Source organism: Leptosomus discolor, chromosome 24 (genome assembly GCF_034619465.1).
Source record: "Leptosomus discolor isolate bLepDis1 chromosome 24, bLepDis1.hap2, whole genome shotgun sequence".
Classification (NCBI taxonomy): Eukaryota; Metazoa; Chordata; class Aves; order Leptosomiformes; family Leptosomidae; genus Leptosomus; species Leptosomus discolor.
The window spans coordinates 2,711,588-2,773,096 of NC_141414.1; the positions used below are offsets into that span (position 1 = coordinate 2,711,588).

Below are 61,509 nucleotides of genomic sequence, written 5' to 3' on the forward strand. Positions count from 1 at the left end.
AACGTGCTCTACTCTGCGGCCGGGAACAATGGTTTGTCCTGGAGCCTTTGGCAGAAGGTGCCTGGAGAGACTCGTGGCCGACCACTGGGATTCTGGAGTCGAAGTTATAGAGGGTCTGAGGTCAACTACACTCCCACAGAGAAGGAAATCCTAGCAGCCTATGAAGGAGTCCAAGCTGCCTCGGAAGTGATTGGCACCGAAGCACAACTCCTCCTGGCACCCCGACTACCGGTGCTGGGGTGGATGTTTAAAGGAAAGGTTCCCTCCACCCACCACGCCACTGACGCCACATGGAGCAAATGGATTGCCCTCATCACACAACGCGCCCGTATTGGAAACCCAAATCGCCCTGGGATTTTGGAAATAATTACGAACTGGCCGGAAGGTGAAGACTTTGGCCTCACTGACGAAGAGGAGCAGGAACAAGTGACGCGGGCTGAAGAAGCTCCACCGTACAACCAACTACCAGCAGAGGAAACACGATATGCTCTTTTCACTGACGGTTCCTGTCGCATCGTAGGGATGAACCGGAAGTGGAAAGCAGCCGTATGGAGCCCCACACGACAGGTCGCACAAGCTACTGAAGGAGAAGGTGGATCAAGTCAACTTGCTGAACTCAAAGCCGTTCAACTGGCCCTGGACATTGCTGAAAGAGAGAAGTGGCCAAAGCTCTACCTTTATACTGATTCATGGATGGTAGCCAATGCTCTGTGGGGCTGGCTGGAAAGGTGGAAAAAGGCCAACTGGCAGCGTAGGGGAAAACCAGTCTGGGCTGCTGATGAGTGGAAAGATATTGCCACTCGGGTAGAGAAGCTACCTGTGAGGGTCCGTCATGTAGATGCTCATGTCCCCAGGAGTCGGGCTAACGAAGAACATCGTAACAATGAACAGGTAGATCAGGCTGCAAAAATAGAGGTGTCCCAGATAGACTTAGATTGGCAACATAAAGGAGAGTTGTTCTTAGCTCGATGGGCCCATGATGCCTCAGGCCATCAAGGCAGAGAGGCCACTTATAAATGGGCACGGGACCGAGGGGTGGATCTAACCATGAACAGTATCTCCCAGGTTATCCAAGACTGTGAGACCTGCGCTGCAATCAAGCAGGCCAAGCGGGTGAAGCCTCTGTGGTACGGTGGACGATGGTCGAAGTACAGGTATGGGGAAGCCTGGCAAATTGACTACATCACTCTTCCCCAAACCCGTCAAGGCAAGCGCTACGTGCTGACCATGGTGGAAGCAACCACTGGGTGGCTGGAGACCTACCCTGTGCCTCATGCTACCGCCCGGAACACCATCTTGGGCCTGGAAAAGCAAGTTCTTTGGAGACATGGCACCCCTGAGAGAATCGAGTCAGACAACGGGACACATTTCAAGAACAGCCTCATAAGCACTTGGGCCAGAGAACATGGAATCGAATGGATATATCATATCCCTTATCATGCACCAGCTGCCGGGAAAGTTGAACGGTGCAACGGGCTACTTAAGACTACCCTAAAAGCACTTGGAGGGGGGACTTTCAAAAATTGGGAACTGAACTTAGCAAAGGCCACCTGGATGGTCAATACCCGAGGGTCCATCAATCGAGCTGGTCCTGCCCAGTCTGGACCCTTGCACACAGTGGACGGAGATAAAGTCCCTGTGGTACACACGAGAGGTATGTTAGGAAAGACTGTTTGGATTAATCCCACATCAGGCAAAGGCACACCCCTCCGTGGGGTTGTTTTTGCTCAAGGACCTGGTTACACTTGGTGGGTAATGCAGAAAAATGGGGAAACCCGTTGTGTACCACAAGGAGACCTAATTTTAAGTGAGAACTCTGTGTAAGGTTTCATTGTGTATATATGTATATATGTATCTGTAAGGGGGCATTGGGTTGGGTATGGTGCAGATGGTAATAGAATAAGGGGTGGATTATGTCCTGGGTTACAGTGTAAAATGTGCCAAAAGAAAAAAATATATTCTATTACCATCTTCAGGAGCTGTTGAGACCAGGTGGGGCGGTGCTCCCTGCCTCCCCCCCCTCTGGACTATCTCCTGTTCATGGGCACAACAATGCCTTATCGCCTGACCCATCGGTAACTCGCTCCTGGGCTATCTCCTGTTAATGGCCCATCAAGGAACTGCCTCACGACTCCCCATCCCATTGTGAGATGCTCCGCCCGGGGAGGGGGGGGGGAAGGAGCCAAGCAGTCCATGCCAAATAAAAACGGAGATTTTGAACACCCTAGCCGCCTTTCTTCCACTGGATTCCCAGAGGAGCTTTCCCCCCCCCACCTGAGTTCCAGAGGATAAGAGCTACCTGCCGACCACTGGACCTTCGGAGGAAGACCAGACTCTTTTACCTGATTGCTGCTTCCACAGAACTACACCCATCACTTCAGGAGGACTGCAGCCAGCATCTTATCGGACTGCTACTGCCACCCTAACAGGGTGTCAGGTTGTATTCCTGACTCTGTCAGTGTAAACCAGTGGGTTGTTTGTTTTTTCCCTGCCTTGTGTTATATATATATATATATATTAGTAAAGAACTGTTATTCCTATTCCCCATATCTTTGCCTGAAGGCCCGTTAATTTCAAAATTATAATAGTTTGGAGGGAAGGGGGTTGCACTCTCCATTTCAAGGGAGGCTCCTGCCTTCCTCCACAGACACCTGTCTTTTTCAAACCAAGACATTCCCAGAGGAGTTTTTTCCCCCACTGGAGTTCCAGAGGGCAAGAGCTACCTACCTACCACTGGACCCTCCGAGGAAGATCAGACCCTTTTACAAGATCGCTGCTTCAACAGAACTACATCCATCGCTTCAGGAGGATTGCAGCCGCCATCTTATCAGACTGCTACTGCCACCCTAACAGGGTGTCAGGTTGTATTTCTGACTCTGCCAGTGTAAACCAGAGGGTTGTTTGTTTTTCCCTGCCTTGTGTTATATATATATATATATATATTAGTAAAGAACTGTTACTCCTATTCCCCATATCTTTGCCTGAACGCCCGTTAATTTCAAAATTATAATAATTTGGAGGGAAGAGGGTTGCATTTTCTATTTCAAGGGAGGCTCCTGACTTCCTCCGCAGGCACCTGTCTTTCAAACCAAGACAGATTTTGGTGCCCAACGTGAGGCCCGAGGGCATTGAGAGGAAAAGGAATAACAGTTCTTGTGCGTTGGATATAGATTCCTCGTCAGGTGGCATCATGTGGGCTAGCTTATCCTGGTTCGTGTGGCATGTGGTGGTGGCTGTATTTCTCCCATTTGCAGGCCTTTATCTAAACATGGGTCCTATAACTAAGGCTACAGTGACTGTTATCCAGTTTATTTTATGGATTAATAAGGTGAGGAATTCATGGCTTATTAACTTCCTCTGGAAGGCAGGCACATGGCTTCGGAGCTATCAAACACTAACTGTATGCTTTTGGGGTTACTTTAATAATGGTACCTACTGTGAGGAAATGACACTGGGAGAAACTTTCTCCCAACCCCTAACCCAGCTCTTTGGGTCTACACCACCAGTTTTTGAAGGATTCAGATCTTCCCTAAGTGCTAATGATATCATACAGTGGCTGGTGTTGCTGATAGTCGTATTTTATTCAGTATTCAGAGATCAGGGGAGATTGACTTGGATAACCACCCTGACTAGGAATGCTGCTCCAGAACCTGACCCTGCCTCACAGCTCACATCAGAAATGAACCACCCGGATTGGGTGAAGGAGATACGTGAGATGGGCCAGATGCTGAAGGAGTGCATTTCCTCAGCTGCTGGGAAACCCTCCTCCTGCCTCGAAGAGGGAGAGTCTAATGGTGCAGCAGTAGAACCCACAGACGTTACAACCGTCCAGGTTCCAGCTGAACCGCAAGGGCAGTCACAGCCAGCAGCAGTCGCCCCTGTGGAAACGAGGAAATCTAAGATGAAATCAGGGCGCCCAGTTTAGAAGGGAGGGCCCTCAGAACCTGCAGGCGAGCCAGTGGTTGAGATAATCACCGAGTCCCTGACGTACGACAGTCTCCGTAATCTGCACAAAGACATTGTACGGTGGGGGCGTGAGGCTTTTACAACCTGGTTACTTCGGGTCTGGGATCTTATGGGTACGGGTGTGCAACTGGATGGCAGTGAGGCAAGGAATTTGGGACCTTTGACTCAGGACTCAGGTGTCAATCAGGTATTTGTAAGGGAGCCAGGGATCCTTTCCCTCTGGGAGCACCTTTTAATGAGTGTGAGAGAGAGGTTTGTCCACAGAGAGAGAATGCAGAAGCACCATCACAGAATGTGCTGGAAGACCCTTGAGGAAGGGATCCAACAGCTGAGAGAAGTGGCAGTATCGGAGGTACTCTTTGGGAGGAATGGACAGCATGGTAATGACTCTGACAAAGTCAGGTGCACAGGGCAAATGTTGTGGAATCTGGCAAATCTCGGGCCATCTCAATACTCCACCTTCATTGCAATGATTAATGCAGATAACGACCGAGAGACAGTGGGTTCTGTCACGAACAAGCTTAGAAATTTTGAAAGCATAATCCATGGCCCAATGCACCTGCAGAGCCTTAACATCTCTGCTGTGATTAAGAGCCTACAAGAGGAGATGAGGGAAATAAAGGAGGAGGTGAGGAGGAGCAGTTCCCTTTTGGCACCGGTACAAGTCACAGGCCCCAAAGTCGGAGTCCAACGTCCCCCAGCTAGAGGGAGAGGGTACACCCCACGAGCTGAGCTATGGTACTTCCTGCGCGACCATGGGGAAGACATGGGAAGGTGGGATGGGAAACCCACTTCTGCCCTTGCAGCACGGGTGCGTCAACTCAAGGAGGGAAACACTAACCGGGGGAGTAACACTAAAGTGAAGGTAGCCTCAACCTCCCAGGACCAGATATTACAGAAGGGAGGATGATCCGACAGATCCCCTTGAAGGAACCTCTAGTATGTATGTCCAGGAAGGAAATGATAACCAGTGCTAGAGGGGCCCTGCCTCTAGCCAGGGAGAGGCATGGGAAAACCGGGTATTTTGGATGGTGTGGATCCAATGGCCTGGCACGTCAGAGCCACAAAAATACAAAGCATTAGTTGACACTGGTGCGCAGTGTACCCTAATGCCATCAGGACATGTGAGGGCAGAACCTGTTTCCATTGCCGGGGTAACAGGGGGATCGCAGCAATTGACTCTGTTGGAAGCCGAGGTGAGCCTTACTGGGAAGGAGTGGCAGAAACATCCGATTGTGACTGGCCCAGAGGCCCCGTGTATTCTGGGCATAGACTTCCTCCGGAACGGCTATTACAAGGACCCAAAAGGTCTCAGGTGGGCATTTGGGATAGCTGCTGTGGAGGCAGAGGGCATTAGGCAATCGAACACCTTGCCTGGACTATCAGAAAACCCATCTGCAGTAGGACTCTCGAAGGTGGAAGAGCAACAAGTGCCAATTGCCACCTCGACAGTGCACCGCCGGCAGTATTGGACGAATCGAGATGCCGTGATCCCCATCCACAAAATGATCCGCGAGCTGGAGAGTCAAGGGGTGGTCAGCAAGACCCACTCACCCTTCAACAGCCCCATTTGGCCTGTGCGCAAGTCTGACGGAGAATGGAGACTGACTGTGGACTATCGTGGCTTGAATGAAGTGACTCCACCATTGAGTGCTGCCGTGCCGGACATGCTGGAACTCCAGTATGAGCTGGAGTCCAAGGCAGCAAAGTGGTATGCCACTATTGACATTGCCAATGCTTTTTTCTCCATTCCTCTGGCAGCAGAATGCAGGCATCAGTTTGCCTTCACTTGGAGGGGCGTACAGTACACCTGGAACCGACTGCCCCAGGGGTGGAAGCACAGTCCCACCATCTGCCATGGACTGATCCAGGCTGCACTGGAAAAGGGTGAAGCTCCGGAACATCTGCAGTACATCGATGACATCATTGTGTGGGGGAACACGGCAAGGGAAGTATTTGGGAAAGGAGAGAAGATCATCCAGATTCTCCTGGAAGCTGGTTTTGCCATCAAGAAGAGCAAAGTCAAGGGACCTGCTGTCTTGGTTTGAAAATACAGGTGTCTGTGGAGGAAGGCAGGAGCCTCCCTTGAAATGGAAAGTGCAACCCCCTTCCCTCCAAATTATTATAATTTTGAAATTAACGGGCCTTCAGGCAAAGATATGGGGAATAGGAATAACAGTTCTTTACTAATATATATATATATATATATAACACAAGGCAGGGAGAAAACAAGCAACCCACTGGTTTACACTGACAGAGTCAGAAAATACAACCTGACACCCTGTTAGGGTGGCAGTAGCAGTCCGATAAGATGATGGCTGCAGTCCTCCTGAAGCGATGGATGTAGTTCTGTTGAAGTAGCTATCAGGGAAAAAGAGTCTGGTCTTCCTCCAAAGGTCCAGTGGTAGGTAGGTAGCTCTTGTCCTCTGGAACTCCAGTGGGGGGAAAAGCTCCTCTGGGAATCCACTGGAAGAAAGGCTGCTAGGGTGTTCAAAATCTCCGTTTTTATTTGGCATGGACTGCTTGGCTCCTTCCCCGACCCCTCCCCGGGCGGAGCATCTCACAATGTGATGGGGAGTCATGAGGCAGTTCCTTGATGGACCATTAACAGGAGATAGCCCAGGAGCGAGTTATCGATGGGTCAGGCGATAAGGCATTGTTGTGCCCAGTAACAGGAGATAGTCCAGAGGGGGGAGGCAGGGAGCACCGCCCCACCTGGTCTCAACAGCTCCTGAAGATGGTAATAGAATTATTTTTTTTTTTCCTTTTGGCACATTTTACACTGTAACCCAGGACACAAACCAAGACAGATGGCTAGTTTGGAAGCATAGGCAGGAGCAGAAACAGAAGGAAAAACAATGAAAACGCAAGAAGCAACAACAGGTCTATCAAAGATGAGGATCTTAAAGTTTGTAATACGGGCATTTTAGGAGTAGTTGGTAGCGCAGCCATTCATCAGATTAATCCCAGGCGTACTTGTCTGGTTGGTGCACGTATGGAAGGAGCTATTCCCCGTGCCGCAATAAAGAATACCTGCTTAATAACACTGAGTTGTTATTGAGTTTTCTTAGATTCAGTTGACAACCCAGATGCAACAATCTCTGTCCGGCTGCAGAAGCTGCTGAGGACAGGGACTCCCTAGGCATGCCCCAGGACCTTTTCTCGGAGGGACTCCCTGACTCATCTGGCTTGCTGCAGGGGCAGACAAGGACCATCTATGGAAAAAGTTATTCTTTCTGGTTCTGGTTCAGGTATACCCTTTGGAAGGTGTCCATAAAACGTAGGAGACGTCCTATGATGGGCACCATACATCTGGCAAGATAGTGCATAGCACTTGATCTGGAACGTACTCTGGTCTGGTTCTGTAATTTGCTCAGTGCTCGCACTGTGAACCGGGTCAGCATTGATGTTAACATGTACTTTGATCACTGACATTGATATTTGACTACGTGAATTGGAACTTGTCTGATACATGTATGATACTGAATTTTAGTCTGCTTAATGCTATAGTTGCTATTGTAGCAATCATAGTTGCAAGTGTCCCCTTATGTCCTTTGTGTGAATGGTGTAAAGGAGCTCCTTGTGTGATAGTGTAAAAACCGGTTATCTGTATTCGAATGTGTGAGTGAGTGAGACGCAGTGTTACTGTGAAGCAAGTGTGGAGTCCCGATCCGTGGTTCCGTAACCCTACGAGGGGTCCAGCCGAAGACGGGCGAAGCAACTGGGAACTGTTCCAAGTGTATGTCTGTGAAACAGCGGACAATCAACATGGTGGGACGAAATATTGGGCAAATGGGGAATAAATCTTCCGGGTTGGCTTAAAGGGTTACTAGTGCGAGGGCTTGTTCTATTAACCGTTGTACTTTTAATATTATCATTAATACCTGTGATTTTAAGCTGTGTAGCAAAAGCGCTCAAGCGTGCTGTAACTTCTGTATTTGCTTTACAAACAAAAGAAGGGGGAATTGTAGGAGACTATCTAGCAGAGAGAGAGCATACCTAATATGGTCATAGAAGAAATAAGGGGTGAATAGTAGTTACTAACAGACACTGTCGCATAGAACTTGTAACCAATCGCATAAGTAAGGTAACTGCATGCTGGGCGGGTGGACAAAGCGGGATAGTCAATCTGAAAATGCATGATCACATGTATGGAAATAAAACAGTATATTAGACACAGCCAAACGTTCAATAAACGGCTTTTGCTTGAAATCATATTGGTTGGTATGCAGAGTCCATCCTTGTGCGACCACACCCTCAAAAGGGAGCTGTTATTCCAGGAAATTCATAGAAGACACTGCTTTTACAAGAATAGTCATTGGTGGATGGAGAGAAAGGGACCCAGAAGGTTTGAAAAATGTATATCATCTCTTCCTAATCAAGACATTCTTTAAATCCCACTAGCTATTCTACATTTCTAGGTAACTAAGATGGCAGAGACCCCCTCAAAGCACTCAGAGTGCATTATGTTTAGGAGGGTATATGAAAGTTTTTCTCGATCTGTTCATGTTGCTTGTTATACTTTGTGAGAATTTAAAAATAAGTCAAGGATCCAGGTATAAGCTGCTGAAGCAAAGGTTTTTCAGTGTAACCACAACACATGGTATATGTAAGCCAGTGCTTCGGGTGTAAGACAGCATGGTGAACATCCAGCAGCTGGTGAAACCAACTGCACTGTCAGAACAACCTGTGTGTTGTCATTTGTAAAGGTGCTGTAAGACTAAGCTCTTGCTGTTGTAATGTGTAGGCTCTAGTGGCTTTCAGAGAAACAGGATCTGAGACGTATACATGTGCAGTGCACTATATTAATTGTTTTATATTTTGTTGAACTGCAACATGGACCTGGACTCCTTTTGCTACACCTTGAACGTGTAAATGCCCATTACCCTACCGACCCCAGCCAATGCCGAAACTGTGACAAGTCAGGTGTAGCCAGCAGGCAGATGTGGAGGCATCCAAGTGGAGCTAGAATTCATAGGCTCTAAAGAAGGCGTGGCAAGCTGACATGGAACAGTTATCTGCTTTCTGTGAAGACACATGAGGATTTATTTTGAATGACCTAGCTTAGCCAATGACATAAAGACTTTAAACTCCTAGCCTGTTAGGGTTAGGAGAGTTGGCATGAGTAATGTCACCAATTTAGAACAAGAGCATTTCTAGGAGAAAGGGAGGTTTGGTGCAATTAATAATGGTTTGGCCCCCTCTTGAGAAGCATAAATGAAGTGTTAGCCACAGCATCTACCCACTGTCACCCTCATTGTCTAACCATAATCTACAGGAAAGTAGATTTGTGAGTTTGTCTGCTACTGATGACTCCTTCCAAATTCCTAGCTTACTCTGCTTTGAGAAAGAGACGCAAAGTGATAATCAGAAAGGCATATTCAGAACAGTCATGTTAGCAACAGCATTTGTCAGATTTCAGGTGTAAATAATTGCATCCTCTTCCTTGAATTACTTATGCAGTTCCAGTGAGACACTGTCTCCCAGCATCCTCTCTTAAGATCTGAAGAATTGCAATATTTACTGAAGAAAGCCTCACTCCTTCTTCATAAACAGGATATATTTCAGGAGCAGATGAACTAATCCCATGGATATGCTGTGTCCTGGTATTGAATTACAATGGCTTTGGGATCCTTAGGATTGAGAAGTGCATGAAGGAACAGTCACGCACCTCTCAGCGGGTAAGGAATTGGCTGGACACTCAAAGAATCATGGTAAACAGCTTGATGTCCGAGTGGAGACCAGTGATGAGTGGCATTCCTCAGGGGTCAATATTAGGACCAGTGCTGTTTAACATCTTTGTTGGTGACCTGGACAGTGGGATTGAGGGCAGCTTGAGCAAGTTTGCTGATGACACCAAGCTGCCTGGTGCAGTCACCATGCTGGAAGGAAGGGAGGCCATCCCAGAGAGACCTTGACAGGCTGGAGAGGTGGGCCTGTGCAAACCTCATGAAGTTCAACAAGGCCAAGTGCAAGGTCCTGCACCTGGGTTGGGGAAATCCCAAGCACAAACACAGGCTGGGCGATGGGTGGATCAAGAGCAGCCCCCGGGAGAAGGGCTTGGAGGAGTTGGTGGATGAAAAACTGAATCTGAGCCAGCAATGTGCGCTCGCAGCCCAGAAAGCAAATCGCATCCTGGGCTGCATCGAGAAGTGTGGCCAGCAGGTTGACAGAGGTGATTCTCCTCCTCTACTCCACTCTCATGAGACCCCACCTGCAGTGCTGTGTCCAGCTCCGGGGCTCTCAACATAGGAAAGACGTGGACCTGCTCGAGTGGTTCCAGAGGAAGCCATGAAGATGCTTGGGGGGCTGAAGCACCTCCTCTGTGAGGACAGGCTGAGAGAGTTGGGGGTGTTCAGCCTGGAGAAGAGAAGGCTCTGGGGAGACCTTCTCGCGCCCTTCCAGTGCTTCAAGGGGGCCTACAGGCAAGGTGGGGAGGGACTCTTTATTAGGGAGTGTAGTGATAGGAAGAGGGCTAACCGTTTCAAAGTCAAGTAGGGGAGATTTAGATTAGAAGTTGGAAAAAATTCTTCACTGTGAGGGTGGTGAGGCACTGAAACAGGTTGCCAGGAGGGACTGTGGCTGCCCCCTCCCTGGCAGTGCTCAAGGCCAGGCTGGATGGGGCTGGGAGTAACCTGGTCTAGTGGAAGGTGTACCTGCCCATGGCAGGGGGGTTGGAACTAGACAATCTTCAAGGTCCCTTCCAACCCAAACCATTTTGTGATTCTATGATTCTATGAAGAAGACGGTAAGATGGTGTCATGAGAGTCATGACTCAGAGCGACTTGAACTTAAATGTAAGAATCCAACTATTTTCCACACTATAACCAAGGCGAGATTTGGCAGTAGAAAGATGCACTAGTAAGGCTGCAACCTCCAGCAGCTCTGTCCAACACGGTGTGCCACACCACACAGGAACACTCACCTCGCCATCACCGACCCTGGTGCACACCCAGCTGTATGCGTATCAGCATCCATTTATGTTTAGAGTTTGATTATACCAAGCCAGGCTGGGTGTGCAGGGACTTTGGTTTTCCACACGAGGGTGCTGGCCACATTGGCAAAGGCCACATCTCAGGTTTTCCATTACAGCACATAATAACGCAGCATAACACCAGAGACATCATTGCCAAACTGGCCATCAGGCCCGGTCAGAGCTTTATTTGGACTTGTTGAACAGGATTTCAGAGGGTGACTCTTTCATTAAAGGACTAGAGGACTTGTTTGACACCTGAACAGCTCACAATGAGCAGCTTGTGGATAAATGATTGCATTTTAAAAGACCTGTTTTTCTTACTCATAAATATACTGAAATATAAATACTAACCTGTCAGGGGTTCAGCAGCCTTTGTTCTAAAATAAGTGTTTTGTAGTACCTCAGATTCTAATTGTTTCGTGAAACAGCTTGAAGAAGCCTGATATTTAGAGACTATATGTCCATCTTTTTGTTTCAGACACCTTTGGATGTCTCAGGATACATATGCCCAAAAGACTGGTACCTTTTACAGCTTCAAGGGAGCACTCTCTACAGTGGGAGTGAGGGGCAGTGCTCAGCACTCATAGTGATAGTTCAAAATTCACCATTATTTATACAGCCGATAAGGCGTGCATGGGTCAGGGCTGCTCACCAAGGCTTTGTGTTCTGAGTTTGCTGTGTGGAGCCTTGCAGGTTTGTGCTGTGCTTTGACAATGCTTCAAGTCTGTGTGCTAGTGACCCTCTGGTGATTACACAGAGACTGCTCCTCCTGAGTGGCAGGACTCATATTACACCCCTGTAACTGAGGGAGTCACAGTCAATCCAAGAAAAAAAAAAACAACAAACAAATAACACGCCGAAAACAGCCCCTTCCTTTGCTCCAGTGGCCTTAGATGTTTTCGTTTCACCCTCTGCACACACTGAAATGAGCAGATTTTTGTGCATGGAAGGCCCAACCCCAATCCTTTGGAAGTCAGTGGGAGTTTTTCATTGACGTCAGTGGGCTTTGGATCAGACCCAGAAAAGCTGGCTTTATAAATACAGATGCTGCAGGGTCAAGCACTATTTTAAGGTGATTTCAGTGATGCCACCCGATGAGCTACAGGATGACGACCTGCATGTAGGAGCACCGGGTTTCCCCCAAGGGGCTATGATACGGCCAGAGATCCCTGACATGATTATAACTCCAGGGCCCTACTACCTTGTGCAAATATATTCACTGATACATTTGCCCAGATACTGACCTGTTTGTGGCAACCTGGCCACTGGAGCAGAAACCATTTTCAAGCCATCAGCCTGCTTATGTATCACTTGATTGGAACGGAGCATGTGGATGAAAATGTGTAAGCAAGAAAACTCTAACAAGTCACTGTATTTAAAATTGTCAGCGTTTCTATCTGCACAGGTATTTATAACCATGCTCATCATAACTGTGCTGAATACAGCTTTAGAAAAGTCTGGAAACAAAGAGCTGATAGGCAGCATTTTAGTAAGATGAGAGAACAGTCTTAAGTGCTCCAAGAATGCATTATAGCTCACTGGCAAACAATAGTAGTACACATGATCTGTACTCCCAAGACTTGAAAGCAAGAATGATGGGGTGGAATTTTTTTTTGGCTTATGTAACACAGGAGGACAGAAAAGACCATCTTAAGGATGTTTTTTTCTGGCCTTAAAATCTACACAGCTGTACTGCAGTGATTCCAAAGCTGCGGTCCACAGCATTAGCTCTTTCTCCTTGTTTTGATTCAAATAATATGTAGTACTCTAGCCACTGTTTTTCCAAAGAGCAGCTGCAAATTGATGAAGGATTTTTTTTTTTCTTTTTTTCTTCACTTGTGAAGAAAATGCTGAATTAAACCAAACACATTCATTGTTGGCAACAGATGAAATGTGGGGCTGCAGAAATAGGTTCCAGCATTATCCACTGAGGTGTTCATAGGCTGCTGTATGTTCTGCTTGATGCATGATGTTTGGAGTATAGTTGCATATGCATGCATTCATATACGTGTTTAAAATGTGGTTTTATACAAGTCATAGAGCAGGTGCTTGGGCATTAAATTGGCAGATTTGTTGTAAAGAGCTTTCGGAGTGTAATGGAAGTAAAAGAAGAGGTTACAGCCAAAAGAAGCAGGGGGAAGCATGTACAAGAGGAGAAGCAGAAGCTGGTTCAGTGGTGCAGCGGCAGGATGGCTGAAGGCCATCTCTTCCATCAGATTGCAACATGACCAAAGGCCTCATGAAGAAGATTCACCATTATCTTTTCATTTGTACTCATGAAAGATACATATAAAATAACCGTCAGGCTACTTCTTTAGCATTTCATTCTCACTCTGGCAGCTATAAGTGGCACCGTGCAAATGGCAGCACTACCTTGCAGTGACCTTTGACAGAAAATCAGGTCTTTGGTGACATTGTTCTGCTGGGACTCCATCTGTATTTGGGCTGCTGTGTCATTTATACCACCTCCGAGCAGGGCTGTCCTTTCCAGCCCTTCTCTTCCCGGAGCTGCCCGTACCCTTCGGGGAAGGGAACAGGCCCAGTTCTTCACCGCAGTGACACACCCAGGTCTTCCTGCAACGGCCCGCCGCCTCCCAGGTGCGCCGCTCCTCCAACGGGGTGAGGCACGCCGGGGTCACCAGCACCTGCCCGCCCTCCCAAACCCCCTCCGTGCCCCCGCCCCAGGAGGCCTTGAGCCCCTGCGGGCTCTGCGCGCCCACTGCAGCCCTTCCGCCCGAAAGAGACCCCGCCCCGGCGGGCCCCGGGGCCCTCAGGTCAGTCTTCTCCCACTCGCGCCGAGACCTCCCTGCGGCGGCCAGCGGGTGGGGCTGAGCAAGGGGAAGCCCGGCCGGCGCCGGGGGGGGGAGCGGAGCAGCGCCCGGGCCGGCCCCGCCCCGCACCCGCCGCCTCCTCGCTCCGCCCGGGGCTGGCAGAGGCCGGGCGCGGCGCGGGTCTCCGCGGAGACCGGGTTGACGCAGCCCAGGCGGGGGAGGCTGGAGCTGAGCGGGCAGCAGGCGGCGGGTGAGGGAGCGGCGGGAGCCCGTGGGGCTGGCGGTACCGGGGGGGGGGTGTCCAGGGGCTGCCTGGAAGTGTAACGGGGGAGGCGGGAGTACCCGAGGAGGGAGGGGGGACCCGGGGCCGGGGCCTTGTGTCGCCTGGGCTGCGAGCGCTGCCGAGGGGCGCGGACTCCCGCTCGGTCTGCAGAAACCACGGTGGAAAGGAGGGGGATGGGGGCGGGGGGGGGGTGTGTTTGGGGACCGGCTCCTGATGCCGATCCCGCCCCGGCGAAGCCGTGTTCTGAGGGGAGGGCTGCAAGGAGCCGCCTCCTCCCTGCTGAGGGCCCCCCGGCGGGTGGGGAAGGGGCTGGGAGGACTCTTGGCGGCGGGGCGGAGGAGGGGGAGACCCTTCGCGCAGCGCCCTCGGGAGAGTTTCTGCGGCGCTGGCACAGCGCGACCGGAGCGTGTGAAATCGATCCCGAAATGAAGGGTCCTGCGGAGCTGGCTTTGCCGTGAGGAAGGTCAGAGCAGGCGGCCACAGCTGTACTTCGGGAGAAGCCGTTTTGTCCCTCTGTAGGTGGCTCTTACTTGAGTCTTCAGTACTTGGCTCTTTGCATGAAAACTGATGAAACTGAGGGGAGATTTTCTTGCTGGCCATGAAAACTGTTCCCAGAGAAAAAGGTGGCAAAGCTGGCCACGAGGCTGAAAGAATGTTTGTGATTGTGAGTGTTTTGAAAAAGGTTTGTATAGTCACAATTCAAATAGTATTAGGACAAAAAAAATAATCTGAGGTTAAAGTTGCCAAAAAACCCAAACCAAATGCTTGATGGTGAATTCCACTTCTAGAAGCATGTAAAACTGGATGAGATGGTGGGTTTTAGGAAGCACTGGCAATTGAGTAAGACTAAAGTCAGGTATCAGAGCATGAGGTGAGTGTTTCCAGGATAGGTAATGATGCTTAAAATGAAGTCACATCTGAATTTTGGCTAGCCAGACTTGAAAGTGCTTACCTTTTTATCTACATCAATTAGCATCTGAAGATAATTCTGTGTTTTGCAAGTGTAATGTGAAGTTTTATGAGAGAAGTTTTGCAAAAGCCAGGTGTAAAGTGTGTTTGAGAGGACAAACGTGGTGATCTTTGTCTTCCAAAGGAGCCAGTCTCTACTTTGGCCAACAGGAACGACTAGTTGTGAGATGTGAGACTCTGCTGGTGATGTATGTACAAGTTCAGGTTTATCAAGATAGTCAGGAAAGTGAAAAATGCAGAGGAGCTTTTTCCCCATTTCTCTTTTTTTCTTTTTTTTTTAAAAAAAAAAAAGAAAAAAGCTTTTATGTTGTTAACCTATGGTTGTGGGTTGGAAGATAAGGACTTGGTGAGACGCTGTCTTCAGAGCAGCAAAGAAGCTGGCAAAAGTGAAAAGTGCGTCTGATGTGAAGCCAAAAGTGCTTTTTACCTAGAATCAATGCTGCTGAGCGAGGAATACCTGTTCTGGGTTATTAGCTGTTACAAACCAGTGAAATTAATAGAAAATATTAATTTCTTAATCTAATTCCCTTCTTGTATTAGAGTTACATTAAGGAGATAAAGCAGAAAGTAGAGTTTTTTCAGCTTGATAGCTGATTCCAGGCAGGAAGGAGAGCAAATACACACAGTGAAAAGTGATTATCACATTGTCCTTCTGTTATAGTCCACCTAAATCCACAGAATGTGGAATTGTTTTTGCGGATTGTCACACAGGTAATTCAGAGAGGCTCAGCTTCTTGTTCATGTGTGGCGAAGATTAGATTCCAGCTGCCAGCTCTGCAGGCTATGCTTGAGGAGCTAATGCTGTATTTCAGCTCTAATCAAAATAAAAATGTCTCTTCTGAGTTGGTGCCCTTTTCCCATGTCCTTAGTGTCTGGGGAGACCCTACTCTACCAAGAGAGACAAATGGTAGTGCTCAGGGATGTCTAAATTATCTGCTCTTACCTCCCAAGTCTGCCTGGGGACACCGCCCTGCCTGAATTCTGAAGCCCTGAGGTTGTGTACTCAGGCAGACATCATCACAGACTTAAAAGTTCCCTTTTCTAGTATGCACTTTTTTGGCAGAAATAGAGCTAAAGGCAGCTTCTTTTTAAAACTTATCCACTTGAGGGAGTTCTTTTTCTTCTGTTCATGAGGCCACTAGCTTCATGGCAGGCGTTTGTATTGTGGTCTTGAAGGCTACTTAAGGTTTCCTGACATCCTTTTGAGTGCGGAACTTAAAATGGTATCTGATCTGAAGGAGAGCACAAGCTCTGAAGAGTCGATATCACAACAACAGCAAATTTTTTATAGACCTAGCAGTGTCCAGTAAACACAAAACCAACTGTATCAGTCATTCCTGCAACTGAGAATTTTTCTGAAAGGCAGCTGATGAGGATCTTTGATTATATTCACGAGCCAGAGAAGGCTCAAGAAGCAAAAAGGTGTCAGGGAAGTCTGATTGCTTTCTGTCCTTCGAGATATTTATCAAGAAAATTAATACTGTTTTTCTGAATTTTTATTCTGTGTTAGAACACCAGCTCCTATAATATTCTAAACTTTTCCCTGAAGACCTTTTGGGGAAAAAAATTGCTTTTGGGGTCATAGATTTAGGCAATTTTTTCTTTTCTGTCATGTTTATGGCAGAGAACAATACCTCACAGGCCAGGGAAGGAACTGAAAGCTCTGTAGATCGTTCATTTTAGCATACTCTGATTCTAGGAAGCAGCGGATATGGGCTCGATACACCAAAATCAAACTGCAAACCAGTTATTTCTACTTGGGATTCGCGATTATGGTAAATGAGTGTTTAATCAATACAGCTGCAGGTGGTCAGGCTATAGCCACCCAGACATACTTCTGAGCTTTACCTCATTTTCTTCCAAGGTAGTTAAAACCGTGGACTTCTCTTTCTGGAGAGCACTGCACATGGAACTGTTACAAAGGAGTTTGGTTTGTGAGTGCTGCTTGCAAGCAGATCAAGTGATCTAACATCTGTTGTGTAGCAGCTGGGTTACCACGTATCCAGCTTGTGATAATTTGTCAAGACTTTGGAAGCAGTTGTTTTAAATGAAAGATCTCTCAGGGAATCTTCAGATCTTAATTCATAGACGATTCCTCTGCAAGAGAGTAAAACACAGCTAGAATGTTATCATACGCTACTTTTTCAGGTCTAAGATGAGCAGGGGAAAGTTTTATAAGCTTGCTATTCACCTTTAAGAGAAATATGGAAGAAACGCAGGCACAGAGTGTTTTATGTGACATGATGCTGAGGGTCCTTGCAAGTTAGTTGCCTGTGTACACTCAGAAATTGGTTTGGGCTGCACATATAATATATTTAGGCTTAATTTTGTGGTTTAGGTGGGGTTTTTTAGGTTCCTTTTGCAGAGGCCAGTTAAGGAGTTGATGACATGAATCCAGATGTTTCCAGGTGTGGTGTAGCAGTTGGACATTTGGAGCTCAATGGAGGTGTTTTCTGCAACAGTACAGTCTGATCAGCTTGAGCTGCATTTCTGTGGAGAGAAGAAGTAACACCACGTTTGCCTGCCCCAAGCCACTTGTGCTTTGCTCTTGTACCTTGCCTTGAGCCTGCACAAATGATTTTGAAGACAGGTAGTGAATTGCACTGAGGAACCAGTGTGGAGTAAAATCAGCCCTGAGTAAAAAGAAAAAAAAAGCTTAAGTTTTAATCCGAATCTTTTTTTCAGCCAGGTTCTCTGCGAAGCCTCACAAATTATTGTATTGAGTCCAGGGAGTTAGTGGCAGTGAAATGGGAGTGCTGGCCAGGAACAGGTGGAGGCCAGGGTCTAGTCTTTGATGACAGTGTTGGTTTACACTGGCTCTAAGTTATAAGGAACCTGTCTCAGCAGGGGATTCTCTTCACACTGGAAAGAACAGCAGTTTCATTTTAAGGATTGTAGTGGATCTCTCCACCCGTTGATGTAACCTTAAATGAAACACATCTGTTTCTTCCCTAGCTGTGGTTATCTGTGCTCCAGTCTTTGGCTTTGTTCAGGTGGCAGCAAATTTACAAGAAATAAGATTGTAGAATCTCAAAGGACTAACATCACAAGTCAAAACAAATAGTCTGTCTTGATTTTCTGTACTGTGGGTTGTAACCAACATGTACTTATTCTCTGAAATGCTGAAAATTGAGTCTGTATCTCACAGCACTATCTGGAAAATAACATTTTTCTTAAAATTTGGGCTCTTTGGATGCATCCAGACATTGCCATGACATAACAAGTACACACTAAAATCCGGTGTAGAGAGGGGAGTGAAGTTCTGAACTGACTCTACTTAAGCTGTGAATTTAGAGCCTGTTGATAAGAACAAAAGTGTAATAAGATTTCCAGGGTCAGGATTGCTTATTATGCTCTGTGTTTTATCTCCTGCTTGTATTTCTAATACCTATTCCAGATAGCTTCCCTGTAGGAGAAAACCCATGCTTTGACCTAAAGGGAAAGGGGAAGCCAAGAGTCTTTATCTGATACAAGAACTTACTTAAGAATAGATTGCTCTTTAGAAAGCCAAAAGCATGTCATTATTTCCTACTAGTAAAATTAATTATCCTCATTCTAGTTAATAGAGTAATTGAACAGTTCAGTGGAATATGTCACAGGTTTAGAATTTATACTACTGTTTTCATTGCAGTGCAACACACTGCAGGTTGCGTTGTAAAAGCTCCAGCTAACAGAGGCTCTGGTTCTGGAGTACATCTGATAAAGAAGTGCTTAAGAAACTCTGCCATGAGCGGGGCACTGCATCCTTGCCCAGCAGGGTGTAAAGCCCCAGTGTACACAGTGCAGGTTCTTGCTCCTTTAGGTTGGGAGATCAGTTCCAGGAGCCATTACCCGGCCCAGGCTGATGTCTGGTGCAAAGCTACCGTAAAGGGCTGAAGTGTGCAAAAGCATTGCTCTCCACCAGTTGCACCCTTGCCATCAAAGCAGTAAGACAGAACTACTCTCCTTAGTCCAGCTATGCAGTCATGATGTGACTCAGCAGTGGTCCTGGTCTCACACACTGGCCTTCCAGCTATAGGCTGTTTTCCACGGGTTGCTGAAATATGTTGCAGGTCCTTGTTCCATGTCCTTGACCGCACTCCTCTTTCATTGTATTGTGGGTCTCTATCAGATGCATCTATTAAACTTTGGTATCTCTGTATTGAAGGTTTAGTATTTAATTCCACTGGCATTCCATGAGAGGTTCTTCTTAAGGAAAGAGAAATTAAATGATGTCGTTCTCCCAGATTTGAAAATCCACTGAAGGCTATTTCTTCTATTAGGAGTAATTTTTGTGGTGTATTCATGTTTACTGAGGAGTACACCTCAACATGTTTGTCCATAATTACACAAAAATCCAGTGCCTATTCCCTACTCCTTTTTCCAATATGCTTTAGTTTTAATTAATTCAATATTAGCTTTTATTTGAAAAGATGGGAAATATGCTCGAAGAGGACAAACTACAGTAATTCCATTAAGTTCAGGATTGATTCAGCTTTTACCAAAATTAGTTTTGATAACAACTAGTTTCTTTGTTTTAAAAATCAAGAAATTCTTCAAATATTTTGCCTTGTGAGATTGGTGCACAGATGGCCACAGACACAGGTATGCCATATGCCTTCCAACCCAAGTGCCAAGGCTTTTTATCAAAATAGATAAGGCAAAAAAAAAAAAATCTTGAAAGAGGTAAACTACAGGCTGTGTTCAGGTTATTTTTTTGTAATAAGCAGTGTTACTTTTACCCCTGGGGTACTAGCAGAGCATTTTTGGCAACTGCTTCCTTATTGTTCATCTGTCTTCGTACATATATGAAAGATAGCCTCCTCTGAAGGATTTGAAAGATTTTGTGTCAGTGTTTGTCTTCAATGTTTTCAAAGAAAAGACCAGAGGATTTTCTTCTGTTTAGAGGTGATGCTGAAGTAAAAGCATGAAGGCAGGGTTCCTGAAATAATAATTTCAATGTGATTTTTCTTGTAAAATTATTTGTGGTGAATTGAAGCAAGGAGAAAGTGACCCTTAGTATCTGTATTTTAAAAATAAACCCTGAGCTCAGCCAGCATGAATCAGGGCTGTGCTTCAAGAGCCAAAGGTGCTGACTTTGTACAGGGGGATCCAAATGGCTGTGACTGTCACTCTAGCCTGTGCTCAGGCCTGGCATATTCCCCCTCTGCAGCTGGTGTAGGCATGGTTGTCTCGGCTCAGGTGGAGCAGAACAACTGGCTGCAGTGAACATAAATTAATAGATGTATTGTAGATAGATTGGACCAGTGTGGAATAAACGCAGCGTCTGAGATATTTGTCACAGTCCCCTCATGCCTGCAGCGTAACACAGGGACTCCTCGTTATCAGAGCAGGAGGCGGAATCTGCAGCTCAAGGAGTGACCATGTTAATAAGGAGAAGACTGAGAAGATCACCTAGGCTAAGCGATCTGAAATAAATGCTCTGTTCGCTTTCAGCAGGTTCGCTTATTAAAATGGTTTCATTGTATGTTAGATTCAACAAGGCCAAGTGCAAGGTCCTGCACCTGGGTCGGGGAAATCCCAAGCACAAACACAGGCTGGGCGATGGGTGGATCAAGAGCAGCTCCCGGGAGAAGGGCTTGGAGGAGTTGGTGGACGAAAAACTGAATCTGAGCCAGCGATGTGCGCTCGCAGCCCAGAAAGCCAGTCGCATCCTGGGCCACATCAAGAGAAGTGTGGCCAGCAGGTGGAGAGGGGTGATTCTCCTCCTCTACTCTGCCCTGGTGAGACCCCACCTGCAGTGCTGTGTCCAGCTCTGGGCCCCTCAACATAGGAAAGACGTGGACCTGCTTGAGTGGGTCTAGAGGAGGCCATGAAGATTCTCAGGGGGCTGGAGCAGCTCCCCTGTGAGGACAGGCTGAGAGAGTTGGGGGTGTTCAGCCTGGAGAAGAGAAGGCTCTGGGGGCACCTTCTAGCAGCCTTCCAGTGCTTCAAGGGGGCCTACAGGAAAGGTGAGGAGGGACTCTTGATCAGGGGGTGTAGTGATAGGACGAGGGGTAATGGTTTCAGACTGAAAGAGGGGACATTTAGATTAGATGTCAGGAAGAAATTCTTTACTGTGAGGATGGTGAGGCACTGGAACAGGTTTCCAGAGAAGCTGTGGCTGCCCCCTCCCTGGCAGTGCTCAAGGCCAGGCTGGATGGGGCTGGGAGCAACCTGATCTGGTGGAAGTGTCCCTGCCCATGGCAGGGGGGTTGGAACTAGACAATCTTCAAGGTCCCTTCCAACCCAAACCATTCTATGATTCTATGAAATTTAGAAACCGTCCTGTAATGCCAAAATTGCTGGATAAATAACACTGTGGTTTCAGCCTTCAGTATCATGACAAATAATCTACTGTCCTCTAATGATTTGTTTATGTAATAGGTAAAGCTCAATTGGAGGCAGGTTCTCTTGATGTTAGATACTAAGAACAGAGAAGGACAGTGCTTTTAAAAGATGTTGATTTTTACATTCTGCTTTATAAGCTATCCATATCCCAGGGATTCTAAGTCATCTGAGCTAATCCAGAGTAATTCATGCTCAAATGTTTTTTTTATAAATAACCATCATATGATAGGTTGCATTACTTATTAAGCAGTAATGATAGTGAAAAGTGAGTCATAATTGTTTTAATCTTGGAGAAAGGGAAATCTTCCTGTAGGTTACCTTTTCTTTCAGTGCTTTTAAAGTTTTGCTTTTGCGGGAATGTTGGGAATGTAGATGTTCTCAGATAAGGTTTTAAGTTTTGTGTTTTGAAATGAAAAATAATGAAAACACGTACTAGTTTTAGAGGTGTAAGAGTACTGTTTAAAAAAAAATCTTAATTTTAGACTAATTTTTTTTTTTTTTCCTCTAAGCTTGGGAGCAGCCTGGGGAGTTTGTAGGAACAAATACCTGGGAAACTGATGGAACTGTTGATACTGAAATTCAAAGCCAGCTCATAGAGACTATTTAAAGCCTGTTCCTGTTTCCTGCACGAGGGAGGAGAACAAGGATTGTGTGAAAAGTACATCTTGTAGGTGTACTAGGCTGTAATATAGGATGCCTCCATCAAGGTTATGTAAATTCATCCCTGATAGATAAGGGCTTTTCTGATCTGTGTTGGTATTCAAGATGATCCAATTCCATTTTGATGTTTTATCTTTGCTAGATCTATGACAGAGAAGTCCCACAGAGAAGTCTATCCCTTTGTCTTACTGATTTATCTCAACTGATTCTCTCATTTTGACCTAAGATTAGCAGTTCAGGAGTTCAGTGCTTCACTTAGCTGAATGCTCGAATTTGGGGAAATGGCCAATTTGTAGGAGAGAAGGGTGTAAACACAGTGCTTGCCTCACTATAGGGGTTGACTGCAAATAAGGACCAACGGAGAAGCATTGGACTGCAGGGAAGTAGGAACTCTAGATGAAACTAGGGATGAAGAGACTCTGAGGGCTGCTACAAACTGTAGAATTAATTGCACGCCCAGAGGTGGCAGGGCAGGGAACAGAAGGGCTTGCCAAGGGTGATTCTTAGAGGACATATAGATTCTGGCCATCAGGCCAGAAAATTACAACTATTTAGGAATATTTATGCTTTGAAATGGCTGAAGAATCAGGTAAAGAGTTGAACAAACATTGCACTGTCCCATGAGCTTATATGAAAGAGGCTTTATTGAGAGCTGTGCAGTATTTTAATGTGACTTGAGTATGGCTTGGAAACTTGAACCTACTACCTGCTCTTTTTTTTCCAGTTTTTAAGTTAGAATTAAACTTTTTGAGGCCTGATACGTGGTGGTTGAGTAACAGGAATAATGATAATCAGTTGGAAAATTTCAGTTGGTGGTAGAAAAGATGTCTGGGGTATGTATCATATAGAAAGGTCTGGGCAAGTATTTTCTCTTTATTCAGCATCTGAACCTCCATGCACAGGACCAGGGTTGTAAGGCCAGAAGTTGCCTTTGGAAGAGTTTTGAAGATCTCACAAAGTTATTGCTGCTTATGCTTAAAGTTTTGATCTTTATTCAGTGTGTATTCTCACAGTATGTGATTCCTTTTTGTCCCTTTCTCCTTCCAAAATCTGTGAAAATGCTTTTGTTGATGTCTGAACTCCTTGTTGGTACAGTCTTCAGGGATAAATAGCATTTCTGCTTAGAGGGCTTTTAAGCAGTTTTTACTGTCTCTTAACTCGGTTTGAAGGAGAAGGTCTCACTAAGACTGCCTGACTTGCTTGCTTTGGTGCTGATTAATTCAGAGAAAGGAGAGATGAGCAGTTCAGGTGGAAGTAAGCTCCCTCTTGATATCTTTGTGTGATCTTCCAACCTGAATTCTTAGCTCACTGTGGCCTAAGGCAAATAACTTTATTTTCTTCCTCAGTTCTATCAAGTTATGTCGGCCAGTGACTGTTATTTCTGCAGCAAGACTGGAGGAAATACGAGGCTTTAGAAGACAGAATGAAGGAAAAAATCCAAAGAAATTGCTAGGTAGTTAGTTTGGATTTTATACATGCCTCCTTGCATTTTACATTTGTACTCTCTCAAGAAACACATATAGATTTGGGAATAAATGTCTTTATGTATTTTGTGAAGATGTTCTAGCTGGTACTTTGGATGCGTCAGCTGTCTTACTTGGACACTACTCGTGTCTAAGACGTAGTACAGTCTGTAGGATTTTTATACACAGTGGTAGAACGTGGTGTTCTTGTACCTTACCAAAACCATCAGCACAGAGTCTCCAGCGTTTTTTTTTTGTTGTTGAAATTTTTGTTTGTTTGTTGAGTTAGCGTTCAGTAGCAGAATACTGATTGTTCCCAACTGTCAGGACAACAAGGTTTATGGTACCTCACTCTGCCCTGGAATAAAAGAATGTTACTTCATTTAATAATACAGCCATGGGGTAAGTGCCACGTCTTTAGCTTTTGCGTCTGCTGCTTTTTGCACTGGTAACTTAAGACTAGTTTGACAACGGGTGCTGCAGTTCAACCCAGGTTTCTTCAGCCTTAGTAGGGAAGCATCTTCAGGTTCCTGGAGGAGGAATAAGGCAGAAACAGCTAAAGTATTTCAAAATGTGCATGTAAGTTCTTGGGGTTTTCTTAAATTTCAAGAGAGTAGGTTTTGGCTCGTTCAGGGATCTGCTTGGCAGGATCTCATGGGAGACTTTCCTGGCAGGCAGAGGAGCCCAGGCAGCTGGTTGATCTTCCAGGACAGCCTCCTCCAAGCACAGGTGTAGTCCATCCCAATGTGCAAGAAGGCAGGCAAAAATGGTAGGAGGCCAGCAGGTGTGAACATGGAACTATTGGCTGAGCTCAAACACAGAATGGAAGTGTCAGGAAGGTGGAAGTGGGGATGGATGGCTGGGAGGAGTACAGCCGTGTTGCCTGAGCAGACAAGAATGGAGATAGGAAAGCCAAAGCTCAGCTGGAGTGAAGGATGTGAAGGGCAACGAGAAGGGCTTCTGTAAGTACATTGGTAGCAAGAGGAAGGGTAAGAAAAATTCAGGCCCACGGCTGCTGACATGGTGAAGCTAGAGGTACTCAGTGCCTTTTCTGGCCTTGTTTTTAACTGGTTAAACCAGTACTTGGTTTTTACTGAGCAAAACCAAGGACTTGCGCTCATCCCCCTCAATGAGGAATGATCAAGTGAGAAGAGCTGTCTGATTTACATTCTGATGTGGATGAGTACATCAGCATGAAACTTGTGCTGTCTGTCATACCTGGCAGTCGGCTTGGAAGCCAAGTGCTCGGCAGCCAGAGCAGCCTTGCAACAAAGGAGCTGGCAAGCAGAGCACAAGGTATGGAAGTTAGTAATTTATGCTGGGTAAGGAAGATGTTAACTGGAGATCTGGGTAGGCAAGTTTGTCTGCTTGCTGGACTTTCATTTGCAGCTTCTAATGTTTGTTTGAGCATTTTATGCTTTTTCTGGGACAGAAGTCTCCCTCCCAAAAGGTGTATATGAAAATTGTTGCCTTTGAACAGAGCAGCAGATGACTAGCCTGCGCCAAAGCACAAGATAGGGGTTAATGTTGGTGAAAAGTTGGAAAGTCTAGGAAGCAAGGCAGAGTAACCCAGCTCTCTCAGTGGGCTTAAAAGAGATGTTTTCCTAGTCAGGGGGTTGTAGAGGCAAATTTCACCTTTCTGCTTTTAAAGTTAGGAGTGAAGAATCAAGCTTCTCTTGGACTAGCAGTGGAAGTAAATAAATAATGAAAAGTTCCTTGAAAAAGTTGAAGAATTGCAGAATTAATTTATTCTTGGGTGGGGAACAGACATGAAAAATTTGATAGGAAATGTCAGCTAGTAGATCTAAGCGAGGAGAACATCTGAAAGCTATTAAGTTGAGGATAACTGGTGGAGAAGCAAGGCTGTGCAAATAATTTCAGATTTTCAGCCAGCTTACAAAGAAGAGGATATGAAGAACAAAGTCTGGATGAGGAGAGTGAGCCTGGAAAGGGAAGGACATTGTGGTTTTGTTTCTTTCACTGCTAGTCAGAGTTGAAAAACAGTCTTGTTTCGTGCAAGAAAGGGGATATTCTGCCAGAAGTTGTGGCATTAAGGAAAAGACAAGGGTAGTCAGAATCACAGGAGAAAGAGATGAGAAAGGTGGGGAACAGGGGAGAAATAAAGCAGGAATAGCTGCAGGTAAAAAGAGATTTGTACCCAAGATTCATACCAGAATCTGTCCGTGTGGTTGGAGATTCTGCATCACTTATGGCCAGAGCAAGCAGGATTATAATGATCTCCCAAGAAGTTCAAAGAAACAAAGGTGTAGAGAGTGGTGAGTTTTGTAGGAAAGTTGCTTTGACAAAGAGAGTGAGGGGAAGGCATGCCAAGAGAGTGAAGGTTGATAGGTGGTTCATGGACTGGAACGGTAAGGAAAGATTTTAATTTTTTTTTTTTTTTTCCACAGGAGGACATTTTTAGGCATTTTTCTTAATCGATAAATTTCAGCTTAGTCCCTTGGACTCTGTCCATCTGTGGTTAAATCCACTTGATGATTAGAAAAGTCTTAAAATGGTGAAGAACCGACAGAGGGATAGTGAAAGAGAGGGATCTCAAGCAAAGGCAATGTTATTGCAGCTAAGGCAATATCAGGAAGCAGCTATGACCCCAGAATAGCTGACAGGGATGAGGAAATGGAAATGAGCATATCTAAGCTGAAGTGAAATTTGAAAAGGTTCATGTATTCCCTTCAGGCAGGAGACTGGAACTAGCTAATCTTTGTCTCAGCATGCTAAAAATAATGGTAATAAAGAATTTTGAAGCAAAGGTTGTTTTTTTTAATCTATAAATTTTACCAAATCTTTAGTCGCAATACTTGATATATATTAGGAAAAAATTATGAAGAATTTTAGAATAAATACATGAAGAAAAAATTATCCCAGCAACTATAATCCTTGTATTATGATCTTTACTGTGAATTTTTTACCAAAAAAAAAGAACAAAAAAAACCTGAAGATGGAGATTAAGAGATTAAATATAATATGGGTGTTCAAAAGATAGCCTATGTCACATTAATCTGAGCTTTGTTAAAACTATTTATTTCTGCATAAGAGGTTTAGCAAACTTCGTGTCTGAACTAGTAACTTCTTTTGTGTAGCTATAGCAGGTAGTTTTAGTTAAGGTGGAAGACATCAGGATTATGGGAAGTATCAAATAGGTAAGAAACTGCCTAGAAGAGCTATCAAGGAGAGAATTTACCTGTGGAATTCTTGAATAATTGATTTCTTAGCAAAATTAGTTAAAGGTTCAAATGCGTAATATGCAGTGGTAACCCAAATTCAGGAAATACAGACCAGAGCAGGACTAGAAAGAACACGATGGCTCTTCCAATTTGAAGTAACAGAGAACCTTTATAAATATGCAGAGGACTCTGTTTCTTGACCCCAACCACTTCTTAGAAAGATAGGGAAAACCTCTCCATTTTGGTCTCTAGCATAGCAAGATTTAAGGGGCTTTTTTGGTTTTAATTATTTCAGCCATAGCCCCATGGAAAAAATTGAATTGAGAAGCAATATAAGTGAATTCTTATGGTGGTGTGCTTCCACATTAACTAATAAATTTCCCCTGTGGCTCTACTGTGCTGCTGGTGGTTAAGTCAGTCCTGGGAAAACTGGCTATACCAGGAAGTCTTCTGCAGTAATACCTATGCTGGTTCTGGCAGCAATGTTATTAGCATGATGCAGACTTGGCAGACCTAAACAGCTTGGCCCAGACCCACTTCGGGATGTTTGTACCTAAGGCATTGTTCACCCACAAACCTGTATAATCTACCTGCAGACAATGGACCATCTCTGGTATAATCAAGAACTGAAAGGCCTTCATAGGCAGAGTAACAGAATGGTTTGGGTTGGAAGAGACCTTGAAGATTGTCTAGTTCCAACCTCCCTGCCATGGGCAGGGACACCTTCCACCAGACCAGGTTGCTCCCAGCCCCATCCAGCCTGGCCTTGAGCACTGCCAGGGAGGGGGCAGCCACAGCCTCTCTGGCAGCCTGTGCCAGGGCCTCACCACCCTCACAGTAAAGAATTACTTCCAACTTCTAACCTAAATCTCCCCTACTTGACTTTGAAACGGTTAGCCCTCATCCTACCACTATGCCCCCTGATCAAGAGTCCCTCCCCACCTTTCCTGTAGGCCCCCTTGAAGCACTGGAAGGCCGCTACAAGGTCTCCCCAGAGCCTTCTCTTCTCCAGGCTGAACACCCCCAACTCCCCCAGCTTGTCCTCACAGGGGAGGTGCTCCAGCCCCTGATCATCTTTGTGGCCTCCTCTGGACCCACTCGAGCAGGCCCATGTCTGTCTTGTACTGGGGACCCCAGGGCTGAACACAGTACTACAGGTGGGGTCTCACCAGGGCAGAGCAGAGGGGGACAATCCCCTCCCTCCACCTGCTGGCCACACTTTTCTTGATGCAGCCCAGGGTGTGACTGGCTTTCTGGGCTGCGAGCACACATTGCTGGCTCAGATTCAGTTTTTCATCCACCAACTCCTCCAAGCCCTTCCTCCGGCAGCTGCTCTCAATCTACCCATCGCCCAGCCTGTGTTTGTGCTTGGGATTTCCCCGACCCAGGTGCAGGACCTTGCACTTGGCCTTGTTGAACTTCATGAGTTTCACACAGGCCCACCCTTCCAGCATGTCAAGGTCCCTCTGGATGGCCTCCCTTCCCTTCAGCATGTCAGCTGCACCACACAGCTTGGTGTCGTTGGCAAACTTGGTGAGGTTGCCCTCAATCCCACTGTCCATATCACCAACAAAGATCTTAAACAGCACTGGTCCCAATACCAACCCTTGAGGGATGCCACTTGTCCCTGGTCTCCACTTGGACATTGAGCCGTTGACCATGACTCTTTGACTGTGACTGTCCAGCCAATTTCTTATCCACCAAGAGGTCCATCTGTCAAATCCATGTCTCTCCAATTTAAAGACAAGGAAGTTGTGCGGGACAGTGTTAAATGCTTTGCACAAGTCCAGGTAGAAGACATCGGTTGCTCTTCCCTCATCCACCAATGCTGTAACCCTGTCATAAAGGCCACTAAATTTGTTAGTTATGATTTGTCCTTAGTGAAGCCATGCTGGCTGTCACCAATCACCTTCTTATTTTCCATGTGCCTTCACACAGTTTCCAGGAGATTCTGCTCGATGATCTTGCTGGTCATAGAGGTGAGACTGAATGGCCTGTAGTTCCCCAGGTCTCCCATTTTTACGTTTTTAAAAATGGAGGTTATATTTACCCTTTTCCAATCACTGGGAACTTCACCAGTCTGCCACGACGTCTCAGATTTGATGGATAGAGGCTTAGCAACTTCATTCACCAGTTCCCTCAGGACCCACAGTTGCATCTTCTCAGTCCCATGGACTTGTGCACCTTCAGGTTCCTCAGATGGTCTCAAACCTGATCTTCTCCTACAGTGGGCAGTTAAAAGAGGCTTGCAAGTCTTTTTTTTCTCTGTTTCTCCTCCACTCTTGTTTCTTGTCACATATGTAAATTTACATGAATATTCATGTGCATATATATTAATGTTTAGCTTGGGAATAGATTCTGTAAGCGAAGCAGCAGAATAACTCTTTGAAGATGTAACCAGCGGTTACATTTTCTGGGTAAACCTGCTTAGCTGTTTTACCTGTGAGACAAGGAGTAACCTTTCTAGCTGGATGCCATGCTGCTTCTCAAACAGTTCTGCCTTGAACGTGAAACTGTATATAAGTATGTCCCTAAGGGGTTTAACTATAGTAGCATTCCTGATCTACAGCTTAGGGTTCAGAGAGCCCTGCAGTGCTGCTCTCCACTGCAGTGTGCAGATACTGCGGGTGCATTCCTGCTGGCCAGTACAGCAATTTGTTTTCCTTGGAGCAGCTCAGTGCAGCCCGAGTGCAGAGACCTTTGTAACTCTTACGGATTCAGATAAAACCACCAAGTTTAAAAAAAAAGTAAAAAATAAATCGTCAGGAAAGGCAAGATTTAACAAAGTAAATACAGTAGACAGAGCTGCACGAAGTCCAGTTGCTTCAAGACCTTCTACCTGTGTCAACTTAAAGGAGCTTTGTTGGATTATATATTGAGTACCTGATCTTCTCACAGTATAGGCTCAGTAAGCGCCGAAGCCTTGTCCTCCCTGCGCCCTTGGGATAGCTGTGATACTTTTCTATTCTTGATTTCATCTTTACACGTATATTCTACAACAAAATGCTGTTCTTCCAGCGTGTCCTGATTTGGCTGGGTTAGAATTGTAGGCCAGCCGTGCTAGACAGGCTGGTAGCAGTTTTGAGTCAGCCAGGGCAGCTAAGCTGAGTTAGCTACAGGTGTAGCCCATACCGTAATGTTATGGTCATTGTAAAGGGGGAAGGTTTGCTGAGGAAGGGGAGCTCCTGTGGAGTTCCTGCTGGGATTTCTCCTGCTGCTCTTCTGGCTTCTCCCTGCTGCTGAGGACTGCTCTCTGGTCATTTGTGACAACTGGATGTTCATTTGGCTGAGTATAACTCTGTATATCTCTGTTGGTATTGGTGTCATCTTGTCAAAATCTGTTCTCGCTTCCACCCGTGGGTCTGCTCTCTTTTTTCCGGGTTCCCCTTCCTGGCTGGTGAGGGGTTGTCGGGTGATAGAGCAACTGTTATAGTTTAGCCCTTGGTACAGACTGGACGTAGACAATCTATTTGGTGCCCAATGTTTATTTGGGACTTAACTTGAATAGCTCACCTGGGAGAGTTTAAATTAAATCTTAATTTAATTAATCTTAAATCTTTAATTTAAGAATTTCCAAGGGCTGATATTTCAACAGACTTTGATGGAGTTGTTACAGTCGTTCACTATGCTGATGTTTGCACGTGGTGGAATTCTCTGCTCTTTGGTCTTAGAGTTGCTTTTGGAGCTATGGTCAGCTTTGCCACTGCTTGTTATTTGCTTTCTGTGGCTTATCACTTTTGGCCTTAAGGGTAGAGGTGCTGCTTTGCTGGGTACTCTGGTGGTTGATTATGGTATTGTAAATTCTTTTGTAGTTACGCAAATTCCTGATTTCTATGGAATGGCAGTGGGCAAAGACAAGTGGCGATACCCATGGGATGTTTCCACCACCCTTTTGAATATCCTTCAGTTCCTGGTTGGGCTTAGAGGAAAATATTGGTATAAAGAAGGGTGCTGTGCAGGTATCTCAGCCTCTGTGGGAAGCACTGAGGCTACCTCAGCCCCTGCAGAAAGTGTTGCAACTGCTCAGACCCCGGTGACAGGTGATACAGCTGACCTAGGGATTCAGTCAGTGCCAGTTGCCATGGTGGAGAAGATAAAATACAAGAAAACAGCAGGTCCTGCAGGAACATCTCAGGCAGACACAGAGGTGACAACTCAATCTCTACCCTTGGGTGAATTGTGAGTTAATCCGTAAGGATTTTGTCTGGCATGAAGGAGAGCCACTTGTTACCTGGCTGCTCTGATGCTGGGGTAATGGAGCCCATGGTGTGGACTTAAGCGATAGAGAAGCCAAACAGCTGGGACTGTATTGACAGAGGTCTTGGAAGAGAAGCACATCCTTTCTCTCTCTGGAGGTGACTCCTGTTGAGTGTAAGGAGTAGGTATCCATTTAGAGATGATGTCATATACCACCCAAGCAAGTGGGCGACCGTTGAGAAAGGTATGAACTACCTGAGAGAAATAGCTGTGTGGGAGCTGATCTTCTCTGACCTGGAAAACCCACAGACACCGGTAGACCCAAATGAACTCAGGCTCACTGGGCCCATGTGGCGCAAATGGGTACTCAGCATGCCACCCTCATATGCCAACACACTGGCATTGTTTAGTTGGAAGGATGATGAGGCACCAACAGTGGGTGAAATAGTTGACCATCTGCGACAGTATGCCAATAATCTCACTGCCACCCCATGGGCTGATATCTCTACTGTTGAACAAACATTGATAAATCCTCGGAATTGCTTAGTAAAGTATTGGAAAGATTATCCCAGTTCAAGGATAGGTACCACTCTCTATGTGAACCAATGCATGTCTCAGCCATCAGGAGAAGGAGTTTTCCTGTAAGGCCTGCTCAAGAGAAATGGCACACCTCACCAAGTACTCTGTGGTTCTTCCTGCAGAACCATGGGGAAGACAGGAGAAGATGGGACAGAAAACCTACCTCAGTCTTACAGGCACATGTCAATGAGTTACAAGGTAAAATGACCACAAAAAGGGGCCCTGTGAGGAGAAGTGCTGCTCTAGTTTCCAGAGGGCAGCCCTGCAGACAGTATAGGTGGGCTTCAGATCCTAATTTCAGACATGTGAGTGATGGTGATGAGAGAGTACTCCACACAAGCTGCTCGCATGCAAATGTTAACGACAGACACTCTGTTCAAAATTAGAGGGGCCCTGCCTCCAGCCAGGGGGAGGACAGGGACAACTTTGTCTATTGGACTGTGCAGATTCAATGGCGTGGCACATTAGAACCACAGAAATATAAGGCTATCGTTGACACTGGTGCACAATGCACCTTGATGCCATCAAAGTACAAAGGAATGGACTCTATTTGTGTTTCTGGAGTGACAGGAGGATCGCAGGAACTGATGATAGTAGAAGCAAAGATGAGTCTGACTGGACACGAGTGGAAGAGGCACCCTGTTGTGACTGGCTCAGATGCCTCGTGTATTCTCGGTGTAGACTATCTCAAGAGAGGGTATTTCAAGGACACAAGAGGGTACCAATGGGCGTTTGGTGTAGTGGCAGTGGAGATGGAGAAAATTAAACCATTGTCTACCTTGCCTGGTTTATCAGATGACCCTTCTGTTGTTGAAGAACAGAGGGTGCCCATCGCCACTGCAGCAGTGCACTGGCAGCAATATCATACTGATAGAGACTCCCTGATCCCCATTCATGAGCTGATCTGTCAACTGGAAAACCAAGGTGTCATCAGCAAGGTACGCTCACCGTTTAACAGTCCCATATGGCCAGTGCAGAAGTCCAATGGAGTGTAGAGACTGACAGTGGACTATTGTGGCGTGAATGAAGTTACACCACCACTGAGTGCTGCTGTTGTCAGACATGTTAGAACTTCAGTACAAATTGGAGTCCAAGGCAGCCAAGTGGTACTCCACTATTGATATTGCCAATGCATTTTTCTCCATTCCTGTGGTGGCGGAGTGCAGGCTGCAGTTTGTTTTCACCTGGAGGGGTGTCCAATAGACCTGGAGTCAACTACCTCAGGGGTGGAAACACAGTCCTATGATTTGCTATGAACTGGTTCAGTCTGCCCTAGAAAAGGATGGAGCTCCTGAACTTTTGCAATAAATCAATGACATCGTTGTGTGAGGTGATACAGCAGAAGAAGTTTTTGAGAAAGGGGAGGATCTATCAGTTGAGCTGGTCCTGCCCACTCTGACCTTTTACATACGTAGAAGGGGATAAAGTCCCTGTGGTGTGTGAAAGGAATTTTTTGGGGGAAACTGTGGGTATTTCTTGCTTCAGGCAAAGGCAAACCCATTTGTGGGGTTGCTTTTGCTCAAGAATCTGGATATTCTTGGTGGCTTGTGATGAAGGATGGTGAAGTCCAATGCATACCTCAAGGGAATTTAACTTTAGGTGAGAACAGTCAGTTCTGAGCTGTATGATGTTCATTGTGGTGTAATACCAACAGTGTTCAATAAGTGTCTTTCGGGATAGCATAGTGGTGATGACTGGAGCTAGCCTCATTGAGTGACATCCAACAGCCTCCTTGAGTTGGACTTGCAACCTGTGGACATGAGCTGGCATGAACTTCATACCATCTTTCCTGCCCTGAGAGACTGCTATGATAGATGGAATCTGCAGTTCTGGACTGAATAGATTCGATGAACCTTTTGGAGAAATAACCCACGGACGGGGGACTAGTACCTGTCCGTATATATGTACTGAAAAAATGGGAAAGAATGTTAGTGATATGGGTATGACATAAGTGGTATAGGCTGAGGGGTGGAATGCTGTCCTGGTTTCACTGGGTTAGAATTGTAGGCCAGCCATGCAGTTTTGAGTCAGCCAGGGCAGCTGAGCTGAGTTAGCTACAGGTGTAGCCCATACCGTAATGTTATGGTCATTGTAAAGGGGGAAGGTTTGCTGAGGAAGGGGAGCTCCTGTGGAGTTCCTGCTGGGATTTCTCCTGCTGCTCTTCTGGCTTCTCCCTGCTGCTGAGGACTGCTCTCTGGTCAATTGTGACAACTGGATGTTCATTTGGCTGAATATAACTCTGTATATCTCTGCTGGTATTGGTGTCATTTTGTTAAAATCTGTTCTCGCTTCCCCCCGTGGGTCTGCTCTCTTTTTTCCGGGTTCCCCTTCCTGGCTGGTGAGGGGTTGTCGGGTGATAGAGCAACTTATAGTTTAGCCCTTGGTACAGACTGAATGTAGGCAGAGCGTTTACTGTTTTGCTTTCTGTTGTGAAATCCTAATGCTGATCTGTTTAGTGCGTAGCAGATATTCCTACCTTAAAACAGTATTGATGGTGGAAGTTAGGTTATACTTTAGGCTCCAGAGAGATGTAGAGACTCGAGATTTGGCAGGCAACATAAAAACTGTTGCATCTTGATTGTCAGACTCTTAAAACAGAATTTGAAGTATCTGTAAACCCTGTTATCTTCATTTTATGTGCCAATGATTTTTCTCGAGACATTACGCTAGAAGGAGAGTTAGCAGAAGGAATGGAGAACAGCCTGGAAGTGGGAGCAAAACCCCAGTTTCCAGAGTCCCAAAAGCTGCACCAAAAAGAAAATACTGTGATTATTGTCAAACTGAAAGCTGGTAAAAGACCTGGATGTTCCTTTTGGTGCTAGTGAAGTTGGTTATTAGCCTTACTGCTACTTCTTTTGGTTGCAGTTTGCAGTATATCAGGCTCTTGATTTTTAGGAGGTACTTTTGTGTTGTGGGTTTTGGTATCAGAAGCTGGAATTAGGGAATGCAGAAAAGAGAAGAATGCATTTTTAGTAAGATGGTTTTCCTTTTTCTTTGGGGAAAAGGGTGGAGTGTTTTCCTGCTTTGTATATCTTAAATGATCAGAAAGTTTGGTATCAGTTACACGTATGTTTGTAATCAGCTTTGTCATCATATTGAGTTGGCTATGCATGCTCCAGGAGAAGTGAGAGTCAAATTTGAAGAGACAGGGTCCTGTTCTTCCCTGTTGTAGTCGGATCAAAAGATGCATTGAGATGAATAATAAAGTTCAAATCAAGAAAAGACGTTATGATTCAGACAATATCCCTCAGGCTCTGCAAAATCCTGGAATAAGGTAGATCTTCAGTTTAACTAACAAAGAAACTACTCAATTAAAGATATCTTCATAATCAAATGTAACATGCCTTGTTGATTTGTTAGGCAGTTCTTGCAGAAAATGGGCCAGGGTTTGGGCCTCTGCTGGGTAAGATACTTTATGATATATTCAGGTCAGATACTTGTATTATGTGCTTTTTCCCTTTGGTTTGTAAGATGGCATTTCCCGTGTGCTGCTCAGATTATCTCGATGGGCATCTTATTCCCATGCTTATCCTTTCCTTATTCTGTGCCTGCACAGAGTCTGTTTGACTTCTGTTCAGAGGTTTTATTTGGGATATTTGTTGTTACCAACTAGAACGAGCAGCCTGTATTGGAGGACAGTACAGCTCATACTGGTTTATGAGGTAGAATTATCTAGCAACAGTATTTTCATGCTGAATGCTTTGTTACACACATTCCACTGACTTTTATGCTGTTAAATTCTCTGATCATGTATGTAAATCCCACCTTCAGGCATGGCCTTTAAAATTACATTAAGAATCCACCTTACTACTTATCACAAGTACTTTTCTTAATCATTTAAAGCAGAAGATAGATTTTTTTTTTTTTAAAAGGTGAAGTCTCAGAGTAGTATTAATTATAATGCATACATATGCACACATGCACACAGTGGAATTGCAGTGTGTAAACAGAAACAAATAAATACAAAAGATCAAAGACTTAAAAAGTAAGGATATGTACATATAAAAGGACAGCTGGCAGCCAGCCCTGGATCAGACTTGCTGCATCTTCCTGGTACCAAGCTGTTAGTCCTATAGAAAGGAACCTATGAACCTGAGAAGCTCCACTGTTAAAATTCAAACTTTCTGATGCATCTTGCTGAGAATGACACTATGTTCTGTTGAACTGAGGCACTTATCTCCATTTTAGCCATTTTTTGGTTCTGTGCCAAGAGTCAGCAGTCACTAAGCACCTGATAAAAATCTGCAAGCAGGTTATCAGTTCCTTGGGCCCTGATGTGTTCCGCACTTCTGCTTTCACAGACAGGTGCAACCTCAGTGAGGGTGTAATCCTTCCCTTGCTTTACTGGCTTGTGCTGTCAGGTTTGCTGTGTGCTAGGCTGTCCTTGGTTTATTCTGTCTCTCTCTCTTCCAGGATGGCACACTCTCTGAATGAGTGGCTGTGGCAGCATGAGTTCTGGCTGCCCCCAGGAATCACCTGGGAGGACATGCAAGAGTCTGAAGACATCCGTTACCCTAAGCCTCATGATCTCCTGCTCAGTATCCCTTTTGCTTTAATCTTGGTTGTCATTCGATGTGCCTTTGAAAGGTAAGTTAGTTATTTAGTACTGTTTGGGGTTTTTTAGGGATAATGCTGTTAGTTTGGGTCCAAAAGCTTGCCAATGTTTGACTGAAGAGGTCCACAGAAACTCCAAGTCATAAAGTATGCTGAGGTACATTTTTCAGCTCTTTTCAGCCCTGCGTACTGGCTAAAGAAGTGTTTTGAATACAGAACACAAACCCTACCCTTAAAGGTCTGATTATAAGCAATGTAACTTCCCACATGTAAAACAGGTAGGCCCTAGATAAGGTTTGTGCTTGTGGTTTAGAAGGCAGACGCACTGTTTTGTGTTCTGTTGCACATTACTTGCTGTTTCTGGGTTGAGTGCAGCAGAAATCGTGTTTAGGCTACCCAAATACAGTTAAGTCTCCTTTATCTTGGGAGATGGGAATCTGGGGTTTTGCACCTGACAGACAAGCCTGAATAAGATGTGTTAGATTGGGCTGAGTCATCTGACCTCAGAATCAGCACCGCATAGTCACACAGATCTGTGCATTTCACTGACCACTGCTCTGGGTTCAGGAGTGTCATTTCCTTGGGAGTGCTATGTAGAGATACTTGTAGCTTCTTTCTGGCCAGAGCCATTTGAGCATTTTGCATATTACTCTTCAGCACAGAAAATTTGGGGGTTATGGCAAAGGCATAGCTAGAAATCCTGCAGCGTCACCAACTCAGCTTCATAAAGGTCTTGAGCTGGTACTGTTGCTTTATGCAGTTTAGTCAATAGTTAATGTAGTCTGCAACACAATGTGATTTGCTCTTGGATAACTGAGATTTACCATAGTGTCAGCCGTTATCAAGACTGCAGAGTAAGACTGCAGAATAAGTCCCTTTTCATGGTTTTGAATACTCTTCAAAGTGGTCTTCACTGGATTGAAAAATCCCTATTCCTAGTTGCTGATCGAAGACATAACATTTTGAAATAATTCAGTCAAATGTACAGTGGTTTTAAGCTTAGAAAGAGGGGGGGAAAAGACAATTTAAATGGTTTTGTCATCTTATTTAAAAATGTGGTGGCACAAGAAAACGGAAGCAGACCTCTGTAGGCTAGAAATTCTTCTTCAGATTCTCTGTGATACAAGGACAGCTTGGAAAAGTTTATATAAGTTGAAGCGATTCAGAGCTCTGCTGTGAGAATGTTTTTCATAATAATAATAAAATTATAGCCAGTATTTTTACATAAACACAAATGCATGAATGAATCTTCAAATATTCATTTTATGATGGTACCAAATTGGAATCCAAAACTCTTCTTTCTAAACAATAAATTTAGTGTGCATTCCATAAATTCCATAGATTTTTATCCTGGACTTTCCTGGGGACATAGGCATCTTGGTTACCTCCACTGATGTGGGAACCAAGGTACTGTAGGTAACTATTAAAATACAAGTGACTCACATCCTCCTTGCTGATCTGCAAGACATCCTTCAGGTAGGCAGTGTTAGTCAGTGACTTGGACGCATTTGCAGTGTGAAGCTGGGGATTAGCCCCCATGTCCTGCATTGACTGGGACTGTCCAGTTCTAGAACTGTCCAGTACAAGACACAAAACAGGAAGAAGAAGGAGCCAAACTTCTCAGTGGTACCCAGTGACAGGACAAGAGGCAATGGGCACAAACAGAAATGTGTGATACTCCATCTGAGCATAAGAAAATGCTTTTTTTACTGTGAGGGTGGTCAAACATTGGAACAGGTTCCCCAGAGGGAGATGGATTCTCCATCTGTGGAGACACTTGAAACCAGCTGGACACAGCCCTCCGCAGCCTGCTGCAGCTGACCCTGCTTGAGCAGCAGAGGTGGGCTGGATGATCTCCAGAGATCCCTTTCGGCATCGATTCTGTGCTTCTAGGACTCTGTCCCTTTATTCCCTTTCCTCCTGCCACACTGCTCCTAGTCAATCTAAGTGTCTTTTCCATCTGTTTTAAGATGCCGATGGCCAGGTAAAAATACTTTTTTCTTTCCCGTCAAAGTGCTGTCTCAGCTGGGAGAGTTTTCACTGGCCTGGTCCTACTTACTAATTTTAAAGCTGTTTTGATTCACAGTCTTCATTAAATAAAAACTTCTTGTCACACCCTTAAAAAAAGATAGTATCACAAGCTCATTTTACAGGTTCAGGAAACCTGTAATCATACTACTGTCTTACCTATGTAATTTACAAACCACTGTTCTGAGCTGTATTCTTGTTCGTCCTAGCTCTCTGCAGTGTTTTATTTCAGCATGACAATTTCTCATTCTTATTCATTACTGTTTCTTGTTGAGTTCATCCTGAAACTAGAGAAGAAAGCTTCCTCTAGTGAATGAGAGATATGAATCAAGCACTCTGTTGTTCCATTACCTTGTGTGTGGTGGTACTAGCCCTGTTTGAAATAATTTGCACAAAGTTTAAGAATTGAAGACTGGAAGGATGTGTGTGTTATTTCTCATTCTTCACCCTTGACTTTGTAGCTTTATAGATCTGGTCTGTGGGTCAAAATGAGTGTATATAAGTAGAATACAGGCTTGGATTTAGTGGCTTTAGCTTGGCCTCTGGCAATTTATTCTACCCTCACCCATTACCTGCAACTGTGCATCAGGTGCGAAGCGTTTTTTTTTTCCTCTAGATATGCTCTGTGTTCCTGGTGGTGCCTGCTCTAGGATTTCAGAAATGCTGTAATGTGTTTGTGTCATTTATCCATGTCAGAACTCTGGGAAAATACTAAGAGGCAGGAGAAGCCCAGAGGATTTTCTGAAATGCCTCATTCAGCATCTGCATCAGCCACTGTGCTTGGGCCAATGATTCCGTGTTCTTGGTTTGGAGATTAAACTTGGGAAAGACCTCTGCTTCCTTGAGCATGCATTTTCCTCTCCTTGGCACATGCTAGCTAAGCTGGGAGAAACTGAAACTGTGACATCCTTTTAACGACCAGTTATTTTGTGGATTAGATGGTGGCTGTGAGAAGAGGACATGCGGTAGCTGGGTGGGGCCTGGGAGATCTGAGGAGGTTGTGGGTGTAGCCCTCGGGGAGAAGAAACAGGTCACACTTTGGTGAAGCAACTCTTCTGTGAGCCAGTTTGCTCTGGGGAAGGTGGGAAAAAGGGATATTCAGTGCTGGAGAGCAGAAAGCTTGTCACTGCTTCAGTGCTCCTAATCTTTGCCGCAATACTGAAGCAGGGGCAGGGGGAGGCAGGTAATGATGTCTTGACAGAAGAGAGGACCTAGAAGCTGGGAGCCTCTCCCCTTCCTTTGATGTTTCCAGATTGTACTTGTGAGTAGGAGATATGTCCTGCACCCGTAACTTGGAGCCCAAGTTTAAGTGCCTGTATACCTTAGCAGAACTTTTCCCCGGATATATGCCTGCAAGAAGGGATGTCGGCTTCTCTTCTGTTTCTATAATATTTGAGATCCTTTTCCGTAAAAATCAAATTATTGCAGTACTATGATTCTGAGAGAATCGCAGCTTCTGTTGCAAAGGGTTTCTTGCCTGTATGGTTAGGAAAATGTGGAATCTGAAATGCTTTGAGGGATAGTAAAGAAGAAAGTTGAAAAAAGAATTTACATACAATTTAATCGTCTGATTTTGGATTTGACCAGTGATTTTGGGATGTTGGGGAACTGAAAGCCAACGTCACTGAATTTGGATCCAAAGAGATTTTGATCGGAAAGATTAGATATCCTCATAGGAGCATTGTGACAGTGTGTGAGCCAGGTGTTGTACATTGAAAGAGGGGGATACTGTTGATCTGCAGGGAACAGGTACTCCAACTCAGAACCAGAAGAAAGATAGATGATGATGCCCTTTTCAAGTATTTTATTTTGAAATGTATCTTTCTGAAATTCATTTTGCACAGAGACTTTTGTTGTTCATCAGTAATCAGGAAGGATCTGAAAACAACTTCCTGTGAGGTCCCACAGGCAGGATTTTTGTGCAAAGATGTGGGACATGTAGCACTTAATTGAAAACTGTGAACTGACTTGACTCAGTTTGGACAGTAGCACTGTAGTGACTTGAGATCTTATATCAAACAGAACAGTCAGTTTAACTTTGATGTGAAGTATTCTCCTGTGAGCAAGAGAAGGTAGAGACTATTCCAGAAGCACAAGGGATAGCCCTCTGCCAAAGGAAAGCATGAGGCTAAAAGAGATTGTGCAGTTCGGAGAATGGAAATTCTGGCTGCTGCTGTCACTGGGTCTGCATTTCTTATTAGAAGATATTTGCTGAGTGGCAGCCTTATAAATTCAAAAACATTTGTGGGAGAAGAAGACCCCCAACCCCTCTGAAGTTAAATTATTTCTTGTATCTCATGCTAACTCTGAAAGCCTCTGCAGAAGGCATGTAGCCCACTTTTGCAGGGTGGGGGAGTATCAATTTATGCCGCTTAATGATTAAACCATTTAGTTTCAACTTCAGCGGGTTTTGCACAAGACAGTTTGTTTTTTGGTGATTGCTGAATAAAATGCTTTAGGGTGAACTTTCCCATGTAAGCAGTGAAGTGAGGGAAGCTCACTGATGGATGAAGAAGTAGGCTTGAAATGAGAATCATCTCACTGGCTGTACCTTGCCTCACCTAGCTATGGAGTGTAGTACGGTTTAGTCCTTAGGCTTTCTCCTCCTGTCTTCCAGAGAGCTGATAAACTGCAATGATGAGACCATACCTGCAACCAAGATGATGAATCTGTGATGTTGAAATCAGTACAAGCATCACCCTCTTGGGGTTGTGCTTGGACAAGATTTAACTGAAAACTGGGTCAGCATACATCCAACATGTACAAACATTCCTTAGGAAGAATTTCAGTCCTTGATTTCCCAATGATGTTCATAAAAGTAGGATTGGTCCCATAATTCATGGTTAAACTCAAAACCTCAACAAGAAAGTAATTGCAACTTTGGTTAATTACACCCTGTCTTCGTCAACTCCAACTGGCTTGTTTCTGTTATAGTAAGATTTAATGCCAAGACCATAACAAACCAGGAGGAAAGAGAGAGAAGACAGGGATTAAACAAAATTTAGAAATCGGTCAGGATAATTTAAATAGTTTTTCAGTAAAAAACTTGTTGGCTAGCTGCCCTGACACCTGGCAGAAACATTCTTTCCTTTTAATGCATCTGGAAAGTTTCAGGCCTTTTGGTTCCTGATGGGTACTGATAAGAAGCTGCAATAAGGTTGTTCTGCAACAACAGAACTTGATTACATCTTCCTCTTCAGAGAAGCTTGTGTTGAATGACCTACCTTTAAAAAAGATGAGTCCCACTTCAAGACACTGCTTAATATAAAAACCAAGACCTAGTGAAGATCTTGAGGTAAGCCTTTTCTCAGTTTCAGTGTAGTTACAGGTATCATTGAAATACCATGTCACTGTTCTTAGCGCGGGGCCTCTGGTCCAACATCACTGTGAACACCCTTGATATTAAACAAATCATAAGATGTAATTGTAAGAGCAATCAGAGCTTAAAAAAAAAAAATTCCCAGTGATGGCTGTATTCCTCTGCCGTGCAGCAGTCTGCCTATTGCAGCAATGCCAGGGTGCAGCTGAATTTCACTGAAACAAAACAACGCTTACACATAGCTTTTGCGATAACCATGTATCTTGTTGGAAAGTAGCTAGTAAGCACCCTTACCCCTTCTCTCATGGTAGAAATTGTGTCCTTTTTATTGGTTGTGGTACATCTTTGAACGTTCCTGCAGCCAGTGGTGCCAAAGGAATTTCCCGGAAATGTTGAAAAAGAGCGACTGATACACAGGCCAGTCAGCTGGCGGTGGAAATCAGCTGTTACATGAGTGAGCAAAATGTGGAACCATTCTGTATTTTATGCCTTCATGTAACAGAAGTTACCACATTCCTTAGGTAGGTGGTCTGTTTATAAAATTACTTTTGATACCTGCTAATTAAATTAAGAAATGGGTTCTTGAAAACAAAACTTCCAAAAGACCCTTCTGGAGGGATGCTTGATCTCGAATAGTTGCTAAACACATGCACATGTGGAGTATAGGCTGTAAGAGACCACAGGCAACCACACCATATAATCAGTCATAAATATATCCCATACTATTTTTAAGTGAAACATCTTTTAAACACCTACATAGTGAAGTAGCTTCCACAGCTTTTTTGCTGTGAAGTAAAATAAAAAAAAGAGGAAAAGAAAGAAATGTTGTTCCGTGTCTGAATCATTAGGGATAACTGATCAGGGGACCTGCCTGAACAGCATGAAGACTTACCAGGCAGAGCAGGCTTGGATCTCAGCACTCGCTTCCTCTGTGTGGTATTCACCAGCTCGTGACTACCCTCCACACCAATTTACAGTTGATAACTGAATAACAGTTCAGGGAAGCTGTTAGCACCTTAAGCAAAAAACTTTTACTCCAAAATGCAGAGATCAGGTTTTCCAGATATTTTGTGTGTTTGTTGTCAGCAACAGTGCTGAAAAGCGCTTCTAGGCAGACAGTCTACTCTTTCTTCTAATGAGACTAACTGCATGCCAGTGGCAGTGTGTAAAAGACAATGATTAATAAGGAACAACTAATTGTCCAGAAATTCAAAGAGAATGTGGTTAATTTGGGCCTTTTTTTGAACACTGATTTGCCAAGTTTCCTGTTTGCACAGTGTCTGTGCAGGACCTCACTTCACACCATTGATTGAGCCTGTTGCTGAGGAAGAGAATAGTGTAGTGGAGGAGTTGAATTGTTGAGCACAGCAATTGTATGCCCAGTTTTGTCACCTCTTGGTAACTTTCTTCTATTTATGCAGATTTTTTTATTTACATTGTTTCACAATGAAAGACTGAAGATGCACAGCTAGTGTAAGCATCCATTCCTTGTGACTAGGTTTCTAGTTGCTATATGCTTATTTTACAACTGATGTTTGACTTGCGTTAGGAAAAATGGAAGTAAGGTACTCCAGTAAAGATCAAGGGGCCTCCTGTTTCAGCAGGATGTTTCTTCTGCATTAATACCACACATCAGATAGAGCCTTCCTCTTGATCCTAAGCCAGACCTTTAGTTCAAGTGGATGCCTTGTCTGTTCAGTGCTCTAGATTGAGCAGTGAACAAAATTTATGCCTTATCATCAATGTGGTACTCTGAATAAGCTGCAAGCAAGCAGGAGACCAATGATAGGTATCATGGCTGTCTGCAAGCCTGACCTTCATGCTATAATCCTGGACACTCAAGCACAGTGGATTCAAAAGTTGACAAAGCAGGATATAGCATTGCCAAACTTCATGTAATTTTGGATATTGGAGCACAGAGCTCAGGACGGTAGAATACAAGTCCCACTGTTTCTGCTGTAAATTTGGTTTTTTACTTCTCAGTTTCTTCATCTATCCTATTAGCTTGACTTGATACCTGTACTTAGAGTCAAAATGTGTAAGGCAGCTGTTATGTACTACGTCATGTTTTAACAATGCTGCAACATCAGAAATCACTGTTCTGTTTTTGGCTGAACCTTTATCTTTTCTTTTGCAGAGCCATAGCCCTGCCCCTCAGTAGCAAACTGGGTGTGAGAGACAAGCAGAGACCAAAAGCTCAGCCCAACCCCGTGCTGGAAACATTCTACAGTACGTGCTGCAAGAACCCTGCAGAGGTGAGTCTTTTCTTCCTTTCCTCTAGATTTAGACCTTATGACTTTAGCCAAATAAATTCACATTTGGAACCCTGAAGTTTGGTAATGCCACTCATTTGGAAGCTCAACAAAGCAGCAGGAACCACTGTAGCACTGGCCACCTGAGACCAGCCAGGCACAGGGGTCACTATGTAAATGCCATCAGCTATCAATTCTGCTTCTGAACACGTGGGAGTAGCAAATTTCTATAGGTAGCATTCAAAAAATTTTAGTCCCAAACTTCTACAACATCCTTGTCTCTAAATTGGAGAGAAATGGATTTGACAGATGAACCTCTTGGTGGATAAGAAATTGGCTGGATGGTCACGCTGAAAGAGTTGTGGTCAACGGCTCCATGTCCAAGTGGAGACCAGGGACATGTCGTGACCCTCAAGGGTCGCTGTTGGGACTAGTGCTGTTTAAGATCTTTATCAGCGATATGGACAGTGGGATTGAGTGCACCCTCACCAAGTTTGCCAACGACACCAAGCTGTGTGATGCAGCTGACATGCTGAAGGGAAGGGAGGCCATCCAGAGGGATCTTGACAGGCTGGAGAGGTGGGCCTGTGTGAAACTCATGAAGTTCAACAAGGCCAAGTGCAAGGTCCTGCACCTGGGTCGGGGAAATCCCAAGCACAAACACAGGCTGGGCGATGGGTGGATTGAGAGCAGCTGCCGGAGGAAGGGCTTGGAGGAGTTGGTGGATGAAAAACTGAATCTGAGCCAGCAATGTGTGCTCGCAGCCCAGAAAGCCAGTCGCACCCTGGGCTGCATCAAGAGAAGTGTGGCCAGCAGGTGGAGGGAGGGGATTGTCCCCCTTTGCTCTGGTGAGACCCCACCTGTAGTACTGCGTTCAGCTCTGGGGTCCCCAGCACAAGATAGACATGGGCCTGCTCGAGTGGGTCCAGAGGAGGCCACAAAGGTGCTCAGGGGCTGGAGCACCTCCCCTGTGAGGACAGGCTGAGAGAGTTGGGGGTGTTCAGCCTGGAGAAGAGAAGGCTCTGGGGAGACCTTGTAGTGGCCTTCCAGTGCTTCAAGGGGGCCTACAGGAAAGGTGGGGAGGGACTCTTGATCAGGAGGTGTAGTGATAGGATGAGGGCTAACAGTTTCAAAGTGAAGTGGGGCAGATTTAGATTAGATGTCAGGAAGAAATTCTTTACTGTGAGGGTGGTGAGGCCCTGGCACAGGCTGCCCAGAGAGGCTGTGGCTGCCCCCTCCCTGGCAGTGCTCAAGGCCAGGCTGGATGGGGCTGGGAGCAACCTGATCTGGTGGAAGGTGTCCCTGCCCACGGCAGGGGGGTTGGAACCAGGTAGTCTTTAAAGTCCCTTCCAACCCAAACCATTCTATGATTGTATGGACAGGAAACTGTTCTCCCAAAGGAAGTAAGAAGTAACAGGAGTTGTCATTGTGTTTGCTTTATATACGTGGCACAAACTGAAACACAGGAGGCTCTGCCTGGGTCTGAACATCATGAAACACTTTCTTACTGTGAGGGTGACCAGGCACTGAAACAGGTTGCCCAGAGAGGTTATGGATTCTCCATCCTTGGGGATACTCAAAAGCCGTCTGGATATGGTCCTGGGTGACCAACTCTAGGTAGTTCTATTTGAGCGGGGGGGGTTGAATCAGATGACCTCCAGAGGTCCCTTCTAACCCCAGGCATTCTGTGATGGCTTCTTTTTATATATTATTTAATCCCTGTCACATCAGCTGCCTTGAACTCACGCTCATAAGAATGGAGGCTAAAATAAAAATGCAGGCATTCATCTGGGTGGTGCAGCCAGCCTTTCCCCAGCAGTGGGAAGGAACACTTGGCAGTGTGGTGGTCCCTGACCTTCCTCTTGCCTGTTTGCAAAATCCACACATTTCTCAGTAAAACTACTCCTGTCGCAGAGATCTAACTCCAGGCCTAGCTTTGCAAGCAGGTTTTCCCCACAGCTCTCCCTGCACCCACATTGCACTGAATCTGTGATATCTGAGTGAATCCTCACCACAAGACTCCTGACAGCAGTGTGACGTGGAACAAGAATGGTGCAACAGGCTGCTGCCTTACCCTCTCTGTTCACTGGTTACACCTCAGCCAGTCTTCTAGCTTCCTCCCTCTCCCATGAGCTCTCGAACACCTGCTTATGAGTCAGCTTTTAATTGTCCAAGACAAGATGAGCTTTTACTGTTCTCAGCAGCCTTCTCCTTGGAAGGATTTCCACGTTATGGAGCAGTTGGAGAATATAAATCCGCATCTGCATTTGTCTCCACCACAAGAACGGGAGTCACTAAGAGTGGAAAGAAACACATCTGAAAATGGATAATGAACATACTTTTGTACAACATGCTCACACTATGGGTAATGAACATACTTTTGTACAACATGCTCACACTATGTTAAGTAGCTCTCATATGATACCACTAAGGTCAATGCACTCCATGAAAAACTATTGCTTTACTTAAAAAATAAGGTTATCCATGGTGACACTTCCACAAGGAATATAAAACATGACAAACTTTTTTCACATTGCGTGCTAAACTCTTAAGAGCCTAAGGACAAGGAGGAAGGTAATTGCAGGATTTCTCTGGGTAATGTATTGAAAAATTATCCCTAACAGGTTTACCACAACAGGAGAATATCTGATAGGAAGATGGTGTTGCTTCTGCTCATGACATCAGTCAGGTTATTGGCTGATACTGCATCAGAATGCTGAAAGGCATGACAAGATTCAGTGTAGAAAAATTATTTAAGCTGCAGTAAATCATTCTTAGAGTGACAGATTTAAGGGACAGGGTGAGGAAGTGATTCGATGATAAACTCCTGTGAGGAGACAAGGCCAGAGTTTGAAAGTTGAAACTGGGGAATTTCATATAAAAAAATTAAAGTTTCAACATTTAGCATTAATAACTGTTGCTTATGGGGGCAATGGAAAGATTTTCTACTCTCTGAGGTCTTTACACTAAGAACAGATAACTTTCTGAAAGAGGCCTTAGCCTGAACAGATTTGGGCCTGCCAGGAGACTCCAGCTAGGCTCTGTGGAGAGTCAGGTGAGATGCCCATATTGTCCCATCTGACCTTCGAACCTGGATCTGAACCCTGCTGCCTCAACTGTTTTCCAGGGTGAGCTGATCAGTTTAGCCAAGCAGTGCGACTTGCCGGTGAGGAAGGTGGAGAGGTGGTTCCGGCGCCGGAGGAACACAGACCGACCCAGCCTGTCGAAGAAGTTTTGCGAGGCCTGGTGAGAGGGAGCACAAGCCGTGAGCAGCAGGAGCCTTTCACTGGAGCTGAGCTCTGCAGGCAGCTCACTGCCTCCCAGGCTGCCCACCACCCCTACGCAGAGAGCCTCCCAGCTCCGCTGCATCCCAGCCTGCCCACCATCCCTATGCAGAGAGCATCCTGGGTCTTCCTTGCCCTACCTGATTCTTCTGCAATTCTGTTGCTCCTCTGTTATTGAAACGTTCCTGGCTTTCCCCCTTTATTTTCACTCCCAAGTCTACTTTTACTCCTGTCTCACCTTTACTCCTTATATAGTCTCTGTTTCTGACTTTGGAAGACTGGCTTTCTGCTTTGAAACACAATTTACCTGAAGAACTCCTTACTGGTTTGCATCTTAATGCTTCTTGCTGCTTTGCTGCTGTTTCGGTCCCTCCAAAACAGCCTATCTGTTGCCTTTCCCATGGCTTCCCTTTGCTTCACTGCAAGCTGATTCCTTCTGCTACATCTTTTCTGCAGCTGTTTGCAGTCTGTTGCTTTCAAAAGTCATGAGCAGTGGGCTAGATTGTATTCTGCTGTCAGCCTGCTTCATCATCCTGAAAGTCAAAAACCAGCACACTCTTCTAATGGCAGAAAAAGGGTCCTATGTGAAAGCTTGTGTTTTCCAAAGAGTAAAATTCTTCTTGGAAACACCTGTGTGAAAATCCTCCTTATGCGGAGGCATAAAATAAATCTCATGTCAGCCAGTTCTGTGAATGTTAGTCCTGGCTAAGCTTTCCACAGTAAAGGAGGAGTCTCCTGAGCTTGATTGAAATGCTTTACTTACTAGTCGCTGCTCTGTTGTTCATGTAAGGAAGTAGATTCTCTCAGGAAAGCCGTAGAGATAAAAGAAATCATTAAATACCGGCAGTGCTATTCATCTGTCTAAAAGTGCGTATCGATAGGGTAGACATCAACTTTGAGCTAATCACCTCATGCTCCATTTAGCACTCAACCTCTAATTCAAAACGCCTGCCTAAAAACCGTAATTGAAAAAGAAAAAAAAAGACGTGTATAATTTATTTATAATATTCCAGATAGTTGCAGTTAGAAATGTTTGCAAAATCCATAGGCAAAGGGTTGTAAACAACCATGCTTAATCTGCTTCTATCAAGATGAAATCTAACCACTCAGCTGACTTGCAGTACATAGTAACAGTAAATAGTAAACAGTCGATTCTTCTCTGAATCAGCTCACCTAGGATGGTATCCTTCCACCTGCCCTCTGTCACCATTTGCAGTCTCTAGAAAGAATGTCTTTCCAGTGTGAGGTAGTAGCTTTGTACAGTTTATGTGTGTCTTTGAGGTCCTGGGGGTTTCTTTGCTGGAGTCTCTCCCAAAATGTACTTACTTCTCATTTGCTATGCAGATTTTTGGAAATTAAAGGACTGGTTTAGACAGTTTTGCTCCTTTGAAGATTTCTTGTGTTTAGTCTCTTAAGTTGTTTATTCTGTTGGGGTGAAATTCCCCTCATTCCCTACTATATGTGTTATATTCAGTGTGACCTGCCTCTGTCCACTGAACATGGCAAATATTTTATATGTACTTCTGTGTGAGTTTAATGTGGATAAATCATTACCAGCTCCTGACTGAGACCAGACATGACAGTAATTAATTATTTTACATGATAATGAATTTAGCATGCCTAATCTCCAAAAGTCTAGGAGAGACATTGGCGTTGTTTGACTTTTACCTATGCATCTGCTGGGAGGGTTTGGGATGTTTATCTGGGTGATACTCGGGAGTCAGTGGGATTCCCATATTTTCTGCCAACTCTAAAGCAGAATTTCTCTTTGAAGTCTGTTGAGTGTGCTAGTACATGTAAAGAGCCACTCCTGTTTTGATCTCGGCAAACCTCGAGCATATTAATGTATGTCTTTACCTTAATAGTGTCATACCTTGAATGAGTGTGATTGATACACAAAGTGCAGCTTGGTGGTTAATGAAGGGGATCCTAACATACTTTGTTTTGTTTGTTTGTAGCTGGAGGTTTACATTTTACATCATTTCTTTCTTCACTGGACTTGCTGTCCTGTACGATGTGAGTACACAACCAGTGCCACCTGCTGTTCTACCTACCCGGTGCCTGCAAGAGTGGCATATTTTGTTGTCAAATGTGTCCTTTCAGACCTTCCTATAGAGGTTTTCCCACCAGGTCAGTGCATATCCTCTGCACAGCTCACTAATGAGACCACAAACATATTGGACCGTGCTTATTTTAAAAACTCCAGCTCAAAACCAAGAGGTTTTCTCTTCTGGCAAAGCAGAAGACAATTGGGATTGTGTTTAAAAAAAAAAAAAAAAAACACACCAAAAAAACCCAGAAAAACCCCCACATTTCTGTGGGGTCAGAGATGGAAAACTTACCTGAGATGGAAGCTGCAGGGCCTGTTTTGTGTCTTGTATCCAATAACTGTTTAAGATAAAAAACTCAGGCTTCCTTTGGAGCATAGACTGCAATTTAATTGTTTGATTTATTAATTTTCTTTTACTTACCCAAGGTGTGATTGGTTCAGGCTCATGCCTCTGCCTTTTCTCTGATTTGATGAATAAGGAGGTACGAACTGAACTGCCTCAACAGGCAGAAGAGGTAATGGAAGCTACATGTATGCTCTAATCACGGAGCTGTGTTCACTAGACTGGCACCAGGGGCGCTGGTCATCCTCTGGCTGTGTTTTAAAGGTTCCCGTGGCTCTTTTGCTGAATCCTGTTCCCTAAGTGAGCTTTGCAAAAGTCTACACCAGTACCATCTGAGGGGTTAAGTAATGGGAAACCTGCAAATCCCAAGACAGCAGGCACAAACTATGCTCGTAACTTCTCATTGTAAGAAGTGAAGAACTTTTGAACTGACACTGAATTTCAAGTCAGAATTTAAGGTACTCTAGGCATATGCGTATTACAGGATGAGCTGGCAGAGGATTGAAAGTATCTAAATCCTAACTGCAGTGTTTTGTGGATCTGTACATCAAAGTACAAGGCTATTCTTTGAGGCCAGCTTTGAAAGTTTGCTATGGATGACCTGCTTAGCATAGTACAAAACCCTGCGGCAAGAGAAGGGGTAAAATCCTGTTCTTCTGCACATTATCTGACCATTCTAGGAATGAAAGATCGTCTTCACTTTTTCTGAAGGTCTTTTCTTTATTCAGTACACGTCTTCCAGTTTTCATGAAAAAAGAAGGCATCTGTCCTACAGACAGCACCTCTAGATCCTGTAGCAAATAGCATGTTATTCTGTTATCTAAAATTGTACCAAAACAACTACATTAAAAAGAAGGATTAATGTGACAGGGCATGTTTGCATGTGACACTTCCTGACTTTTGCATGTTTACTTTGTAAGTATTTTACCATGCATTTGCCTTTGTGAAACACCCTTCTTTCTTTAGAAAAAAGCAAATGTTTAAATTCTATATTGGTAGCTTTAGACTTCTGGCAAAAAACCTCTGCCCCGTGAGTCAGTGAAATAGCATGTAGCAATGGAAAGTTATCTCACAGTAGCCCACCAGAAAATAGCCTTATTGGCTGAGAGGAATAATGAAATTCAGGGATCTGGGGTTCCTTTCTAGTTTAGGTAACACGGTGTGCCATAGTTGCTTCAGAGCTTTTGCTTTGTCCTCTCTGATTCTTTCACATCTCCTGGTTCTGTACTTGTATTTGCTGTAAATCCTACTCCCAGCCAGCAGGAGACTGTCTACACATAAGTACAACTGATCGTAAAAACCCCTGCTTGCTGCTTCCCTTCTGAGTGGCTCGTACATTAGCAGATGCTCAGTGTGAGAAGAAGAAATGTTGCCTTCTTGCTCCTAGCTCTGATAAACTGGAGCCTTTAGGACTGTTAGAGAAAACTACCCTTACAGATGTGGCATAGAATCTGTTCCATCACTGTATGTTCTAGGAAATGCTTGCTCTCATCAAACCTGGACCAGAGCATGCTCCATGCAGGCAGAACTTTTGGGGACTTCAGTTGCCACGTTTCTATGAAAGTTCAGAAGCACAAAGTTCTAAACTTACCAATTTTACATGAAGTGTGAACAAAGGACGATCTTTTCAGAGGTTCATTACTTAGCAGACTGCGGCATGATCCTCACTGTTAGAGGAAAAACCACATTCCTGACACGCAAATTTTCAGCATTCTTAACACGTTTAAGTATTGTTGTCCAAACCACAGAGATTCTTAACAAAATACTTGTAAGAATATTTTAATATATTAAAAACATAACCACAACCACCCCAAACTTGTAGAAGGCTGCAACAAGTTGGTAGAAATCTTCCCTGAGCCATTTTGTTTGGAACTGGGCTAAACAGCTTGTGAAATTTCAGCACAACTGCAAGTTCTTGTAGTGGCAGTCACTTGGCAACTGAATTCCAGGCAGTGCGACTAGCTCTACCTGTAACAAAGCACAACAAAGTCTGTAGCAGTAACAAACTAAAGGAGTGAGTTGATAAGAGACAAATTCCTCTGGCATTCTCACGTTCATGTTGCATTTTCTCTCCAGAAGCCTTGGCTTTGGGACCATAGAGAGTGCTGGACAGGATATCCTCAACAGGTGAGTCATGCAAGAGGGAAAATTGCTGTTATAAATCATGTATTGTCTTTCGATACCTTTTGAAAATCGGCTTATATTAGTGATAAGAGAGAGAGCACTGAATTAAATTCAGTCATGAGCCCTAAGTATTCAAAGCCAGATCCTCCTCAAGGGAGAGCGCCTTTGTATCTGGTGTAATCTAAACACAACAGAGGATGAGTCAGGAAAGCAGGAGACTGCAGAAATAAAGGGAAAGTGAGACTTCTGACCAGGTGAGCCACGAAACTGAAAAATGGGAATGCTGCAAGGTTGTTTAGTGTTTAGAAGAGACTGAGGCCAGAGAAGGTTATGTTGCCTGAGGAGAAGTGGTGGAGACTTCAGTGGAGCAGAGGACATGGTCTGAATGCTATGTATTTCAGCTGTACTGAAGAATCATGTCCACAGAGCTCCCCAAGGAGTTTGCTTCCCAGTGGAACTGGCAGTATGGTCAGTAGCAGTACAGCATCAGTCCCATTAGGTTGGGAGGATGCTGTCTTACAGTTTTGCAATGTACATTCTGAGTTTTTTCACAACAGCACTGTGAGAAGCTATCCAGTGGGTTGGAAAGTGTACATCTCTTACCAGCCCAGACTAGAATAACCTCAATGAAAATTCCCGGCTAAGCACAAAATCTGCACCCTGTTCATCAACACAAGGAGCAAAGATAGCAACCAAAAGCCAGGTCCTTTTTTGCCCAGCTGCCTCCCTTGCTATTCCTACTCCTATAACTTGAGAAATTGAAAGAGTTAGAATGGGGCTTCACCACTGAGCACAGGATCCATTGCATGCTCTGCCTTTCCCTGTATGTTTTTATGTGCCCTGAATTCTCTAGAGAAGACAACTGTTGTCTGTTCTATAGCAGAAGCCTTGCTATACCCCCCTGCTGTGGATGCCACAGCAGACACAGTAAAGAGAGCTAAATTTCATTAAAGTGAAAAATCTGATTCCATCTTTGGAAGAGGTTTCTCTGTCCTATGAGAGCAGCTGGTAAGTGTTTCTAGCAGGATAGTAATCTCCTGCATTATCATGTCAGGAGCTACCATGCACAGGATTTTACAGTGCTAGAATTTCCTGTGTAGGAAATAGTTTTTCATTAATTGAAGAGGAGGCTGAAGGGAATGTGATCCCAGTACTAACCCAAAGAGAAGACTGCCTGTGTTCCAGGGCTTTTTGATCCAGCAGTCAGTTAGAGCAAAACCCCGTGACTGTACGTTGAAGTTGCATACCCATAAAGGGAACTGTAATGCACAATTTTAACAACGTGAGCCACAGGAAACAGAACAAACGAGTGACGAATGAGGTAGTGTCTTTCAAGCTGCGTCTGCAAGTGATCCGCCACTGCTCAAAGGCAGAAATTTTAGGGGCAAATCTGTAGTTTGGTGTAAAAGTCAAACCATACAGACGGGTGGTGCTGGAATAGGAATGTGAGACTAAAAGGATCACTCAGATCCTTATGTCCTGTTCTGTGCATTTGGAGTACATGCCTTTTCAGAAACAATCCAAGCCCTCGTAACAGCACCCTGGGGTGGGTTGACCCTGGCTGGACACTAGGTGCCCACCAAGCCGCTCATGTCTCCCCCCTCCTCAACGGGACAGGGGGCAGAAAACAGGACAAAGGGCTCATGGGTTGAGGTAAGGGCAGGGAAACCCCTTACCAATTACCATCACAGGCAAAACAGACTTGTCTTGGGGAAATTAATTTAATTTATTGCCAATCAAATCAGACTAGGATAGTAAAAGTAAGAACAAGTCTAAAAATGCCTTCCCCCCACCCCTCCATTCTTCCCGGTGTCAGCTTCACTCCTGACCTCTCTACCTCCTGCCCCCTGAGCAGCACAGGAGGATAGGGAATGGGGGTTGTGGTCAGTTCATCACGCGTTGACTCTGATGCTCCTTCCTCCTCACACTCTTCACCTGCTCCAGTGTAGGGTCCCACTTGCAGGAGAAGTCCTCCATGAACCTGTCCACTGTGGGCCCTTGCAAGGGGATGCAGTACTTCAGGAGCAGACTGCTCCAGCGTGGGTCCCCCATGGGGTCATAATACCTGACAGAAGACCTGCTCCAGCATGGGATCCTCTCTACAAGGTCACAGGTCCTGCCAGGAGTCTGCTCCAGCACAGGCTTTCCACAGGATCACATCTGCCTCTTCTGACATGGGGTCCTGCATGGGAATCTCTGCTCCTGCACCTGGAGCACCTCCTCCTCCTTGTTCTTCACTGACCTTGGTGTCTGCAGAGCTGTTCCTGTCATATTTTCACTCCTCTCTCCCAGATGATGTCGCACAGCAGTTTTTACCCCTTCTTAAATAGGCTGTCACAGAGGTGCTAACACCATGACTGATGGGCTCAGCTTTGGCCAGTGGTGGGTCTGTCTTGCAGCTGTCTGGAACTGGTTCTGTTGGACATGGGGCAGCTTCTGGCATCTTATTACAGCCCTCTCGCTACCAAAACCTTGCCATGTAAACCAAATACGCGCACTTCCCAACATCTCTAACAAACAGAAAAGACCAAAACCAGCGCTAGCAATGTCCCACTGGCAGAGAGCTAGAAAGGTCAAGGACGAGCCTGTGTATTAGCAGGAACAAAGAATGTAATAAATAGAATTTCTACTAAACAGACCATGACCTGTGCTACAGACAATAACAAAAGAAATGCCAGTTCTCCTAAATAATCTTATCTGTGGGGGAAAAAAAACCCTTCTGATCCAGAGTTCCTGTTGGGATAACCTCCACAGTGTGAACAGTACATACCAGCCTGGGAGATGTGAATAATTCTGCCACCCCCGCCCAGTAGCACCAGTGCATCTAGCTGTGCTTCCTCTTGTGGCCAATCACTGGTGCTACAAAGGAAAACAAACTAAAATCTGTGAAAGCTATAAATCAACACTTTGGGTAGAGAAAGCCCAGATCAGATAAGTTTGTGTTTGGAAACATCATACTCCATGATTCTTTAGAAATGGTAGTTGCAAAGCCACTTTAGTCATAGGAGGGGTTTTTTATCAAATAGGTTCAGGTTTAATGGTGCCATATAGTGCCACAACAGTGAAAAATCACTTGTTAAATAGCACATATCTTGCCGAGTGTGTCTAAGCTTTTAGTTTTCCAGCTGTAAAACCCCAGAAGGATTACCCAGAAGGCAGCAAATTATTGTTCACACTAGGATTGCACTTTGCTCCTGTTAGTTTGATTAAACTGAAAAATTTTATGATAGAATATAAGGTGTCTGAAGCGTGTCCTTGAATCCCCAAAAGGGAATGATTTATTCAGCTACTACTTACCTATTTTGTCACAGTGAAATCGTTTACGTAGTTTTTAAAGCTCTATACCGACTGCTCAGGAATCTGCACAGTGCTGAAGAAATCCTAAAAATCCCAGTGGTTCCCTAAATGTTCCACGTGGTGTGGCAAAGAGGAATTTTCCCTGCTGTTTGCTTTTGCCTCAGCACAGATGACATTTAGTAGGTAACCACGTTGTTCAATTGAAGTCTTTCCCCCTGAAGCTGCAAGAACCAGTTTTGTTGGTTTGGTTGTCTGATACTCTTTTGCCTAGGAAGGAGTCTGTACTTCCAGCCCTTGCTGTGCTTTATCTGATGAGTATTTCACTGTTTCCCTCTCTCACAGCCTCTCCAGCCCTCCCTGTTCTGGTACTACCTGCTGGAGCTCTCCTTCTACTGGTCATTGGTCTTCACCCTGCCCTTTGATGTGAAGAGGAAGGTGAGTGGCAGCCTCAGGGAAGAATCAAGCACAAGCAGGACCCAAGCCGAACAATTGGGAGGGTGATCTCCAAGAGTACATGTATAGTGCTAGTCTGAGGTTTGGGAGGACTCTGTCCTTGTTCATTCCCAGGAATTTCCATTCCCAGTCACTGGCTTCCTGCTCCTCTGGGAGACCACAAACCCTGACACAGAAAGGTGCAAACTACTGCAGAGTTCTCAATCCAAACTTAGAATCCAAAGTTAAAACTTGCTCTTCTGGGGCTCTTCTAGGCTACGCTGATCATAGAGGAAGGAAAAGAGATGATTCGCTGCCAGCTAAGCTGCATGTGTGCCTAGGTGCCCGTGCCCCGACAGGCAGGGTGTGCATGGTTACATGGGCATACACGTGTATGGAGGCTGCGAATATACCCTTACAAGTAAATGGGATTTGTGAGTCTCCATCAGCAAGCCTGGGGGTACGAGATGGTTGTGCAAACCGGTAGGCATGCGCAGGGGCACAGAGCAGAGGTGGGTATGGGCACTGTTCTGTGGCTGAAAGGAAGCTTGCTTTATGTTGAATTTGTCTGTACTGAATCACTGGCTCTTATTCTTCTGTCTTCTGATTTGCACCATCATCAGACCGTTACTGGTGGAGGGAGAGAGTGTTCCTTGTTGTAAGATCCTCAGTTTACACCATAAACTCTTCATTCCTGGGTCACTTAAGTGCCTGCATTTCTGGAATGTGTTTGGTAAAAGAGTTACATGGGCAAGACCTTATAGTGGGACATTTCTTAGTCATTGGTTAGAGGGATTTCATTGCTACTTGCAGAAGGCATGCTTTAACCAGGGCAGCAGGTGCATTATGTATTTTATTCTCTGCTGTCCGCTTTCTCATCAGGATTTCAAGGAGCAGGTGGTCCATCATGCTGCAACCATCTTCCTGATCAGTTTCTCGTACTGTGCAAATTACATCCGCATTGGTACGCTGGTGATGGTGATTCACGATGCTTCTGATTGCTTCCTAGAGGTGAGCTCCACCACTTACATGCCAGGCAAAGTGTAGTTAGCGATGGTGCTCTTCAGCCGAAGGGCGTCTTTTGGTCTAGTACAGTGTGGGCCAACCATCATGGTGTTTCACAGGTAACTCAATGCTGATTTTTCTGACCTGCCCTAGGGTGCCCTGCAGAGAGCCAGGAAGAGGCGTGGTTCCTCTTGAAGCATGTGCAGATGCACTGTCTTGGCCTGCTGTTTTATTGTTCTTTCTCCTTCCAGCCAACCAAGATATTCAATTACATGAAGTGGAAAAAAACTTGTGACAGCCTCTTTATGATCTTCTCAGCTGTTTTCCTCATCAGCCGCCTGGTCATTTTCCCCTACACGTGAGTCTGCTGCACTCAAGAGAAATGAGAGACAGGCTAATTCAGCTGAGTGCTGAATCTTTTGCTAAAGGCTTTGCTTTTCAGTCCTTGAGCGTATGTCCCTGCCCTTTGCACAGGCCAGAGTGCCACGTGGCTGTTGTAGCTACTTTGGGGTAAACTGGGGTGGTCTGCCTTGGAGTTCATAGAGTAGTCTTAAAGTCCTGAAGTATACTGCAGAGGAGGAGTCCTCGACCTCTGGCTTTACCCTGCTTATTTCTGCTGGGAAAATGAGAGTTGGCTTACATGTGTTATGTATGTGAGGGAGGTAACTGACCTGAAACTTCCTCTGTGACTAAAGCTTTCTGGGGCTTAATGATAGCCCTACTAATAACACACTTTCTCTCCACTACAATTCCCTCTCTTTGCAGAGTGCTCTATAACACCTACTATTACTCCATGGAGATATTCCAACCCTTCTTTGGATACTACTTCGTGAATGCTCTCCTGATAATTCTGCAGCTGCTCCATGTCTTCTGGTCCTCCCTAATTATTCACATGGTCTACAAGTTCATCCTCCAGGGCACGGTATGGATCAGTTTGTAGTCCCCTGTACATCACATGGGGAGGGAGGGTCCACCTAGACTGCTTGGGAGCGCAGGGGATGGTAAAGTTTTTAGTAACATTTTTATGAGTCACTACAATATTGCATCCACTTCTGATGCGTGTATTCAAGAAAAATGTGGATTGGACTCCAGGGGAGATTTCCATGAACAAAGCCGATAACATCTGAGTAAGGATCCCAACACCTGGTCCAGTATGATTTGCATTTGTAACAAAACTAAGAAATCAAGGCAGGGAAAGTTGTCATGATTTGAGAGGCCAGTGCAAAGGTACTTCCCTTATAGTAGAGAAATTTTTATGACAGTATTACCAAGATCACAGAATCACAGAATGGCTGAGGTTGGAAGATACCTCTGGAAGTCTTGTCCATATTCCCTGGCTCAAGCAAGGTCGCCTAGAGTAGGTTGCGCAGGACCATGTCCAGACAGCTTTTAAATATCTCCAAGGTTGGAGACTCCACAATCTATCTGGGCACCCTGTGCTGGTTCTTGATCACCTTCTCAGTAAAAAAGTGTTTCCTGATGTTCAGAAGGAACCTCCTGTGTTTCAGTTTGTGCCCATTGCCTCTTGTCCTGTCACTTGGCACTACGGAGAAGAGCCTGGCTCCATCTTTTTTTACACCTTCCCTTCAGGTATTAATATACATTGATAACATCCCTCTGAGCCTTCCCAGCTCTCTCAGCCTTTCCTCATAGGTGATGTGTTCCAGCCCCATCATCATCTTTGAAGTCCATCACTGGACACTCTCCAGTATGTCCATGTCTCTCTTGCACTGCCCAGCCCAGAACTGGATACGACACTCCAGCTGTGGCCTCACCAGTGCTGAGTAGAGGGGAAGGATCACCTTGCTCGACCTGCTGGTAACACTCTTCCTAATACAGACCAGGAGGGGCAAGGGCACATTGCTGGCTTGTGTTCAACTTGGTGTCTGCCAGGACCTTCAGGTTTTTCTTAGAAAAGCTGTTCAGGCCCCAGCATGTACTGGTGCCTGGGGTTATTCCTCCCCAGGTGCAGGATTTGCCCTTGCTGAACTTCACAAGGTTCCTGTCAGCCTGCGTTTCCAGCCTGTCAAGGTCCTTCTAGATGGCAGAACGGTCCTCTGGCATATCAGCCTCTCCTCTGGTTTTGTGTCTTGAGCAAACTTGTCTGGGGTACACTGCCCCATCATCCAGATCATTAATACCTGTTTTGTGTGGATTGTCTTACGGTGCTGTACATGTCTACAGAGTAGATCTTTCTATATAAACTAGCTGTCTGGACTCTCTTTGAGGCAGTAAACAGGCATGCCCAAAGCATAATCCGTTCAAGATTGTACCCAAGTAGTGCTGTTCATCTCTGTCAGTCATAGAGGAACCCTAGATGAATGTCTGAGATGCAGCTGTATAAACTTTAGTGAAATTCATCCCACTCTTTCTGACTGTAGCCTGTAGTATTTCCTGTGAGACCAAACTGCTGCTCAGCAAGAAATTCTTCCCAAAACCAAAGACCTAATGGCATTAGATTGACCACATGCCAAGGACACAGTCCAGGAGTAACACATCAGTGCCTTGTGGGAGTTGACCTCATAGCCCAGGATGAGTTGCTTTATTTGTATCCAACTGGGAATTCTGTCTTACGGGAACTGAGAACAAGCATTAAAGGCTCATCTTCATCAATATCGTCCCTGCTTTCTTTATCGGCTTTCCCTTAAGGTAGCACAGAGCAAATTACTTGCAAATTAGGCAGTAGAAACTTCACAGGGCAGAAAATTAAGATGTAACTGAAGATGCCTTTTTATTTTCTTAATTCTAGTGTGGGCTGAATTACACTTGCAGTTATTACAGTGTAAAATTAGGAGGTAATAAATAGCCTTGTAAGAAAGAAATGAACCATCAGGGAGAAAAATACTGAAGCATATCCAGAATTTTTCCAATTTTGTCTAAAAATCATCTACCATATTTGATGCAAAAATATATTTGAGAGCTTTCCATATTGAGCAGTGAATAGTAAGAAAAATCATCCTAAACAGATCTGTTTCAATGACGATATTTACTAGCTTAAAGCCATTATCAGCAAGAATACAGGATATTCTCATTTGAGAGACATGAAATTCTCACTCCAGTCAGAAGTTCACATTCTTCTCATGGGCCTTTCTGATCTCCACAATTTTCCTCTTTGGCTGCAGGATTATCTGCACCTCCTTCTCAGATGATGTCCCCTAATCCCCAGAAATTGGAATTCAGCATAGATCCTGAAGTAAGAGTTTGATTCCCTCGTACAGGCAACCTGAGATACATGATTGTAATTCCTGCAGCTGTATAGTTCCTTTGTGAATCTTGCTGGGTTTACAGCCTCAGCCACGTTCTATGGCCATGAATAGATAAACTCAGGAATATTGATTACTATTTGTCCTCATGCTGCAGATCAAGACGCCGGCATAATTCCTGAACTGCCGGTTCCCAAATTACGTGGGATCCAGGTTTTTCACGGAAGATAGCATCTCCTGCTCGTGTTGTCCTTGGAGGCAGTTTGAATTCAGTGCAAGTTTAGGTTCTTACAAATCCTGTGTGCATTTGGGTGTAGCAATCTCTAGAAAGAGCATCAGACCAAATAGACTTCTTAATATGATCCGAGAGGTAGCTGCATAAGAAGAGAGTAAATGGAAACTACAGGTGTCCATGCAGCAACTGACATGCCGCTGAGCACTTTCCAAAGCTCCAGTCACAGGAGGGCTTTGCTGCTTTGCCTCCGAGCACTCTTTCCAACAAGGAGTGTGACACCGTGAATTTGTTCCCAAGTCTGTCATCGTATATTGCAGAGTAGAAACAGCCTGGGAAGCCAGCAAGTGCTGGGCTGCTTTTTCTAAACTGTCATTTTATCTTTGCCTTCCTTTTAAGGCAATGGATTAAATAGTTACAGCAGTGGATTACAGATTTCAGTCAATGAAAAACTCGAACATAAAACTGAATGTAATCAGAATTGAGTGGCCTTGTGTTGAGCCATGGGTTTGTTTGAAAGCATACGCTTTCAGACTGTCCAAAGCAGTGTGCTCAGCCTGCAGCCACCCAGGCCAAGTGTGGTCAGAAGCTATCTCCTTGTCCCTTTGGGAAAATGTACGAGCTTGATTAACTGCCTCCCCTCATCTTTCCACATGCTGATGCCCAAAGCAGCGATGTGGATTGCCTCAGTCTTACACAGTTGTCCTCAGTCCTGGACTGGTTTGGTGCTGCTTCTCAACGTGTGTAGTAATTCCTAACGTTTATCAGGATCACAGCTAGGATCCCACTGAGACTGAAATCAAAGAGACCGAGAATCTGTTTCTAAAGGTGATGTTAAAGGTGAAGGGACATTGTAGAACTGTGTGCCAAAGGCAAGTGGCTGAAGTAGCGGATGAATGATTAGCCTGTGGCTCAGCTAGCATTGCTTCTTGTGCAGGCTTCTATGTTTGTATTGCTTCTTATTTCTGTAGATGGAAAAAGACATGAGAAGTGACACAGAAGAGAGTGACATGGATGAAGAAAGAGAAAATATTAGGGGAAAGGAGAAAAACAGGATCACATATTTCACCAATGTCACAAGCTACAATTGCATCCAGAGGAACGGGTCTGAGCCACTGAACGACAGAACCCATCTCACCAATGGCCACGTCAAGGAAAGATAGCTACCGCTCACATGCTTCTAATCTGGTCTTTAATGAATCCAGTCCACCATCTTTTAGAAACAGTTTTGCTCATTGTGTAGATAAAATGGAGTGCAATTGCAGTATCATAGCTGAAATCCTGCTTCCTGTATACAACGTGTTCATAGTCAGTGATATTTGAAGGAAGTTTTTGGCCTTTCTTCAGTAAAAATCTACTATAGGTTATAGCCTTGAAGCAGATAGAAAGGGATCAAAGTGGTTTGACTTGTATTAGACTGTACCATAGTTGTTGTTAAATGTGTTAGTCTTGAAAAATACTTTTTTTAAAAAAAAAAAAGGTGGGTAAACTCTGGCGATGTCAGGTCTTAACCACCTAATGTTGCTTGATAGGAATCTGTTTAGCCTTGATCAACCTCTGGAGGCCCTGGCCTATTGCCACTAATGATTATGGCTAGCAAGTAAGTCTGAGACTAAATCTTAATATGGGGACACCTCTTTTAAGAAAACAGGTGCCCCATACACACTTAGAAAATTAAACCTGAGCATAGTGGAATGAAAGCTTTGGAAAGACATAGGAGAAAACATTTTCTTCTCAAAGGAAGTGCTGCTGTGTGCCATATGACCCGTTTTGTAATGGTATGGATCTCAGTCCCTTTGGTTGTCAGCATTATTGCCACAAAAGTGGGAACTCCAAAGCCCAGATTGGAGAGGGTACACACCCAAATCATAGTTGGAAGGCACCTGTCTCAACTGTCAGGTAATCCTTTAAACCTGTCTTGGAAGGAAATGCAGTCAGAAGAAGGGAGATGACAAAAAACGGAATAATCCAGAAGACAACACTGATTAAGTGCTCATGTTTTCACCTAGT

General features: G+C 44.9%; 1 protein-coding gene across 1 annotated transcript; it reads left to right on the forward strand.

Moving 5' to 3' along the window:
* The first annotated feature begins 35,790 nt into the window (after positions 1 to 35,790).
* On the forward strand, positions 35,791 to 60,662 carry LOC104344419 (ceramide synthase 4). Its single transcript, XM_009948546.2, has 10 exons — positions 35,791 to 35,963; positions 43,415 to 43,532; positions 46,657 to 46,775; positions 48,772 to 48,829; positions 51,283 to 51,333; positions 54,970 to 55,062; positions 55,942 to 56,070; positions 56,316 to 56,422; positions 56,830 to 56,986; positions 60,471 to 60,662. Exons 1-10 carry the CDS (start codon positions 35,791 to 35,793, stop codon positions 60,660 to 60,662), a joined length of 1,197 nt encoding a protein of 398 aa, XP_009946848.1.
* Positions 60,663 to 61,509: the final 847 nt, after the last annotated feature.

What these genes read in the sequence shown, in the direction of transcription:
- LOC104344419 (XM_009948546.2), top strand. Translation starts at nt 35,791, where the DNA reads ATGGCACACTCTCTGAATGAGTGGCTGTGGCAGCATGAGTTCTGGCTG. An exon ending in GACTTGCTGTCCTGTACGAT is followed by an intron (nt 48,830 to 51,282) that starts GTGAGTACACAA and finishes TTTTCTCTCCAG; the next exon opens with AAGCCTTGGCTTTGGGACCA. An exon ending in CTTCTGATTGCTTCCTAGAG is followed by an intron (nt 56,071 to 56,315) that starts GTGAGCTCCACC and finishes TTCTCCTTCCAG; the next exon opens with CCAACCAAGATATTCAATTA.